This window comes from Pleurodeles waltl, chromosome 4_1 (assembly GCF_031143425.1).
Source record: "Pleurodeles waltl isolate 20211129_DDA chromosome 4_1, aPleWal1.hap1.20221129, whole genome shotgun sequence".
In the NCBI taxonomy this organism is placed as follows: Eukaryota; Metazoa; Chordata; class Amphibia; order Caudata; family Salamandridae; genus Pleurodeles; species Pleurodeles waltl.
In genome coordinates, this window is record NC_090442.1 from 17,237,735 (window position 1) to 17,309,823 (window position 72,089).

The 72,089-nt window shown below is 47.6% G+C and overlaps 1 pseudogene; it reads left to right on the forward strand.

Moving 5' to 3' along the window:
* The first annotated feature begins 15,340 nt into the window (after positions 1 to 15,340).
* Positions 15,341 to 54,555, forward strand: LOC138287256 (zinc finger protein 271-like; annotated as a pseudogene).
* The last annotated feature ends 17,534 nt before the right edge of the window (positions 54,556 to 72,089 follow it).

Below are 72,089 nucleotides of genomic sequence, written 5' to 3' on the forward strand. Positions count from 1 at the left end.
ATGAGGGCCTTGGCTACTGCAGGGGCAGTAGTCGACCTAAGGGGAATAGCTTCAGGATACCTGGTAGCATGATCCACTACTACCAGGATATACATATTTCCTGAGGCTGTGGGAGGTTCTAGTGGACCAACTATGTCCACACCCACTCTTTCAAAGGGAACCCCCACCACTGGAAGTGGAATGAGGGGGGCCTTTGGATGCCCACCTGTCTTACCACTGGCTTGACAGGTGGGGCAGGAGAGGCAAAACTCCTTAACCATGTTGGACATATTGGGCCAGTAGAAGTGGTTGACTAACCTCTCCCACGTCTTGGTTTGTCCCAAATGTCCAGCAAGGGGAATGTCATGGGCCAATGTTAGGATGAACTCTCTGAACAGCTGAGGCACTACCACTCTCCTAGTGGCACCAGGTTTGGGGTCTCTGGCCTCAGTGTACAGGAGTCCATCTTCCCAATAGACCCTATGCGTTCCATTTTTCTTGCCTTTGGACTCTTCAGCAGCTTGCTGCCTAAGGCCTTCAAGAGAGGGACAGGTTTCTTGTCCCTTACACAGCTCCTCCCTTGAGGGTCCCCCTGGGCCTAAGAGCTCAACCTGGTAAGGTTCAAGCTCCAAAGGCTCAGTTCCCTCAGAGGGCAGAACTTCTTCCTGAGAAGAGAGGTTCCCTTTCTTTTGCTGTGTTGCAGTTGGTTTCCCAACTGACTTTCCTGTTCTCTTGGTAGGCTGGGCCATTTTTCCAGACTCCAGCTCTACTTTTTCACCCTGTGCCTTGCATTGTGCTCTTGTTTTCACACACACCAGTTCAGGGATACCCAGCATTGCTGCATGGGTTTTTAGTTCTACCTCAGCCCATGCTGAGGACTCCAGGTCATTTCCAAGCAGACAGTCCACTGGGATATTTGAGGAGACCACCACCTGTTTCAGGCCATTGACCCCTCCCCATTCTAAAGTAACCATTGCCATGGGATGTACTTTTCTCTGATTGTCAGCGTTGGTGACGGTGTAAGTTTTTCCAGTCAGGTATTGGCCAGGGGAAACCAGTTTCTCTGTCACCATGGTGACACTGGCACCTGTATCCCTCAGGCCCTCTATTCTAGTCCCATTAATTAAGAGTTGCTGTCTGTATTTTTGCATGTTAGGCGGCCAGACAGCTAGTGTGGCTAAATCCACCCCACCCTCAGAAACTAGAGTAGCTTCAGTGTGGACCCTGATTTGCTCTGGGCACACTGTTGATCCCACTTGGAGACTAGCCATACCAGTGTTACCTGGATGGGAGTTTGGAGTGGAACCTTTCTTGGGACAGGCCTTGTCTCCAGTTTGGTGTCCATGCTGTTTACAGCTATGACACCAGGCCTTTTTGGGATCAAAGTTTTTACCCTTGTACCCCTTGTTTTGTGAAGAGGCTCTGGGCCCACCCTCCTGTGCAGGTTTTTGGGGGCCTGTAGAAGACTCTTTACTATTTTTAGTTTTGGTTGTCTCATCACCCTTCCCCTGGGGAGTCTTTGTGACCCCTTTCTTTTGGTCACCCCCTGTTGAAGTCTTGGACACCCTTGTCTTGACCCTATGGTCCGCCTTCTTTCCCAATTCTTGGGGAGAAATTGGTCCTAGGTCTACCAGATGCTGATGCAGTCTATCATTGAAACAATTACTTAACAGGTGTTCTTTCACAAATAAATTGTACAGCCCATCATAATTACTTACACCACTGCCTTGAATCCAACCATCTAGTGTTTTCACTGAGTAGTCAACAAAGTCAACCCAGGTCTGGCTCGAGGATTTTTGAGCCCCCCTGAACCTAATCCTGTACTCCTCAGTGGAGAATCCAAAGCCCTCAATCAGGGTACCCTTCATGAGGTCATAAGATTCTGCATCTTTTCCAGAGAGTGTGAGGAGTCTATCCCTACACTTTCCAGTGAACATTTCCCAAAGGAGAGCACCCCAGTGAGATCTGTTCACTTTTCTGGTTACACAAGCCCTCTCAAAAGCTGTGAACCATTTGGTGATGTCATCACCATCTTCATATTTTGTCACAATCCCTTTGGGGATTTTTAACATGTCAGGAGAATCTCTGACCCTATTTATATTGCTGCCACCATTGATGGGTCCTAGGCCCATCTCTTGTCTTTCCCTTTCTATGGCTAGGAGCTGTCTCTCTAAAGCCAATCTTTTGGCCATCCTGGCTAACAGGAGGTCATCTTCACTGAGAGCATCCTCAGTGATTTCAGAAATGTGGGACCCTCCTGTGAGGGACTCACTATTTCTGACTAACACAGTTGGAGACAGGACTTGAGGGGTCCTGTTCTCCCTATTTAGGACTGGAGGAGGGACATTGGCCTCCAAGTCACTAATTTCTTCCTCTGTGATGTCATCATCAGAGGGGTTGGCTTTTTCAAACTCTGCCAACAGCTCCTGGAGCTGAATTTTGGTAGGTCTGGAGCCAATGGTTATTTTCTTTATATTACAGAGAGACCTTAGCTCCCTCATCTTAAGATGGAGGTAAGGTGTGGTGTCGAGTTCCACCACCTGCATCTCTGTATCAGACATTATTTTGCTAAGAGTTGGAAGACTTTTTAAAGAATCTAAAACTGTTTCTAGAATCTAATTTCAAACTTTTAACAAACTTTTAAACTCTAAAAGACAATGCTAAACAGGGACTTAACACACAAGGCCCTAGCAGGACTTTTAAGAATTTAGAAAACTTTTCAAATTGCAAAAATCAATTTCTAATGACAATTTTGGAATTTGTCGTGTGATCAGGTATTGGCTGAGTAGTCCAGCAAATGCAAAGTCTTGTACCCCACCGCTGATCCACCAATGTAGGAAGTTGGCTCTGTATGTGCTATTTCAAAGCAAGGAATAGCATGCACAGAGTCCAAGGGTTCCCCTTAGAGGTAAAATAGTGGTAAAAATAGATAATACTAATGCTCTATTTTGTGGTAGTGTGGTCGAGCAGTAGGCTTATCCAAGGAGTAGTGTTAAGCATTTGTTGTACATACACATAGACAATAAATGAGGTACACACACTCAGAGACAAATCCAGCCAATAGGTTTTTATATAGAAAAATATCTTTTCTTAGTTTATTTTAAGAACCACAGGTTCAAATTCTACATGTAATATCTCATTCGAAAGGTATTGCAGGTAAGTACTTTAGGAACTTCAAATCATCAAAATTGCATGTATACTTTTCAAGTTATTCACAAATAGCTGTTTTAAAAGTGGACACTGCAATTTTCACAGTTCCTAGGGGAGGTAAGTATTTGTTAGGTTAACCAGGTAAGTAAGACACTTACAGGGCTTAGTTCTTGGTCCAAGGTAGCCCACCGTTGGGGGTTCAGAGCAACCCCAAAGTCACCACACCAGCAGCTCAGGGCCGGTCAGGTGCAGAGTTCAAAGTGGTGCCCAAAACACATAGGCTAGAATGGAGAGAAGGGGGTGCCCCGGTTCCGGTCTGCTTGCAGGTAAGTACCCGCGTCTTCGGAGGGCAGACCAGGGGGGTTTTGTAGGGCACCGGGGGGGACACAAGCCCACACAGAAATTTCACCCTCAGCAGCGCGGGGGCGGCCGGGTGCAGTGTAGAAACAAGCGTCGGGTTTGTAATGGAAGTCAATGGGAGATCTAGGGATCTCTTCAGCGCTGCAGGCAGGCAAGGGGGGGGTTCCTCGGGGAAACCTCCACTTGGTCAAGGGAGAGGGACTCCTGGGGGTCACTCCTCCAGTGAAAGTCCGGTCCTTCAGGTCCTGGGGGCTGCGGGTGCAGGGTCTCTCCCAGGTGTCGGGACTTAGGATTCAAAGAGTCGCGGTCAGGGGAAGCCTCGGGATTCCCTCTGCAGGCGGCGCTGTGGGGGCTCAGGGGGGACAGGTTTTTGTACTCACAGTCTTAGAGTAGTCCTGGGGTCCCTCCTGAAGTGTTGGATCGCCACCAGCCGAGTCGGGGTCGCCGGGTGCAGTGTTGCAAGTCTCACGCTTCTTGCGGGGAGCTTGCAGGGTTCTTTAAAGCTGCTGGAAACAAAGTTGCAGCTTTTCTTGGAGCAGGTCCGCTGTCCTCGGGAGTTTCTTGTCTTTTCGAAGCAGGGGCAGTCCTCAGAGGATGTCGAGGTCGCTGGTCCCTTTGGAAGGCGTCGCTGGAGCAGGATCTTTGGAAGGCAGGAGACAGGCCGGTGAGTTTCTGGAGCCAAGGCAGTTGTCGTCTTCTGGTCTTCCTCTGCAGGGGTTTTCAGCTAGGCAGTCCTTCTTCTTGTAGTTGCAGGAATCTAATTTTCTAGGGTTCAGGGTAGCCCTTAAATACTAAATTTAAGGGCGTGTTTAGGTCTGGGGGGTTAGTAGCCAATGGCTACTAGCCCTGAGGGTGGGTACACCCTCTTTGTGCCTCCTCCCAAGGGGAGGGGGTCACAATCCTAACCCTATTGGGGGAATCCTCCATCTGCAAGATGGAGGATTTCTAAAAGTCAGAGTCACCTCAGCTCAGGACACCCTAGGGGCTGTCCTGACTGGCCAGTGACTCCTCCTTGTTGCTTTCTTTGTTCCCTCCAACCTTGCCGCCAAAAGTGGGGGCCGTGGCCGGAGGGGGCGGGCAACTCCACTAAGCTGGAGTGCCCTGCTGGGCTGTGACAAAGGGGTGAGCCTTTGAGGCTCACCGCCAGGTGTCACAGCTCCTGCCTGGGGGAGGTGTTAGCATCTCCACCCAGTGCAGGCTTTGTTACTGGCCTCAGAGTGACAAAGGCACTCTCCCCATGGGGCCAGCAACATGTCTCTGGTGTGGCAGGCTGCTGGAACTAGTCAGCCTACACAGACAGTCGGTTAAGTTTCAGGGGGCACCTCTAAGGTGCCCTCTGTGGTGTATTTTACAATAAAATGTACACTGGCATCAGTGTGCATTTATTGTGCTGAGAAGTTTGATACCAAACTTCCCAGTTTTCAGTGTAGCCATTATGGTGCTGTGGAGTTCGTGTTTGACAGACTCCCAGACCATATACTCTTATGGCTACCCTGCACTTACAATGTCTAAGGTTTTGTTTAGACACTGTAGGGGTACCATGCTCATGCACTGGTACCCTCACCTATGGTATAGTGCACCCTGCCTTAGGGCTGTAAGGCCTGCTAGAGGGGTGTCTTACCTATACTGCATAGGCAGTGAGAGGCTGGCATGGCACCCTGAGGGGAGTGCCATGTCGACTTACTCGTTTTGTCCTCACTAGCACACACAAGCTGGCAAGCAGTGTGTCTGTGCTGAGTGAGAGGTCTCCAGGGTGGCATAAGACATGCTGCAGCCCTTAGAGACCTTCCTTGGCATCAGGGCCCTTGGTACTAGAAGTACCAGTTACAAGGGACTTATCTAGATGCCAGGGTCTGCCAATTGTGGATACAAAAGTACAGGTTAGGGAAAGAACACTGGTGCTGGGGCCTGGTTAGCAGGCCTCAGCACACTTTCAATTGTAAACATAGCATCAGCAAAGGCAAAAAGTCAGGGGGCAACCATGCCAAGGAGGCATTTCCTTACAGAAAGCTTTTGAGGAGCTGAAGCAGGCCATGTGCTCTGCACCTGTCCTGAAAAGCCCTTGTTACTCTAAAAAATTCTATGTCCAAACTGATGCATCTGAATTAGGAGTAGGGGCAGTCCTATCACAACTTAATTCTGAGGGCCAGGATCAACCTGTTGCTTTTATTAGTAGAAGGTTGACCCCTAGAGAAAAGCGTTGGTCTGCCATTGAGAGGGAGGCCTTTGCTGTGGTCTGGGCTCTGAAGAAGTTGAGGCCATACCTGTTTGGCACTCACTTCATTGTTCAAACAGACCACAAACCTCTACTTTGGCTAAAACAAATGAAAGGTGAAAATCCTAAATTGTTGAGGTGGTCCATATCCCTACAGGGAATGGACTATACAGTGGAACATAGACCTGGGAGTAGCCACTCCAATGCAGATGGACTCTCCAGATATTTCCACTTAGACAATGAAGACTCATCAGGTAATGGCTAGTCTTATTGTCCTTCGTTTGGGGGGGGGGTTGTGTAGGAAAGTACCATCTTGCCTGGCATGTTACCCCCATTTTTTCACTGTATATATGTTGTTTTAGTTGTATGTGTCACTGGGACCCTGGTAACCCAGGGCCCCAGTGCTCATAAGTGTGCCTGAATGTGTTACCTGTGTAGTGACTAACTGTCTCACTGAGGCTCTGCTAATCAGAACCTCAGTGGCTATGCTCTCTCATTTCTTTCCAAATTGTCACTGACAGGCTAGTGACCATCTTAACCAATTTACATTGGCTTACTGGAACACCCTTATAATTCCCTAGTATATGGTACTGAGGTACCCAGGGTATTGGGGTTCCAGGAGATCCCTATGGGCTGCAGCATTTCTTTTGCCACCCATAGGGAGCTCTGACAATTCTTACACAGGCCTGCCACTGCAGCCTGAGTGAAATAACGTCCACGTTATTTCACAGCCATTTTACACTGCACTTAAGTAACTTATAAGTCACCTATATGTCTAACCTTTACCTGGTAAAGGTTGGGTGCTAAGTTACTTAGTGTGAGGGCACCCTGGCACTAGCCAAGGTGCCCCCACATTGTTCAGAGCCAATTCACTGAACTTTGTGAGTGCGGGGACACCATTACACGCGTGCACTACATATAGGTCACTACCTATATGTAGCTTCACCATGGTAACTCCGAATATGGCCATGTAACATGTCTATGATCATGGAATTGCCCCCTCTATGCCATCCTGGCATTGTTGGTACAATTCCATGATCCCAGTGGTCTGTAGCACAGACCCTGGTACTGCCAGACTGCCCTTCCTGGGGTTTCACTGCAGCTGCTGCTGCTGCCAACCCCTCAGACAGGCAGCTGCCCTCCTGGGGTCCAGCCAGGCCTGGCCCAGGATGGCAGAACAAAGAACTTCCTCTGAGAGAGGGTGTGACACCCTCTCCCTTTGGAAAATGGTGTGAAGGCAGGGGAGGAGTAGCCTCCCCCAGCCTCTGGAAATGCTTTGTTGGGCACAGATGTGCCCAATTCTGCATAAGCCAGTCTACACCGGTTCAGGGACCCCTTAGCCCCTGCTCTGGCGCGAAACTGGACAAAGGAAAGGGGAGTGACCACTCCCCTGACCTGCACCTCCCCTGGGAGGTGTCCAGAGCTCCTCCAGTGTGCTCCAGACCTCTGCCATCTTGGAAACAGAGGTGCTGCTGGCACACTGGACTGCTCTGAGTGGCCAGTGCCACCAGGTGACGTCAGAGACTCCTGCTGATAGGCTCCTTCAGGTGTTAGTAGCCTTTCCTCTCTCCTAGGTAGCCAAACCCTCTTTTCTGGCTATTTAGGGTCTCTGTCTCTGGGGAAACTTTAGATAACGAATGCAAGAGCTCATCCGAGTTCCTCTGCATCTCCCTCTTCACCTTCTGATAAGGAAACGACCGCTGACCGCGCTGGAAGCCTGCAAACCTGCAACATAGTAGCAAAGACGACTACTGCAACTCTGTAACGCTGATCCTGCCGCCTTCTCGACTGTTTTCCTGCTTGTGCATGCTGTGGGGGTAGCCTGCCTCCTCTCTGCACCAGAAGCTCCGAAGAAATCTCCCGTGGGTCGACGGAATCTTCCCCCTGCAACCGCAGGCACCAAAAAGCTGCATCACCGGTCCCTTGGGTCTCCTCTCAGCACGACGAGCGAGGTCCCTCGAATCCAGCGACTCTGTCCAAGTGACCCCCACAGTCCAGTGACTCTTCAGCCCAAGTTTGGTGGAGGTAAGTCCTTGCCTCACCTCGCTGGGCTGCATTGCTGGGAACCGCGACTTTGCAGCTACTCCGGCCCCTGTGCACTTCCGGCGGAAATCCTTCGTGCACAGCCAAGCCTGGGTCCACGGCACTCTAACCTGCATTGCACGACTTTCTAAGTTGGTCTCCGGCGACGTGGGACTCCTTTGTGCAACTTCGGCGAGCACCGTTTCACGCATCCTCGTAGTGCCTGTTTCTGGCACTTCTCCGGGTGCTACCTGCTTCAGTGAGCGCTCTTTGTCTTGCTCGACGTCCCCTCTCTCCGCAGGTCCAATTTGCGACCTCCTGGTCCCTCCTGGGCCCCAGCAGCGTCCAAAAACGCCAAATGCACGATTTGCGTGTAGCAAGGCTTGTTGGCGTCCTTCCGGCGGGAAAACACTTTTGCACGACTCTCCAAGGCGAGAGGGATCCGTCCATCAAAGGGGAAGTCTCTAGCCCTTTTCGTTCCTGCAGAAACCTCAGCTTCTTCTGTCCAGTCGAAGCTTCTTTGCACCCGCAGCTGGCATTTCCTGGGCATCTGCCCATCTCCGACTTGCTTGTGACTTTTGGACTTGGTCCCCTTGTTCCACAGGTACCCTAGATTGGAAATCCACAGTTGTTGCATTACTGGTTGGTGTCTTTCCTGCATTATTCCTCTAACACGACTCTTTTGTCCTTAGGGGAACTTTAGTGCACTTTGCACTCACTTTTCAGGGTCTTGGGGAGGGTTATTTTGCTAACTCTCACTATTTTCTAATAGTCCCAGCGACCCTCTACAAGGGCACATAGGTTTGGGGTCCATTCGTGGTTCGCATTCCACTTTTGGAGTATATGGTTTGTGTTGCCCCTATCCCTATGTTTCCCCATTGCATCCTATTGTAACTATACATTGTTTGCACTGTTTTCTAAGACTATACTGCATATTTTTGCTATTGTGTATATATATATGTTGTGTATATTTCCTATCCTCTCACTGAGGGTACACTCTAAGATACTTTGGCATATTGTCATAAAAATAAAGTACCGTTATTTTTAGTATAACTGTGTATTGTGTTTTCTTATGATATGGTGCATATGACACTAAGTGGTACTGTAGTAGCTTCACACGTCTCCTAGTTCAGCCTAAGCTGCTCTGCTAAGCTACCATTATCTACCAGCCTAAGCTGCTAGACACCCTATACACTAATAAGGGATAACTGGGTCTGGTGCAAGGTGCAAGTACCCCTTGGTACTCACTACAAGCCAGTCCAGCCTCCTACACAGCTGCTCCGGCTTCTGTGCACTTCTCCAAGGATTCCTTTGTGCACAGCCTAGCCTGGGTCCCCAGCACTCTGTCCTGCATTGCCCAACTCGCTGAGTTGGACTCCGATGTCGTGGGACCCTCCTTTGTGACTCTGAGTCGACCGCTGTCCTCAGATCTTCTAAGTACCTGTTCCGTTACTTCTGTGGGTGCTGCCTGCTTCTGCGGGGGCTCTGTGAGTTGCTGAGAATCTAATGTGATTCTACAGTGTTTGCACTACTTTTCTAACTGTTACTTACCTGTTTTGGGTTTGTGTACATATACTTTGTGTATATTACTTACCTCCTAAGTGAGGGTATCCTCTGAGATACTTTTGGCATATTGCCACTAAAATAAAGTACCTTTATTTTTAGTAACTCTGAGTATTGTGTTTTCTTATGATATTGTGCTATATGATATAAGTGGTATAGTGGAGGCACCTTCTAGTCATGGAGGCAATAAAGTGAAGGATCCCACTCCACCAGCCAGGAAAGGGAAGAAGCCCTCACCCCTAACTGAGACGCAGCAGCCCTCACCTCCAGCTGAGGGCATGTAGGCCACCCTCCAGGGACTGTTGTACAAGGAGCCCCCTTCTGAACCAATGGGCAAGTTCCCCACCTCTGTCACGTACTGCGCTGGACTTCTCACCTCTGGATTTCGGATTGGCGAATACACCAAGGCGGTCATTCCTACTTTGGCGGGCGGCGGTCGACGCCCGCCTGGCGGGAACCGCCAGAAGACCGTACCGCGGTCAAAAGACCACGGCGGTCATTCTGTCTTTCCCGCTGGGCTGGCGGGCGACCGCCAAAAGGCCGCCCGCCCGCCCAGCGGGAAAGCACCAGCAATGAGGAAGCCGGCTCCGAATGGAGCCGGCGGAGTTGCTGGTGTGCGACGGGTGCAGTTGCACCTGTCGCGATTTTCAGTGTCTGCCAAGAAGACACTGAAAATCAATGTGGGGCCCTGTTAGGGGGCCCCTGCAGTGCCCATGCCAATGGCATGGGCACTGCAGGGGCCCCCAGGGGCCCCACGACACCCGTTCCCGCCAGCCAGGTTCTGGTGGTGAAAACCGCCAGAACCAGGCTGGCGGGAAGGGGGTCGGAATCCACATGGCCGTGGAGGATTCACAGGGGCAGCGGGAAGCTGGCGGGAAGCCGGCGGGAAACGGCCGGCTTCCCTTTTCTGACCGCGGCTTTACCGCCGCGGTCAGAATAGCCCCAGAAGCACCGCCAGCCTGTTAGCGGTGCTTCCTCCGTCCCCTACCCTGGCGGTCTCGGACCGCCAGGGTAGGAATGACCCCCCAAGTCTTCTACAGGTCCTGGACACTCCCAGATAAGGGCGACCCCTTCTAGTAGCCACGGTGCCGCTTGACAGGCTACGCCAAAGCAGACCGTACCCTCCAGAAGGAGTCCCAGAGGGAAAAAACCTCTAACAGGAACTCCTGAAGGAAAACAAGAAAAAACAGGACTTGACAACAGGAAACAAAAATATGCAATATCCAGGGTACAAGGCAGGAAAAAAGGAACCGGCAAAAATATCCCAAGGCAAAAGCAGGAACAAAGAACAGGCAAAAATCTTCCAAAGCAAAAGCAGGAACAAAGAACAGGCAAAAATCTCCCAAGGCAAAAAAGCAGGAACAAAGAACAGGAGCGAACAGCACAACCAGAAGGAAGTGTTTGCAACGCAAGGAGGAACAAGACTGACTGACTTATATACTGAGAAAAGGGAAGTGACATCACAGGAAAAGGAAGTAACACCATCTTGGTTTGGGAAAAGCCCATAGACCAGTATAGGAAAAAGGTAGTAGTATAAAAGAAAAACAGAGCATGCTGGGACAAAAACACGAAGAAGACAAGATGGACACAACCTGGATAGAGACAGGCAAAAGGACCAACAAAAAACCCATCACCAACAACAAAAGAAGAAAAAAGTCTACAAGTAAGTGTAGTGCGACCGGGAGCAAAATATATGCTTCCCAGAAAGCATAGTCAAAAAACGCAGGGAACGGCGCTCCGAATATCGGTAGCGTGTTCCACCCGCGAGGACAGAAAGAGACGCAGCGTCAGAGCGCGGCGTTACAACCTCAGAGACTGTGACCTTGCACTCCCTAGCAATGGGAAATGGGCCTGGAGCCCCCTCCAGAACCAGTGGGCAAGTTCCCCACCTCAGAGACTGTGGCCTTGCACTCCCTAGCAATGGGAAATGGGCATGGAGCCCCCTCCAGAACCAGTGGGCAAGTTCCCCACCTCAGAGACTGTGACCTTCTACTCCCCAGCAATGGGAAATGGGCATGGAGCCCCCTCCAGAACCAGTGGGCAAATTCCCCACTTCAGCTGAGATGCCCCCTTCCCCCTGAAGTGCCTGACCATTTCCGACAAGTTGCCCCTGCACATTTTTGTGTGGAGTTTGTCTGGATCAAGTTGGGGCTTGGACTGTGCCCTGTGGCCATGTGGGCCTTTTGTACTTTGCACTGGGCATTGACCCTTACTGGACAATTGTTCATATATATTTGTTATCAAATTGTTAGATATGGTGGCTGTTGGCATGCAATTACAATATGAGTACTGCCGACCTATAGTCCTTTTATTATTATGCTGTGTGTCCTGTGCCATTGGTTTACGTTTGAAGCTGGTTATGTGTATGGTGTGTGTATGAATGGTGTGTGTTGTGTGTGTGTGTGTGTCACTCTCCTTTTCCTCCCTCCCTCCCTTGCGTGCTAGGCGGCTGTACTCACCGATGTCGTCTTTGTCGGCGTTGGTGTTTCAGGTGGAGCATGGTGTAGAAGAGCATTGGGAAGACTTGAAGTTCCGGTTCCTTGGAGGCGTTGTTCTTCTCTGTGTCTCTGTTGGTGAGTCTTTGGTCTTTTGTGTTCTGTTTCTGCCATGGCTTCTGATGGCATTCGTGCCACCCCGGAAATCGTGGTGGTTTGCTGTGTCATGATATGGTGAGCGGTACCTTGTCTTCCGTCTGGCTGTTGATGGCTACCGCTGTGGGGAGTGGTGTTAACGCCCTGGCGGATGGTATGGTACATTGGCTATCTATAGGAGTTATCACCGCCATGGTCTTAATTTGGCGGTAATTACCTTCAGCCTGTTGGCGGTATTACTGCCACTTTAACAATCACCACAAATATCATAATGAGCACCAAAGTGTGAAAGAGGCACACAGCTGTTGGAATACTGACAGGTACAATAGAAAAGAAGATGTGCTTACCACTGAGGAGAGAGTGGGCCATGTGTGTGAGCGAGAGAATGGTGAAATTGGGGCGACACAAGGAGCTGCCGGCAGAGGGACAGAGTATAAAGACAGTGATGAAGATAAATGATATGACCTATGCAGATGGACAGTCTCAGGACATGTGGAGAGAGAAAGAAGAAAAATGGCAAAAAGACCGACTGAAGCAATAACTCACACTTATCTGTTTATCCAAAATGCACACTCATTTCTTCGTTGAAATTTAATCCAAGGGGATCAAGTGTGTCAAAATGCACTATGTATTTGGACTCCAATTTTCTCAGTCCACATTCTCTATCCCCTCCTCGACTATTTACCTCAGTTTGATCAATCACTACAAATGTAGGTAAATTCTAATTTCCAAGATGGTATTTATGGAAGTGTCTCGCTACTGGATAACTTTGATCATGATGCTTACTGGCCCCCTTATGTTCCAATACTCTCTTCTTGGCACAATGGATTGTGACACCCACATAGATCTTTTCACACGGACATATCAAGCAGTAAATACAGAAATCTGTATTGCAATTATAATGACCTTTAATAAGATGTTCCTTTCCGTTACTTCCCACTCTCAATTTCTTACCGTTTTCACTCCTCTTGCAAAGAAGCAAAATGGCAAAAACAGTGAAAAGCTGCAGAGGACGTTCTAAGTGACAGCACGAGATGGAGTGAAGCACCCTGAAGGCCTCTTCCCTTTAGCTGACTATAGTGATGTTTAAATCACAGGCCTGGCTTGTTTTTTGGGGAGTATTGATTACTGTGTTATACATCCGGATACAAATATAAAAATACTCACAGTAATGCAAATATTAGTCATTGTTCTGATTTACTCATAACTGTCACTCAACGTGTCACACATTCAGCAGTAAAATGTCACTCATTCACACACTACAACAATAGAAAAGTCACACATAAGGAATCCAATATCTTGGCAGGTATGTATTATTCAGTCTATTTCTACAAACTCAGCAGAAGGTGCTGACAATCTCCTCCCTGAGCAGAGGTTTCCAGACTTCCTCTCGCCTCATGGGGCAGGTGCAGATCAGGTGCCAGAGGCGTCTGAAAATGAAGGTATCTGTACAGAGAGGGGCTCATCCCCCCTCTATATAGACAGATGGACAGACTCACAGAGGCTTCTTCTCTGAACAGATGGACAGAGCCTCCTCTGCATAGACCCACAGGGGCTTCTCCTTCCATGGAACAGAGACAGAGCCTCTCCATCTCTTCAGAGGCACCCTGCCACAGGAATTGGCTGTGCAGCCCCGCCATGGCACGGCTGCCCCTCACTAAGCACTCAGACGCTGCGCTGCTATAATTAAATGCAGCTCTGATGGTTCGAGTCACCCTGCTTCACCCCGTCACAGCATGCAAATGGTCAAAGTGCAAAAAATGTGTGATTAATGAATTTTAATGTGGTAATGTGGACCACCATATTAAAAAGTGTTACTCTAACTCCTGATGAGTGGTACTTGGCAGGGCTAAAAGAGTCACTTTAAGTCTCACATGTGGTAATCAAATGTCACTCACTGAAACTCTGTAATAATGGAAATGTCACACATGAGCATATTTGGCAGCTATGTCAGTGCACACTGCAAATACTTAATATTAGGAAAAATCACCATAAAATGGGTTTTAGAGATACCTTAATGATCCATGACTGATAGTGAAAGTAAACAAACAGCAAAGCCATGTTAAAAAAATGAATACAAAGAATGTTATACAAAGACTTATTGAAGAATGATTTCCGGGTCTTTGCAAAACCTTAAAACACGACCAAAAGTTGGTGACCCTAATAAGAGCCTGTATGAAGGAGTCCAACAATTTCTAGTGGTGAAATAACTCTTCCGTCCGTCAGTCCTGGCACTGTTCAGTCATGTTCATGATACCATCCACTGAGTGAGAAATCCCTGTGTGGGTCAAACCTGATATTTCTGTCTTATGAATTTATTGTGACTACAATCTACTTCTTTCTTTGTTTGATAAGTGACCCTTCGAAGGGAGGGAGGTGGACAACGAAGCAGCACAGAAATGCAAAACTTAATTTGGGGCAAAGCCAGCCAGGCCAAGTACCACGCAACACGGGTTACGCTAACGCATTTTAGTGATTTCTTCGCATCACTGTACTAAAATACTTTAGTCATGCATTTACAGAACTGCTGGACACAGTCTGGACCATTAGAGGCTCCACTACTGCAGGAATAATTATTGTCAAAAGTTGGCCTTGCAAACGCTTTGGCGCAACCAACACCATTTCATTTTTGTATAGCAAGCCCTAAGGCTCGCTGTCATCCAGCACCGTTTAATGAGACAATGCCATCTCGTGGCATCAGAGAGAATTCAACAACTTCCTTCAGTGTGAAAGAGCTAAGGATTTGTACGATAACAGCATAAAACTCATAAACAAAACTCACTTTGTGCAATGCTGTTTTTTTACCCTGATGTTTCAGTCACTTGGCCTCTACAGATGTTATTTCTAGAGGCACCGTTGTGAAGTGTGCAGTCTAACATTTGTGTGTTGAATAGACCTCTACTCGTCATTATCGAGTGCCAGCACTTCTGTGGCCCCCACACCCACCTGAGGTCCAGATCTTCCACTTGGCCTGAGGTGCAGCTGCCAGGCTCACTAGAACTGTCACCCATTTGGGTGTACAGTGTCACTCATAAGTAATCTGAAGCCATACAAATGTCACACAAAACAATCTGAAAAATTGGCAGCTATGCTTTGCTTGCAAAAAAGTGTCACTCATAATTACACACACAGTGATGTGAAACCCTGGCAGCAATGCAAGGTGGTGAGATGTTTCTGAGGATACACAGCCCTATTAAAGAATTACCCACACAAACGGGAACATAAGAAAAACCTGTACAGTTTAGCAGTAGCAGCTGCTGTCTACATTCTCAAACATTTAATTAAAAACATAATAGAAACATACAACATTTGTATTCACTGCTGGAGCCTGGAGGCGGCGGTTCCGCCAGCGGCCACCGGAGGGCGCTCCTCGCCTGCTGATGAAATCCACTGAGCACATTGTATGAAAGGGAGAAGGGTTTCCTCTTCCGGGTCAGCGGCGGCAGAGACAGCACCAGCAGCGGGTGCTGACATCACTTCCGGCCTCTCCCTCTGTGTCCAGCCTGCTGCAGAGGAGGAAGGACCCCCTGTCTGTCTGTGCAGTTATCTTCATCTTCAGACCCTCACAGACCCCCCCCCAGATCCCAAATCTGCACCTGCCCCCCCCCCCCCAGGAGGAGGAGAGAGCCTGGAAATGTCTGCACAGGTTTCTGCTCAGGTAGGAGATTGTCAGCACCTTCTGCTGTGTTTGTAGAAATAGACTGAATAATCCTGGAGGAAATCTCTGCCAGGAGCCGGGCTGAGCTGGGCTCTTCTATCCGGGGACCTCTGGGGGGCTTTCCTTCCGGGCCTGGGGGTGTTTGTGGTCATCATTTGTGTTAAAGAGGGGATATGTGCACTGCACTGCATCTTACTGCACTGAGGGATCTGTGCACTGCATCTTACTGCACTGTGAGGAATCTGTGCACTGCATCTTACTGCACTGTGAGGAATCTCTGCCAGGAGCCAGGCTGAGCTGGGCTCTTCTATCCGGGGACCTCTGGGGGGCTTTCCTTCCGGCCCTGGGGGTGTTTGTGGTCATCTTTTGTGTTAAAGAGGGGATCTGTGCACTGCACTGCATCTTACTGCACTGAGGGATCTGTGCACTGCATCTTACTGCACTGTGAGGAATCTGTGCACTTCATTTTACTGCACTGTGAGGAATCTGTGCACTGCATCTTACTGCACTGTGAGAAATCTGTGTACTGCACTGCATCTTACTCCACTGAGGAATCTGTGCACCGTGCTGCATCTTTCTGCACTGTGAGGAATGTGTACACTGCACTGCATCTTACTGCCCTGAGGAATCTGCACACTGCAGTGCATCTTACTGCACTGTGAGGAATATGTGCACACTCCACTTTATCTTTCTGCACTATGATGAATCTAAACTGCATCTTACTGCACTGTGAGGAATTTGTGCACTGCACTGCATCTTACTGCACTGCGTGGAATCTGCACTGCACTGCATCTTACTGCACTATGTGGAATCTGTACATTGCACTGCATCTTATTGCACAATGTGGAATCTGCTCTGCACACTACTGCACTGTGAGGGATGTGTGCACACTGCATTGCATCTTACTGCACTGTGAGGAACCTGTGCACACTTTACTGCACTGTAAGGAATCTGTCTCACTGCTGTCCATCTTTACTGCTCTGTGAGGAATCTGTGTCATGCACTGCATCTTACTGCACTGAGAGGGATCTGTGCATACTGCACCTTACTGCACTGTGAGGAATCTGTGCACTGAACCTTACTACACTGAGGAATCTGCGCACTGCACTGCATCTTACTGCACAGTGTGGAATCTGCGCACTGCACTGCATCTTACTGCACTGTGAGGGATGTGTGCACACTGCACTGCATCTTGCTGCACTGTGAGGAATCTGTGCACTGCATCTAACTGCACTGTGAGGAAGCTGTCTCACTGCTGTGCATCTTACTGCGCTGTGAGAAATCTGTGTCATGCACTGCATCTTACTGCACTGAGAGCGATCTGTGCACACTGCACCTTACTGCACCGTGAGGAATCTGTGCACTGCACCTTACTACACTGTGTGGCATCTGTGCACACTGCACTGCATCGTAATGCACTGTGAGGCATCTGTGTGCCCTGCACTGCATCTTACTGCACTGAGGGATCTGCACACTGCACTGCATCTTACTGCACTGTGAGGAGTCTGTGCACTGTACTGCATCTTACTGTACTGTGAGGAATCTGTGCAGTGCACTACATCTTACGGCACTGTGAGAATCTATGTACACTGCAGTACATCTTACTGCACTGAGGGATCTGTGCACACTGCACTGCATTTTGCTGCACTGTGAGGGATCTGTGCACACTGCACTGCATCTTACTGCATTGTGAGGAGTTTTTGCACTGTACTGCATCTTACTGCACTGTGTGGAATCTTTGGACTGCACTGCATCTTACTGCACTGTGAGGGATCTATGCAATGCACTGTATTTTACTGTGCTATTAGGAATCTGTGCACTGCAGTGCATCTTACTGCACTGTGAAGAATTTGTACAAACTGCACTGCATCTAACTGCAGTATGAGGAATCTATGCACACTGTATCTTACTGCACTGTGAGGGATCTGTGCACACTGAAATGCATCTTACTGCACTGTGAGGAATCTGTGCACACAGCATTTCTTTTCACTGCATATTGTGGGGTATTGATAGAAGAACACATCTGTGCACACTGCACTGCTTTTAACTGTAGCATGAAAGCACACTGCCTTGCTTTTTACTATGCTAAGGGGGGTGTTTACAGCATGTAAGAAGTCTGCAATACAGTACACAGTTGTTAAAAAATGAGAAAATCAGTTTACACTTGCATGAAGGTTTGCACACACTGTGAGAAATCAGTCCATACTGCACTTCTTTTTCCGACACCACGAGGAGTGTTTACAGAAGAGATATTCTGTGCACACTACAATGCTCTTTCCTGAATTACAAGGGCAGTTACAGAAGAGGACATTTGCACATTGTGCTGTATTTTACCTGCACTAGAAGGGGTGTTTACAGGTACAGGAGTAAATCCGTTTTACAACAGAATGAAGAGTGATACAAAAGAGTAAATCTTTACACTCTGCTGTGCTGTTTACTGACACTGTGAGACGCCTATACAGAGAAAATCTGTAAACACTGCACTGCTTTTAACTGCACTATGAGAGGCAGTAACAGGAGGAAATCTGTGTACTGTGCATTGCTGTTTATGACACTATGAGGGGCATTTACAGAGGAAGACTGCACACTGCACTGCCTTTTTGGAACACAATGAAGGGTGTTTACAAAAGTGTATATCTATACAAAGTGCTCTGCTTTTTACTACACTAAGAGGAGTGTTAAAAGTGGATTAAACCTGTGCACACCACACTGCTGGTTACTGCATTATAAATGGTATTTACAGATCTGTAAGGCCACACTGCACATTACTCACACTAAGAGGGTGTTTAGAGTGGAGGTGATCTGTGCACTCTGCAGTGCTTTGTGCTCAGGCTAGGAAGGCATCTACTATGGAAACTAAACCATGTCCCGGCATTGGCAGTTTATAAAATAACTATCACAAAGTCTGATGAGAGGTGAAAGCTCTAGTCCGTCATGTGATTTCACCCTGATTGCTGGTGGTTTCCGACATAGATCTGCAGGTTGCTGCATGTGAGTCATAGCAACAATCCAGCTGTTCCTCTTTGTGTGTGGATGCATTTCCTTGCTGCTGTAGTTGTTGACTTCAAGTTTGGTCCAAATTAGTGAATTGAAGCACATGACAAGGTGCGACTGCACGACTCTTAGATAAGGATTTTGGATATTTGCAGATATCCTTACACAGAGATAGTCTTCACCTAATTTAATGAGAAAACCATGAAGTATGATCTGTCTGTCCAAGAATGTGTGTATGTTTCCCTAAGTAAAGTGATTGTGTTTCTTTGTCCGCTCCCTAACACCACAACCTTTTCCCAATACACCATGTGCCTAGGCATGTGCCAGAGGTCAGACCAATAAATCTTCTCAGCTTTCAGTCCCAGCAAGCCTTACTTCTGGTGCTATATAAGCTCAGATCGGTGCACCACACAGACTGTCCACAGCTGGTCACCCACCTAAGAAGGCCACTCCTTAGTATAGCAGCTCTTCTTTGCTGTGCCTCTCCTAAACTTCTTCATAGTTCTATCTGCTTGGATAAATATTTTTATACAGAGATCTGATTACGGTGGTGGCTGAAGGATACCATCCTGTTCCAGCATAAGTACGTTGGTCATGTTGCCGAGGCCAGTGGCGTAACAAAACTTGAGAGGTCCTCCCTGCAAAGTACATGAAGGGGTCCTCCCCGATCCAGTCAAGAGCTCTCTGGTCAGGGACCCATTGCTGGTGCACAGTGTGCAGTGTATTGTGCTGAGTGGGCCTCCGGGGGGGCTGCAGGTGCTTAATGTCACGCCACTGGTCGAGGCCTAACATATGGAACCGACTGAATTGGTGGTGGACTACAGGGCAAATAAAATAAATTAGTGGAAGTGGAATCCAGTAAGACTCTTGGGCAAAAGTTGATGAAAGTAATTTGTTTTAGTAGGTACTAATTTAGGAAACCATTAAGAGACGAATGGTTATAGGACATCCAATGAAAATCAGCAGATATCCTGTTTCACCCACTTTTCAGTGCCCTGCCTCATTTAGAGTTGGGAATATCACTAAATTTCTGATGGCCCATATGCCACAGGACTGCCAGCTCAACTACTTAGGACGTGCCTCCCAACATGTATTTTTCTTGTTTACGATGCTTTGAAATGAATGGCGTTCATAAAGATAGTAAAGTTTTTCCAGTTGGGTTGAGTACATTATTTTAGTTACTCAACCTGCAGGTCTTGTAACATTTTTATGATTTTTGGAGGCCTGTCCTAAGGATATAGAATGGGCCATTCAACTTATGCGGCGGAGACCACCAAATTATGCATCAGGGTTTTCTGAATTATGTGGCAAATAAAGGCAAATTATGCATTACATTTTTACTAGTACTACTTAATTATTCTGTAGTTTTTAGATCTAGTAATTCTGTCTAGGCAAAGATTTCACCTCATTAGTAGCAATTTAACAACCAAATACAGAAATAAGCAAGAAAGATGAACAGTTAACCTTTATGAAGGGCCTTTCACTAAGGGCAAACACATGTGGCCACGTTTAATCTGTTTGAGTTAGAAATCTGCATAATCTACAAAATCTGCATACTTTGCAGCAGATGATGGATTATGTGGCAGATCCATAAATAAGCCAAAAAAAGCTGTGGTTGCAGACTCTTACAGTTCCAGTGCGCCTGGATATAGAAGCCTCTTTCTCTATAGAGAGAAACCTGACAGTACGGCAGTGTCGCCCCTGCCAGATCGCGTTCTTTTTCCTTGAGCCCGTACCTCCCCTTGGTTTCACCTCCTTTCTCCATTCCTCTTGTTCCTGGTGAGTTAATCTCAACTTCTCCCTCTCGCTTTCTCGCTTACATCAGTCTTAGTTTTCTGGAGAGTTCAGGGTCTCAGTCAAACATATCCCACCTGAATTCTTAACTTATGGAGTTAGTGACAGTGGTGCCCTTGAAATCCGAGGGGAGGGAGAATGTCTGTAGGAAACTTTGGAAAGCAAATATGGGGTCACATCTGGGGTGTGTCTGAAATAGACACCACAGCACTCCCTCCTAGGGTCCCTATCATGTACCTTCCTCTCTTCCAACACAGTATCTTCCTTGCCAACCAGTTTTCCAAATGGGTCCTTAATAAAATTTACAAGAATCTGCCTACCCTCGTTTCTGGGAGTCCCCCATCCTGCCTAAAAACACAAAATCCTCAACTGACTGGACATCAGGGTTTCCTCTCGCGAAGCTGTATCTGCTCCTATGCTGTGCAGGTAATGCTGTGTTTAAGTTGAACTTATTGTTCTGTTCAAGACAGCTGGTGATGAGACTTGTAGATATCCCACCACTTACTACCTATTGTCAGACCACCTCCGGGGGGCCACAGGGCAGACAGGCTACTGGGCCCCAGTCGTGGTGGGTGTGGTTGTTTACTACTGCTGTCCTGGGGTCCGTCCTACGATGTCTCTGGAAAATGGGCAACCCTTAGCACACTTCTTCCCACGGCAGCAAGAGTGAGCAGTCACAGGCTTCTCAGGGATGTGGTGTGGCAGGGCTGAGACTCAGAAGTGAACAATCATCCATCACAAGCAATAGCATGATGTCCAGCCTGGTGCTTATCTTTTAGATGAAAAGAAAGTACTTTAATGTCAAAGCAAAACTAAATACTACACAACACAATGAGAGCATAATATGGGTTTGCAATCAGTTGCATCTGATAGTTAAGAGGTGTGTATTCAGTTGCATCTGATAGTAAAGAGGTGCACCCTCTTCTTCTCTCTAGCACCCTTCTCTTTCCTGCCATAGTCAGGTTTCTATCTCTTCAGTTCCCAAACATTTATGGAGGAGGCAAGAATGGGGCACGGGTGCAGACAACTCAAAGCAGCCTCACTCAGTGACGGGCCATAGCTATAGGGCAAACAAGCCCAGTTGTCGGGAAAAACGCGTCTTGTACAGCAATAAACGTTGTGTTTCACCTTCTTGAGAGAGTGTTGTGAGCTATTTTTCGTTTGCAATTAAAAATGTTATTTTTATGTGGCTACCTGGCAGTGAAAGACCTAAAAACTAAAGTCAACAACAGCAGCAAACTAATATAACCAGGAGTCAGTTTTTGCTAAAATAGAAGCATCTATTTTCATGTTGTTAAAAATAAAACCTTTTTTAGGAAAACGGTGTGGAAAAAGATTAACGGACCACTTCCTCCCCAAGAATTAAAGAAAGCATCCTACTTGGACCTTACAGTTTATCATTAATAACTGTAAATGGTATGTTTTAATTATGATGAATGATGTTCATCAACTTCCAGCTGTAAAAGCTAAGCCGTCAGCATCCCATTAAACATTGTATGGTTCTCCCCAGATAACATGTACTAAAGTTGCAGCCCATGCATTCCAGCCGTTATACCCATGGTCACTGGAATTGTGCGATTGTACAGCCGCAGTGATTTTCATATAATTGCAGATTTGCTGCATTTGCCACATAATCTGCTGATTTTAACAAAATACATTTGTTTATAGCTCAAATGGTTCAAAAGTTACTAAAAAGCAGCTTGCCGTGCAGTAGAAGGTCCTTTGCAGAGCCAGACTTGTCCCCTTTGTGCTGCGTTTGCAATATTTGGGTTTTAAACTAGTTTTTAATGAGGCGCAACCACAGATTGGCCGTGTCTCTGAGAAGAATAGGCGCACCCATCACATCATTCAGAAAGGTGTTATCATCTAAACAAGGTTTGTCAAATTATGTTTTGTTTGTGAAAAATAAAGCACATTTGTTCCTTTTTTTCGGTAACTTTTTTTGGAGACTTTTTGTTTGAGCTGCGTAGTAAGCCTCTGACACCACACCACAGTCACCAACTAACATTAAGGGGGTCATTACAACATTGGCGGGCGGCGAAGCTGTAACCGCCGTGCGGCCGCACTCCCGCGGACCCCATTACAACATCCCCACAGGGCCGGCGGGCGCAAACCTAGTTTACGCCCGCTGGCTCAGCGGGGATGCGGCCGCAACATAGGAGCTGGCTCCTAATGGAGCCGGCGGTGTTGCGGCTGTGCAACGGGTGCAGTAGCACCCGTCGCGCTTTTCACTGTCTGCTATGCAGACAGTGAAAAGCTGCACGGGGCCCCCAGGGGCCCCAGGACTATCCTTACCGCCAGCCTCTTCCTGGCGGTCGGTGCAAACCGCCAGAAACAGGCTGGCGGTAGGGGAGTCATAATCCCCAGGGCAGCGCTGCTTGCAACGCTGCCCTGGCGGATTATCACCGCAGGGGCTAAAGCAGCGGGAAACCGCCGGCCCCGGCGGTGCGACCGCAGCGCTACCGCCGCGGTCGTAATATGGGTCTCCGTACCGCCAGCCTGTTGGCGGTACGGACGCCACATTACCCCTGGCGGTCTCCGACCGCCAGGGTCGTAATGACCCCCTCTGTTTGCTAAACACTGTTTTATATTATTTCCCAAATTATAAAATGATTTGTTGTGGGAATTGTGGGTGTTTATGGTAGTCAATGATGAGGAGTACCAGGTTTTAGAACTTTTTGTCAGGAGGGGGTCCTTGCGCCTAAAAACGTTTGCCAGGGGGATCTTGACATCAAAAAGTATGAAGACCTCTGCTCTAGGGTCTCCCCTCCACCACACTGGATGCAGATCCTGTCCTCTCTCCTATGTCACACTGGTTGCAGAGCCTGGTATCTCCTCCATCACACTAGGTGAAGAGCCCGGTATCTCTGGGCCTCTCCTCGGTCACACTGCAGAGCCTGGTGGGTCTGGGTCTCTCCTCGGTCACACTGCAGAGCCTGGTGGGTCTGGGTCTCTCCTCGGTCACACTGGGTGCAGAAACTGTCATCTCTGGGTTTCTTCTCTGTCACACTGGGTAGAGTCCATCCTCTTTGGGTCTCTCTACCGTCACACTAGGTGCAGTGCATGACCTCTCCAGGTCTGTCCTCCTTTACAATGGGTGCGTATTGTTTCGAGATTGATTAACAAAAAACATTTTTGTACTCTGAGGTAACCAGTATAGTATTGATTATTTACTTATCTTGCAACATGAATGTACTAATGTGGAACAGAAACAACAATCATATTGACTCTTACATAAATAAAGATACATTATTTTTTGTGTGTTTGTGAATATTCGGTGGCACTCCTTTTTTGGTATTACTTGCAGCAGAGCTCAGTGTGTCCTCTGTCACACTTAGTAAAGATTCTGTCCTGTCCTCCAGGTCATGCCCTAATTGCAGAATTTGTGTCTTGTCTCTGACACACTTCATGTAGAAACTGGACTCTCGTTTGTCATACAGGGTTCCAAGTCTGGCCTCACCCCTACGCCCCTGGTTGTTTGCAACCGCTGCCACATTTGGGGCAGAGCATGTTCTCTCCGGGTGTCCATCCTGTCACAATGAGTTCAATGCCTGGCATCTTGCCCGTCACACTGATTTCAAATCCTCAGTTCTCTGGGTTCCGTGTCATACTTAATGGCCTCTCTTGGCTTCCACTTCTTTTTGTGTTGATCCATTTCCATAATCATGTTTGTCCATCATTGAGAACGACTGTATTCCACCCACAGCAGTAACTCTCAGTGGAATTCTACCACTTGCAATCCTGAGTGGCTCCATGTCTGGAATTACCAGGCCTGCAAAATCCTGACCCACTAATTACAGGCCAGGAACTCAGAAATTCCAGGCCTAGAGACGCTGGTCCATTTTCACTCCAATTGGTATTTTCCTGAAATTGGGGTGTGGCATTTAAGACCCATACTTAAGTAAGTATGGTGGGTCCAGTTTCTGTCCACACCCACCCCGAACCGTCTCGGCTCATGTATAAAGAGAAAGGGGACATGAGTGGAGGAGAAGAGGAGAAATAGAGAAGAAAAAAACAGGAAGAGGATGGGAGAGGGAGTATAAACGACTATCTTCCCTCCCCATCAAGAAACCAGAGGGCCAGAGAGATGAAGACTTGAGTGGGACTCTTCGGACGAGTACCACAGACAGGAGTATGAGGAAGAAACCCACGGGGACTTTAAAGGCCGCATTAACCATAGTGACCAACAGAAAGAGGAAAGCAGATCTGAAGGAATCCTTTAGGAGGAAATATAAGAGAGCACAAGTATGGCTGGAGCGGAGGAAGCGAAGCTGGAGTACAAACAGAGGTGACCCACTCGATTTTGAGTTTGAGCCCCGCGTCTATCCAGGAGGGTCGTGACCTTCTCATGCAGGTTAAGCAAACATAGAAAAGGGTTAGCTTGGGTTGCACCCAGAAGAAGCCAACTGAAAAACTTTATGAGTAATGGCTGGAGGGTTCAAGGTGCAATTAGGGAGAGAATGAAGGAAAACAGAGCGAAATATAAAGTTTGTGCTTGAAAAGGACCAATTTGGGAACAGTGTTTAACTTTGAATAGTGCCTAGCCACCTCAGAGGGTAATTTGCACAAAAGATTGTCAGACGCATGCTAAGAATGAATTCCTGTTGAACAGCCTCAAAAATATGTCTGCTGAGACGCCACTGAAATATATGTATATATAGGCAAGAGAAAAGACAGAAAAAGGAAGGGGGAAGAGGAAAAAGGTTTGTGAAGTGAACTCGTAATCATGGCATGCGTGGTATCTGGTGCCCTAGACTCTTTTATGTGCCTTCTTTCTTGAGCACGTGGTAGGGTAGTTAGTGCAACAGTTAGTGGAACTTTTTTCTGAGGAAGCCGAAATGTTAATTATATATGTGTATATCATGGACTCTGCTTGCTGCGGCAGGACTATGCTTTCTGTAATCCCTGCCACAGAGGAAAGAAGGGGCCTCTAGGAGAGGACTTCATAGTGCAAGGCGGATTCCTGCACGCTAGAGCTCATGGACTCTGCTTGCCAGAACAGGACTATGTTGTCTGTAATTCCTGCCACAGGAGGAATGAGGAGCTGTGGGTGGAGCCCTTCAAAGAGCGAGATGACTTCCTGCACGCTGGAGATCCCTGATTCTGCTTTCCGGGGCAGGACTACGCTGTCTGTAATCCATGCTACAACAGAAATGAGGAGCAGTCAGTGGAGTGCTTCATAGCGCATGACACCAGACTGGGCCCAGAAAGTGTAGTTCCCGCACCTTCTGGGCATGAGCACCTGTCCTCCGATTAGGTTACTGCTTCAGGAGGATCTTCTGCTGCAGCAGCAGGGCAGGGCAGGGCAGGGTTCTACCACCAAACCTGTGCAATCCACACCTCCATGCAAAACTGTTGTATTATTTGTTGTGTCTTTGGTGCCAGTTGCAGGCTGCGCAGATCTGGGGGGGTGTAACACACTCTTACCTTCATGTATACGTAACACATTTCACGCTGCGCAGGGCGGTGGAACATGTTCTTACGTTCATGTATCAGTAACACTTTGCCGGCGGTGCAGAGTTGGGCCGTGGAACATGCTAATACCTTCATGTATCAGTAACACTTTGCCGGCAGTGCAGAGTTGGGCCGTGGAACACGCTGTTACCTTCATGTATGGGTAACACACTGCAGGCTGCACAGAGCTGTGGTGGTGGACATGCTCTTACTTTCATGTATAGGTAACTGTAGGAGGCTGGCCTGGCTTGTAGTGGGTACCAGAGGTACTTACACCTTGTGCCAGGTCCAGTTATCCCTTATTAGTGTAGAAGAGGTGTTTCTAGCAGCTTAGGCTGATAGAAGGTAGCTATGGCAAAGCAGCTTAGGCTGAACCAGGAGACATGTAAAGCTCCTACTATACCACTGGTGTCATATGCACAATATCATAAGAAAACACAATACACAGAGTTACTAAAAATAAAGGTACTTTATTTTTATGACAATATGCCAAAAGTATCTCCGTGAGTACCCTCAGTATGAGGATAAGTTATATACACAAGATATATGTACACAAACCAAACTTAGGTAAGTAATAGCAAGAAAAGTAATGCAAACAGTGTAGAATTAACAATAGATTGCAATAGGAGCACATAGGTATAGGGGCAACACAAACCATATACTCCAAAAGTGGAATGCAAATCACGAATGGACCCCAGACCTTTGTGAGCTTGTCGAGGGTCGCTGCGACTGTAAGAAAACAGTGAGGGTTAGAAAAATGGCCCACCCCAAGACCCTGAGAGGTAGGTGTAAAGTGCACCTACTACCCACAGAAAGCACAGAAGTCGTGATAGGGGGATTCTGCAGGAAGAACAAACACCAGCAATGCAACAACAGTGGATTTCCGGCCCTGAGTACCTGTAAGACACGCGGACCAAGTCCAATAGTCGCGACAGTGTCGAGAGTGGGCAGGAGCCCAGGAAATGCCAGCTGAGGGTGCAAGGAAGCTGCCACCGGATGGAAGAAGCTTGGAGTTCTGCAAGAAGAAGAAAGCTAGGGACTTCTCCTTTGGAAGACGGATGTCCCACGTCGCGATGAAGCTTTCAGAGGTGTTCCCACGCAGAAAGACCGCAAACAAGCCTTGCTAGCTGCAAGGGTCGTGGTAGAGGTTTTTGGGTGCTGCTGTGGCCCAGGAGGGACCAGGATGTCGCCACTTGGAGGAGGAGACAGAGGGGGTGCCCAGCAACTCAGGAAGCTCTCACAGAAGCAGGCAGCACACGCACAAGTACCTGAACAGGCACTTGGAAGGAAAGTGAACCGGAGTTCACGCGAAGTCACAAAAGGGAGTCCCACAACGCCGGAGGACAACTCAGAAGGTTGTGCACTGCAGGATAGAGTGTTGGGGACCCAGGCTTGGCTGTGCACAAAGGAAATCCTGGAAGAGTGCACAGGAGCCGGAGCAGCTGCAAATCACGCGGTACCCAGCAATGCAGTCTAGCGTGGGGAGGCAAGGACTTACCTCCACCAAACTTGGACTGAAGAGTCACTGGACTGTAGGGAGTCATTTGGACAGAGTTGCTGAGTTCCAGGGACCTCGCTCGTCGTGCTGAGAGGAGACCCAGAGGACCGGTGATGCAGTCTTTTGGTGCCTGCGGTTGCAGGGGGAAGATTCCGTCGACCCACTGGAGATTTCTTCGGAGCTTCTAGTGCAGAGAGGAGGCAGACTACCCCCACAGCATGCACCACCAGGAAAACAGTCGAGAAGGCAGCCGGATCCGCGATACAAGGTTGCAGTAGACGTCTTAGCTACTTTGTTGCAGTTTTGCAGGCTTCCAGAGCAGTCACCGGTCAATCCTTTGGTAGAAGGTGAAGACGAAGATGCAGAGGAACCCTGGTGAGCTCTTGCATTCGTTATCTGAACAATTCCCCAAAGCAGAGACCCTAAATAGCCAGAAAAGGAGGTTTGGCTACCTAGAAAGGAGGATTGGCTACCAAGAGAGGTAAGAGCCTATCAGAAGGAGCCTCTGACGTCAGCTGCTGGCACTGGCCACTCAGAGCAGTCCAGTGTGCCCCCAACACCTCTGTTTCTCAGATGGTAGAGGTCTGGGACACACTGGAGGAGCCCTGGGCACCTCCCCTGGGAGGTGCAGGTCAGGGGAGTGGTCACTCCCCTTTCCTTTGTCCAGTTTCGCACCAGAGCAGGGCTGGGGGATCCCTGAACCGGTGTAGACTGGCTTATGCAGAGATGGGCACCATCTGTGCCCATCAAAGCATTTCCAGAGGCTGGGGGAGGCTACTACTCCCCAGCCCATCACACCTATTTCCAAAGGGAGAGGGTGTCACACACTCTCTCAGAGGAAATCCTTTATTCTGCCTTCCTGGGCTGGGGCTGCCCAGACCCCAGGGGGGCAGAAACCTGTCTGAGGGGTTGGCAGCAGCTGCAGTGGAGACCCTGGAAAGGCAGTTTGGCAGTACCCGGGTACTGTGCTAGAGACCCGGGGGATCATGGAATTGTCTCCCCAACGCCAGAATGGCATTGGGGTGACAATTCCATGATCTTAAACATGTTACATGGCCATGTTTGGAGTTACCATTGTGACGCTATACATAGGTAGTGACCTATGTATAGTGCACGCGTGTAATGGTGTCCCCGCACTCACAAAGTCCGGGGAATTTGCCCTGAACGATGTGGGGGCACCTTGGCTAGTGCCAGGGTGCCCACACACTATGTAACTTTGCACCCAACCTTCACCAGGTGAAGGTTAGACATATAGGTGACTAATAAGTTACTTAAGTGCAGTGGTAAATGGCTGTGAAATACCATGGACGTTATTTCACGCAGGCTGCAGTGGCAGGCCTGTGTAAGAATTGTCTGAGCTCCCTATGGGTGGCAAAAGAAATGCTGCAGCCCATAGGGATCTCCTGGAACCCCAATACCCTGGGTACCTCAGTACCATATACAAGGGAATTATATGAGTGTACCAGTATGCCAATGTGAATTGGTAAATTTAGTCACTAGCCTGTTAGTGACAAATTTGGATAGCAGAGAGAGCATAACCACTGAGGTTCTGGTTAGCAGAGCCTCAGTGAGACAGTTAGGCACCACAAAGGGAACACATATAGGCCACAAACTTATGAGCACTGGGGTCCTGGCAAGCAGGATCCCAGTGACACATAACAAACACACTTACAACATAGGGTTTTCACTATGAGCACTGGGCCCTGGCTAGCAGGATTCCAGTGAGACAGTGAAAACACCCTGACATATACTCACAAACAGGCCAAAAGCGGGGGTAACAAGGCTAGAAAGAGGCTACTTTCCTACAGTAACACATTGCAGGATGCGCAGAGCTGGGCAGTGGAACATGCTTTTACCTTCATGTATGGGTAACACACTGCAGGCTGCACAGAGCTGGGGTTGGAGACATGCTCTTACCTTCATGTATGGCTAACACACTGCATGCTGCACAGAGCTGGGGCAGGGGACATGGTCTAACCTTCATGTATGGATGAGACAATACAGGCTGTGCAGAGTGCGTAGTGAGACATGCTCTTACCTTCATGTGTGAGTAACCTATTGAGAGGTTGGGCAGAGCGGGCAGTGGAACACGCTGTTACCTTCATGTATGGGTAACACATTTCAGGCTATGCAGCGCTGGGCAGTGGAACATGCTCTTACCTTTATGTATGGGTAACACATGGCAGGCTGCACAGAGAGGGGTGGTGGAATATGCTCTTGTCGAAGCCTAATTATTCAGCACCCATTCAGGATACAAACGACCGTTAGCCAGCTCTTCTAGATAAACATAATATCAATTTATTAGGGATAGAATAGAAAGACATGTACATGGAGGATGCTCTGTACTAGTGTACACTCGAGCAGCCTAATACAAGGAAGTAATACATGATCTTTTATAGTATTAAACCACAAACATAATTCAACGTCTTATTGGTTCTTTGGCTTTGACGTATGATTGACGCATGACTACTTCTCCATTATGGCTGAGGTCGTTTTTCCTATCATACCATATATAGTAACAAAAAGCATAGAAAAGGATTTTACACAAGGTGGCCTACGTGCCTAATATCACATGGTCCATCTTGTGACAGAACTTGAGAACATCACGTACTCAGACTGGTACTTTCCAGAAGGGAGATTGCTTCAGCTAGCATGCAATGACGAGGATCTTTCATGATGTCTGTTCAGAGGGCAAGCCTTGCAACATAATGCGTTCCTAGCAGTAGCGAATTACATTTGTAGGCCTCTTTACTTAATGATAGGCCTGTGCAGAGATTGTCATTGTGTATCACAGGGGCCACTAGGCATAGCATACCTAAGAACTGTAAAATGCGATTCCACATTCCGCCCTCTGATACTCAATGACAAATCTAAGGGTCATGGTGTATTGCTCTCATTTATACCTCTTGCTTGTGACAGTTTCTTTTTTTTTTTTTTTTTTTTCAAGAGTAGGGCCAGGAAGGATGGACAAACTGGTATGAGCACACATATCGTTATCAGTGCCACGATCCCTATCGCTAGTACCTCTACCAACCAGGTACCCCAACCCCTGAACCATGCTGCTACTCGATCCAGCATTCCTCTGACGTCTGTCCCATCTGCCACTTTCCCAGCTCCTTCTTCTTCCTTTTTTATATCCTCTATTTCCTTTCTTATATTCCCCACGTTGGTGTCCTCTTCCTGCGCACCCCGCCAAGTGTTCTCTTTTCCCCCTTCTGTAATTCTGTTCTATGTGCCATTTTTGGTAGCACGAATGCTAAGTAGCAGGTACCTTGCCAACCTGCTGGCAATTTAAAAAAATGCAGATGTCCCACATATAATAAATATTCCTTTGGGAGGTGTCAGGCCTATGGACAAGCCTGTTGTGTCATTTCTTTTGTAGTCCAGGCTCAATGTTGTATTGCAAATACTATGTCCCACATCAATTCCGTGTTTGCTAGTGTCTGCGTTACCTCTTGAGCATTTGAAACACCATGGTGCCTTTATTTCTGTATCTATGGCCAGGCATGGTATTCGTTGTTCTGAGCCATGATCCCTTTCAGTGTAACCCTTCCCTCTTTCTGTTGTAAATGCATTCAATACATTCTCTTCTTCTTTTTTTTAGATTCTAATCTCCTACACTTCTTTCTTCTCCTTCTATCTTCTTCCTTCAATTTATTTGACACTCTTTCTACCAATTTTTCTTGCATATCACCTACATAAGGTTCATCTTCCAAACCATACTCATCCCCTTTTCTTCTCATTTCTCCTTTGTTTATATTTTCTCTTATTCTCTCCTTTTTTTTTCTTTTCCCTGTACTCATTCCTTTTAAATTTCCCCCTAACATATTATCTAATATGTTACGTGCCACGAATTCTGTGAGGGGCATTTAAGTGTAATTTCTTTTCTCCTGGCTAGTGGTCGGTAGGTGGGTACATATATAACAATCAGACACATTTGCTAGTTCTTTGTACATTGATACCATTTGCACAAATGTATTGTCCTTATAATCTTCTCCATCTTCTTTCCATTTTGTATATTTCACCCATTTTGTTTTATCCTCCACCCTCTCATGTTATTTTGAGATATTGTTGTTCTCACCACCTGTTGTTCTTTCACCTTGGCCATTTTTGGGGATGTAGTGTTCCTGGTCGAGCCATGGAATGTGTATGTCGTCTTTATATACTATCAGTATTGTTGTTATTACTATAGCTGCTACTGGGGTGAGTAATGCTGTGACCACCACAGGCCACTTCTTCTGCTCCTTTTTCTTATGTTGTAATCTTAAATCCATGTCGCCTTATAGGGTGTGGTCAGATGTGGCTAGCACTTGAAACCAGTTCTATTGGTATGTAACCTTTGGTACCTCCTTATTCCTGTAGGAGTGCCACACGAGTAGTCTATTCCTTCTGTATATTTTCGGTGCGACGTTGAATGCTATTTGACACTTGTAGTTATGCAGAGTATAAAGGGATGAATCCCAGTGTCCAGTTCTAAGGGAGTTGAATGCGATAGTCCCGAGGGATGGCCCTTTTGTCCTATTTTTGCTATATTCCTAATTGGAAGAGGCACCTCCCAATGGGGCTACAAACCGCACTGATCCTAGTGACCAGCCGCTTCCGTAGGACTGGGATCTGTACCTCTTGGCGCAAATTTTTCTAGCGGACTTTTAGTATTCTGTTCATTTATATCCTAATGTCTTTAATACTTAAGTGGCCTTTCTTGACTCTCCGACTCCTGTGGAGAGTAGCACGAGCAGTTCTGAAAGAATATCCTGGTGTCTTGAGGACCCGCTTGCACCCTCCGACTCCTGTGGGGTTGCAGCACGAGCAGTCCAAGAACAATGCTCTGGTGTACTGGGGAACCCTCTTACACTCTCCGACTCCTGTGGGAGTGTAGCACGAGCAGTTCCGTCAGTGTTGACTGGTGGCGCTTGTCGAACGAACGTTGTACCGCTGTGGTGAAGGTGGCATTACTCTCATCTGCAACTTTGTTGGCGGCTGGTCGTCCTTTGGTCCAGCGGCCTTCTTGGTGTGTGAGGTATGGACCCAGGATGTGATGCCCTCACACTTGACTGCTGTGGCTGTTGTCAACAGGACTTGGTATGGTCCCCTCCACCGTAGTTGAAGGCAGTGACGTCTGGTGTGGCCTTTACCCACACCCAGTCTACAGGATGCAGTTGTGTTCCGGTGGTGTACCTTCTTGGTGTAATAGCTGTGGATCCAGGAGGTCATTCCCTCCTACTTTTCAGGAGACCCAAGCCCAATCTCCCTGTTGGAGATCATGTCCAGGTAGTGCTGTCCAGCCAGGAAGGGCCTGCAGCACCTAATGCTGAAGGTAAGGCAAACTGCTGTCAAAATGTCTTATCAGATAATAACTTCTCAGCACCAGACATGTTCATAGGCCAGTCAAACAGTATCTCAGTCGGTGCTCACTTTGACAACTTTGTCAAGGGTGCCTTTCTTGACCAATGAAGCAAGCGGTATTGCATCAATCTAGAACCGCTCAGCAGATGCACAAAATCTTATAAAGGGACATATCTGACTTGTTTATGGGGTAACTAGCACACTCTTAAACTCAAATAAACACTAAAAAATAAATAACAATTACACTCAGTAACAGTGGAATATTCAAACAAACTATTTCACCAAACAAATGGTGATCCAAAGGTCAGGCGAAAACACATGTTACACTGGTATACAGCCAGTATAATTTTTTTAACATAGCATTGTATCCTATTATTCTATTTCAACACCCAGAATATCTGCATCAATGCTGGAAGGGTTGGGACTTTGCAGGCATCACCGCCATCAGAAGTCACTTCCCCTTTCTCGTACAAGTGTGATGTTCTGAAATGCTGATGTTCCTTTAAGATATTATATTTATTTTATTTATTTATATTTGGCACCCTCATCATCGGAGGTATATTACTCATAGCTGTATTGCAGTACTACATAGCACATCCTAAGGTAGTAATAACTCTATCCTAATATAGGTATTTTCAATACCCAAAACCAGTTTGGAGAATATTTAGTTGCAATCTACCAACACATGAAGGAAATCCATTTCACTGCGCTCATTTAAGATGTACCACGGAAGACTCCCATTAATTATGAAAACATAAAACGTAACATAGACAGACGGATACAGAAACCACATCTTCTCGTCCATGTTCTGAAACCTAGGGAAAAACATGGATAGAAAAATACTCCTACGTAGATACATACATCCTGCGTCCAGGGTGTATATAAAAAAAAATCCTATTCCATTCAGCTGTACATTTATTTTACATTTCTACTTGGAACGTCATGGTAACATATCGCAACAATCCGTGGCTTTGCCCTTGGAGTCATGCCCAGAGTCTGTGGTTTTCAGAAATGGGGAAGGTAATCTTAACTGCTACAATTTAATATAGGGACGGGACCTGGCAGATAAATGCACAAAATAAAATACCATAAAAATAAAACACATTTGTGACAAATGTGCTGCATTTTTACCCATTCATTGCCCTTTTGACACCCTGGTTGCACTCACATGACTTCAACATACTACATGTACTGCAGATGTTTAAACATCCACTTGTGTTATTTTCTTTTAGCCTCTCATTAAGTGAAATCGATCAGTCACTAACACGTCATGTGTAATCATTATTACTGCACTAATGTGTTTATTTTAAATATCAATACACCTTAGTAGAAGTTTGTTATCACATAATTAACTCACTCTACACCCCAACAATAACCCACATTTTTATATATCTCTTATTTACTTATATTATTTACAATTCATCACATTTAACACTTCTTTTAATTTCTATATCTCTTCTTTCATTGAACATGACTAAATTATTAGTATGTACTCTATAGAGCTATGAAGAAATACACAACCAGGTATGGAACTACCGTAAACAAATGCCCAGCACAATTCTTCCAGAATGCTCTCTCATCAGATGCAAATATCTGCAGAAGCTCGAAAGCAAAATTTTGTTATTCCTTCCTTTCAAAATACCTTCACAAACAATGTAACTAGGAAAGAAACATTCTGCTAAACTACCATGATATTTTAGGTGTCATTTCTTTGAAGCATCATTTAGTAAAATGTGCGGATGCATGGTGGTATTTCCAACATTTATATTCATAACAGGAAAAATCAATGTAACCTTTTCATCAAAGTTACACATTGCCATAGTAGTTCCTGGCATGAACAAAACTACTTTGTGCCAAAACTACTTTGTGCCAATATTCTTCGTATGGAAGAGCAGAATGGTGTCACTACCACTGAAGCCAGCCAATAAACAGAGAGACAGAATTCAAATAACAAAAGATCTGTGATAACCATTTTATGGCAGAATTCTCAAAGAAAATCACAAAGTACACCCATGGTATCTGTTCCTGCATTAGTGCAAATTTACAGCTTTTATACATGAGCTAGCATTTAATGAGGCAGACCAGGAAATCGAACTCCTAGACAATATTTGTAAACACCATTTTAGCAGGAGGAAAATATGCATGTCTTTTTACAGGACAAGTAGACTGATGACACAAACTGTCCCATGGACAATTTAGACATTTTATAAAATTCCACACTCCTGACAACATATTGTTAACTGCTGCAAATGAATCCTCTGTTCCCTCCAGACTAAATTTGTTCACTGTAAGAATTTTGGCAACCTTTGCATGGGTCAAATATTTTTAAATGTAATCCCTACATAAGAAAGTTCTAATTTGTTGTACACCTGTCGTTCCTAACCTTTTTACTCCTGGGGACCACCAGTGAAACGTTACTGGAAGCCAGGTACCCCAAGCAATTTGCACAATTTAAATTTCAAACATGAAATCATTCTTTTTATATTGAAAAAATATGCAAAAATCTAAACATTTTATTGGAAATGTTGGTGCTGCATCTTGGCGACCAACTTTTCAATTTTTAACCATAAGTGCCTCTCTTCTCTCCCTATCCTTTTTGTCACATTTAATTAATTTTTATTATAGCATCTCTTATACCAGTGTAGGTGTTGGAGCAATTTACAGCACTTTAAAATGAAAGACTGGGAAAAAACAGCTTTCTAATTTGTGCTATGCAGTTGGCATGCAGCTCCTTAATTGCAGTTCATAGCTCAATGTGCTAGATTACTATTATGAACTGTACAGTAACTAAAGAATCTCTGTGACAAAAGCAGTAACCCACTGTGCCATCCACTGCCACTGTCCAAAACTCTCATTCCTCCCCAGCAGGTACATTAATCACTGGAGTTATCTTGACGCTTTTATTTTTTTCTGTACAATGCTCTTTGCAGTACTTTTAAAGCAAATAACAAGTAATAAAGTCTGAATTTTGTGTCTTATTACGTGTCATAACTTAACAATTAAACTTAAATTTTCTACGGTGTGTAAGCATGTTACAGCCATCCCTTGTCTACTTGCAAACCTTTCCCATACTCAGTGTAGTGTCAAATTATAGTGTAGTAATTGGAGTAGTGGCCACATATTTCAGGCCAGTGTATCGCCTTCTTACAATCCTCCCACCAATCTCATGGTACAATAATGCTAAACAATGTATCCAGATCCTTCCAAAGCAGCCCTTCCCATGGCTATTATTCTGTTTAACTCTGTACATTTTTATGTACGTCGAGAGACTGTCTCTTGTGATCTCCAGCTGTGTGTTTGTATTGCTGAGCACCTCCTTCCACATCTTGATGTTATGGATTGTGTGATGTGCATACGTGGACATATCCCATAGTAAATTGTGTGATCCCTCTCGCCCCTTGCCAATGCACCTTTCCATTTCATTTAATATCTGTTCGTACTTCTGTTCATTTTTTTTCTAATTGCATTAGCCACTTCCTCTTTACCCTGGCTATGGAATAACTGTCTAATTCTTTCACAAGGTCTCTTACGTTTTGCTTTTATTTTTCACTTCCTCATCCATCAAACGCCATTCCAGGGTGCGGCTTTCACGTTCCGTCTCTGCCTGCTGTTGTAGAGGCAGCTCAGAGTGTTTGGTCCCTGCTGTGGTGCCCTCACGCTGTAGTGTATTTCCCAAATGTCTTCAAACAAAATCGATATTTTGTTCCTGTTACTGTGCACTTGTCACAGGAAGAGAGCTTGACAAGCCCCTATTATCTCTCTTTTTTTTTTTTTCGTCCTCCAATCTTCCCTGCCCTTGTCAGCCCCCCCACCATGTGGAGGAAACCATTCTTCAGTTCACTTTATTTATTTCTCTTTTTTTTTTTTATCCTCCACATACAGGACAGCCCCACATTCAATGCACATCCCATATGCAACTAGCATGTAGGCAGCATTGTAAAGCACCACACATGTCCGCAAAGCTACAGAAACACTACTGTCATTTTCCTTGCAAAGTCAAAGTCTAAGTACAGTAGTGCCTATAGGCCTTCTTTCGCCTCTATTTGGTACGCTGGACTGTCCTTGGGGCTATGTTGATGTGTCTCTACTTTGCCTTTACTAAGAGGGTTCCTCGTGACTGTCTTACCCTAGCCTTTTGTTACATAACACGAAGACAATTACAATCGTTCCAGAAAACAGTAGGATGTCGGTGTATTATTTATTTTTATTTTTTACACCGCTCATACCCCGTGACACAGAAGGGATAACAATGGGTATATTCACACACGCAGCCTCTCTTTGCCAGCCGCAATTATTTATTAGTAAAAGCAGGAAGCAAGCCGGTCTGCATCCATGCCACAATTTCAGCCAGCCATGTCCACCTTAGCTCACACAAAATTTGAAATCAGACAGTACCCAAGGTGCTAGTGATGGCGTCCTTTGGGGTGAATCAAGAGATGACAGAATAGTCAGGAGGGACAGGGTGCAGCTGTATGATATTGGAAGCTGGACCAGATCCTTGGCCAGTGACACACAGATAACGCAATAGCGGTGAACAAGTCAAGCAACCACATGTGACGGCAGAACCATAGACAAGGGTCACAGTACAATTAGCCCTGTGGGGTGATCCTACTCCCACCCCTTGTATCAATATGTAGCGAGTGCAGGGGGTGTTTGTACTGTGTGATGTTTGCAGATTAAATCAGTCAATTGTCATAAAAATCTGTATTATGTTTCCCAGGAGTCCACCCACCTAGTCTTAAATTTTCTAAAAATTCTTATCCTAAATCGCAAATGCATGAAGTCAAAATAAATCACAGTACACCACCTTGTTGTCAACCCTTCATTCATCAATCAAAAACCACTTTCGCACACACACTTATTTATATCTCAAAAACCACTTTCAGACACACACACCGATTTATACCTCAAAAACGACTTTCACACACACACACGTAATCAAACGAGCATCTATAGTTTACACCATTTCACATGAGTAGCCGATAGTTCAATATGCCATAAGCATTGTTCAAAGAGCTGCAATATCACAGGAAACAGATAACATAACAATTGTTTAACACGACAAACAGAGCCTGCCTGCTCCACTGGAATGAACAACTATCATCCAGTTACTGGAATGAACCACTATCACTCCTATAAACACAAGGATGCTGACATCACATGCCAGTTCCTCTTAAATGTACACATAGAACCTGGAACGGACCTCTACCATTCCATTTCACATCTGGGCAACGCCCTGTTAACCAGGGGTTGGCTTGGCGCCCACAACACCCTCTCTGGCCAGAGTTATCCGCCCCAGCCCCTCCGGCTGGGGACTGCAAACAGCGACTCGCGCTGTGTTCTGAAGCAACACCGCTAGTTGCCTCTATTCCTCGGACATCTTTTATTAACAGTAACAAGCTACATGAAATACAGGAAGCTATTCTAAGTATACAGCTGCAGCGCCGGGAGGAAGGAAATGGTGTAATACAATGGAAGAACCAAATTAACACAGAATGCTAGCAGCCTGCGGACGGTTATAGTTAACTATCTGAATGTTTTCACGAGGTGCATTATCGGAGCCCGCAACAGAGGACAACAGAGGAAGAAATGCCCTTGGCATGCCACCGGAGACAGAGAAATAAAAAGATGTCATTACAAAAAGCTGGCTAAGGGGTACGGCAAATAGAAATATTAACCATAAATGCATAACCACTCTATGCAGGAAACATATTAACGAAACACCCCAGTTACCTCCCTGTTTCGCAATATTTACACCGGAAAAACAGTAGAGCAAACAGCGAGAGCAGGACCACGAAGCAGCAATAGATACTCACGACAGCTCCAGACTCCGTCGCAGGAGGGGCCCTGTCCAATGGGTCAGCTGTCGTCCCAACCGAAACAGGAGCCGGGCTGAAGGAAACTATTCGCTGAACGAGACCGCAATTCTTCCATTCTCCACCAAATGTCGAAGCCTAATTATTCAGCACCCATTCAGGATACAAACGACCGTTAGCCAGCTCTTCTAGATAAACATAATATCAATTTATTAGGGATAGAATAGAAAGACATGTACATGGAGGATGCTCTGTACTAGTGTACACTCGAGCAGCCTAATACAAGGAAGTAATACATGATCTTTTATAGTATTAAACCACAAACATAATTCAACGTCTTATTGGTTCTTTGGCTTTGACGTATGATTGACGCATGACTACTTCTCCATTATGGCTGAGGTCGTTTTTCCTATCATACCATATATAGTAACAAAAAGCATAGAAAAGGATTTTACACAAGGTGGCCTACGTGCCTAATATCACATGGTCCATCTTGTGACAGAACTTGAGAACATCACGTACTCAGACTGGTACTTTCCAGAAGGGAGATTGCTTCAGCTAGCATGCAATGACGAGGATCTTTCATGATGTCTGTTCAGAGGGCAAGCCTTGCAACATAATGCGTTCCTAGCAGTAGCGAATTACATTTGTAGGCCTCTTTACTTAATGATAGGCCTGTGCAGAGATTGTCATTGTGTATCACAGGGGCCACTAGGCATAGCATACCTAAGAACTGTAAAATGCGATTCCACACTCTTACCTTCATGTATCAGGTACACACTGCAGGCCTGCAGAGCTGGACAGTGGAACATTCTCTTAACTTCATGTATGGGTAACAGTGCAGGCTGCACAAAGCTGGGGCGAGGACATGCTCCTACCTTTATGTATGGGTAACACATTGCAGGCTGTGCAGAGCTGGGCAGTGGAACATGCTCTTATCTTCATGTATGGGTAACACACTGCAGGCTGCACAGAGCTGGGGTTGGAGACATGCTCTTACCTTCATGTATGGCTAACACACTGCAGGCTGCACAGAGCTGGGGCAGGGGACATGGTCTAACCTTCATGTATGGATGAGACAATACAGGCTGTGCAGAGTGCGTGGTGAGACATGCTCTTACCTTCATGTGTGGGTAACCTATTGAGAGGTTGTGCAGAGCGGGCAGTGGAACACGATGTTACCTTCATTTATGGGTAACACATTGCAGGCTATGCAGCGCTGGGCAGTGGAACATGCTCTTACCTTTATGTATGGGTAACACATTGCAGGCTGCACAGAGAGGGGTGGTGGAATATGCTCTTACCTTCATGTATCAGGTACACACTGCAGGCCTGCAGAGATGGACAGTGGAACATTCTCTTACCTTCATGTATGGGTAACACTGCAAGCTGCACAGAGCTGGGACGGGGACATGCTCTTACCTTCATGTGTGGGTAACACATTGCAGGCTGTGCAGAGCTGGGTGGTGGATCATTCTCTTACCTTCATGTATTGATAACACATTGCAGGCTGTGCATACTGGAACCTCCACCTAGCAGTGGATGGCTAGGGGCCTGGTCCTTGACACCAACAGAAGTCAGTAGCCTCTGTTAGTTACTGCCTATGTGGGCAGAGGTTTTCCTGGTCTGGGGATAGAAATCTGACACAGGGGCAGAATGGGATGCATGACCTAGTTGGCCATATGGGTACTATCTCCTTAGTGGAATCACAGATGGCATCTGCAGATGAGAAGGGTTCCCCATGGGCCAGTTCAGTAGCCAAGTGCCACTGCAGAAGAAAACTGTCCACATTCTTTTGCCTGAGCAGGGTTCTGATTAGTCTACTGTAGCCTCTGGCTGGAGCGGAGTTACCTTTATGTTGAACCTTATCTTTGCTGGCTACAGAACTTTGTGCACTTTACACCTGTCAACCAGTAGTAAAGTGATTGTACACCTCCTTTCAACTCTGTAAAATTGGTTTACACCTGATTGGTTTCTTTAATTGTCTGTAAGTCCTTAGTATATGGTACAAAGTGTACCCTGGGCCTGTAAATTAAATGCTAGCATTGGGCTGCAGCACACTTCGTGCCATCCACTGCAGTGGCCCTGTTAAGCAGGTCTCTGGGCTACCATTGTAGCCTGGCCATGCATTTTTAAACTGTAAATTCTACTCATAAAATAACTCCTTTTGACAGGCCTAAGCTTTCCTTATAAATGTTAATAAGACCCCCTACTTAGGCGTCATTGCCCATAAGGCATGGTACCCCTTATTTAAAAGTAGTGTAGGAGGCTGGACTGGCTTGTAGTGAGTATCAAGGGGTACTTGCACCTTGCACCAGGCCCAGTTATCCCTTATTAGTGTATAGGGTGTCTAGCAGCTTAGGCTGATAGATAATGGTAGCTTAGCAGAGCAGCTTAGGCTGAACTAGGAGACGTGTGAAGCTACTACAGTACCACTTAGTGTCATATGCACAATATCATAAGAAAACACAATACACAGTTATACTAAAAATAAAGGTACTTTATTTTTATGACAATATGCCAAAGTATCTTAGAGTGTACCCTCAGTGAGAGGATAGGAAATATACACAAGATATATATACACCATAGCAAAAATATGCAGTATAGTCTTAGAAAACAGTGCAAACAATGTATAGTTACAATAGGATGCAATGGGGAAACATAGGGATAGGGGCAACACAAACCATATACTCCAGAAGTGGAATGCGAACCACGAATGGACCCCAAACCTATGTGACCTTGTAGAGGGTCGCTGGGACTATTAGAAAATAGTGAGAGTTAGAAAAATAACCCTCCCCAAGACCCTGAAAAGTGAGTGCAAAGTGCACCAAAGTTCCCCTAAGGACAAAATAGTCGTGTTAGAGGGAAAATGCAAGGAAAACACAAATCAGCAATGCAACAACGATGGATTCCTGACTGAGGGTACCTGTGGAACAAGGGGACCAAGTCCAAAAGTCACAAGCAACTCGGAGATGGGCAGATGCCCAAGAAATGCCAGCGGTTGGTGCAAAGAAGCTCTTACTAGGCTGAAGAACTGTGAATACTGCAGGAACGACAAGGGCTAGAGACTTCCCCTTTGGAGGATGGATCCCCCACGCCTTGGAGAGTCGTGCAGAAGTGTTTTCCCGCCGGATGGACGCCAACAAGCCTTGCTACACGCAAATCGTGCGTTTGGCGTTTTTGGACGCTGCTGGGGCCCAGGAGGGACCAGGAGGTCGCAAATTGGACCTGCAGAGAGAGGGGACGTCGAGCAAGACAAGGAGCCCTCACTGAAGCAGGTAGCACCCGGAGAAGTGCCAGAAACAGGCACTACGAGGATGCGTGAAACGGTGCTCGCCGAAGTTGCACAAAGGAGTCCCACGTCGCCGGAGACCACCTTAGAAAGTCGTGCAATGCAGGTTAGAGTGCCGTGGACCCAGGCTTGGCTGTGCACGAAGGATTTCCGCCGGAAGTGCACAGGGGCCGGAGTAGCTTGCAAAGTCGCGGTTCCCAGCAATGCAGCCCAGTGAGGTGAGGCAAGGACTTACCTCCACCAAACTTGGGCTGAAGAGTCACTGGACTGTGGGGGTCACTTGGACGGTGTCGCTGGATTCGAGGGACCTCGCTCGTCGTGCTGAGAGGAGACCCAAGGGACCGGTAATGCAGCTTTTTGGTGCCTGCGGTTGCAGGGGGAAGATTTCGTCGACCCACGGGAGATTTCTTCGGAGCTTCTGGTGCAGGGAGGAGGCAGGCTACCCCCACAGCATGCACAAGCAGGAAAACAGTCGAGAATGCGGCAGGATCAGCGTTACAGAGTTGCAGTAGTCGTCTTTGCTACTATGTTGCAGGTTTGCAGGCTTCCAGCGCGGTCAGCGGTCGTTTCCTTATCAGAAGGTGAAGAGAGAGATGCAGAGGAACTCGGCTGAGCTCATGCATTCGTTATCTAAAGTTTCCCCAGAGACAGAGACCCTAAATAGCCAGAAAAGAGGGTTTGGCTACCTAGGAGAGAGGAAAGGCTACTAACACCTGAAGGAGCCTATCAGCAGGAGTCTCTGACGTCACCTGGTGGCACTGGCCACTCAGAGCAGTCCAGTGTGCCAGCAGCACCTCTGTTTCCAAGATGGCAGAGGTCTGGAGCACACTGGAGGAGCTCTGGACACCTCCCAGGGGAGGTGCAGGTCAGGGGAGTGGTCACTCCCCTTTCCTTTGTCCAGTTTCGCGCCAGAGCAGGGGCTAAGGGGTCCCTGAACCGGTGTAGACTGGCTTATGCAGAATTGGGCACATCTGTGCCCAACAAAGCATTTCCAGAGGCTGGGGGAGGCTACTCCTCCCCTGCCTTCACACCATTTTCCAAAGGGAGAGGGTGTCACACCCTCTCTCAGAGGAAGTTCTTTGTTCTGCCATCCTGGGCCAGGCCTGGCTGGACCCCAGGAGGGCAGCTGCCTGTCTGAGGGGTTGGCAGCAGCAGCAGCTGCAGAGAAACCCCAGGAAGGGCAGTCTGGCAGTACCAGGGTCTGTGCTACAGACCACTGGGATCATGGAATTGTCCCAACAATGCCAGGATGGCATAGAGGGGGCAATTCCATGATCATAGACATGTTACATGGCCATATTCGGAGTTACCATGGTGAAGCTACATATAGGTAGTGACCTATATGTAGTGCACACGTGTAATGGTGTCCCCGCACTTACAAAGTTCAGTGAATTGGCTCTGAACAATGTGGGGGCACCTTGGCTAGTGCCAGGGTGCCCTCACACTAAGTAACTTTGCACCTAACCTTTACCAGGTAAAGGTTAGACATATAGGTGACTTATAAGTTACTTAAGTGCAGTGTAAAATGGCTGTGAAATAACGTGGACGTTATTTCACTCAGGCTGCAGTGGCAGGCCTGTGTAAGAATTGTCAGAGCTCCCTATGGGTGGCAAAAGAAATGCTGCAGCCCATAGGGATCTCCTGGAACCCCAATACCCTGGGTACCTCAGTACCATATACTAGGGAATTATAAGGGTGTTCCAGTAAGCCAATGTAAATTGGTAAAATTGGTCACTAGCCTGTTAGTGACAATTTGAAAGTAATGAGAGAGCATAACCAATGAGGTTCTGGTTAGCAGAGCCTCAGTGAGACAGTTAGGCACCACACAGGGAACATATACATGCACACCTATGAGCACTGGGGCCCTGTGTGACAGGGTCCCAGTGACACATACATATAGGCCACAAACCTATGAGCAGTGGGGTCCTGACCAGCAGGATCCCAGTGACACATAACAACCATACTGAAAACATAGTGTTTTCACTATGAGCACTGAGGCCTGGCTATCAGGATCCCAGTGAGACAGTGAAAACAGTGACAAACACCCTGACATACACTCACAAACAGGCCAAAAGTGGGGGTAACAAGGCTAGAAAGAGGCTACCTTCTCACACAACCCCCCCCCAAACGAAGGACAATAAGGCTAACCTTGGCCAGTTGAGACTTTATTGTCTAAGTGGTGATAAGTAGAGAGTAGCTCTGCAATAGACTGGTTACTCCCTTTATCATCCACTATATGGTTACTTCCCTGTGGGGATGTAAACCACCCTGTTTGAAGTTTTTTAGCTAAGCAACAATGTGAAGATGTATTTTCAGAGTTTCTATCAGTAAGTTTTAGTTTAGAGCAGTGGGAATTGTCCACTGAACCTATTTGTAGTGATGGAAATGCCAGACAGGGATGCTGTCTCAGAAAAGCCATAGCTGGGCAAAAACTTTGTCCATCTGGCTGGAAGAGAGAACAGGGATGCTGTTTCTCTTGAGTTGGAGCAGGGCAGGGATGCTGTCCTATGAGCTCCACACTAGGGCAGGGATGCTGTCCTAAGTGTTGTGAGGTAGTGCAGGGTTTCTGCACTAAAGTTTCTCTGGGAGGGTTGGAGGGATGCTCCATGTTAACTAAAATGGTGCTCTTTTTCTCACCAATGTTAGTTATCCCACAGAGAGGTACTTCCACCTCAGGGAGTCCAGCTTTGCCAGCTGATGATTCCCTTGGAACAGGTGCCACCCCAGGAGAGGTTTCTCCCACCACAGGAATAGTATCCTGAATGGTAGGGTGGTTAGGGGATACTGTGATACCCTTTTTACCTGTTGATGGAGAGGGATCCTGAGTTTTCAGGCCTTCTCTCCTTTGCTTTTTCATTTCACTTGAAATGAGAGGGAACAATTCCTCAGGGATGCCCAGCATTGCTGCATGGGCATAAAACTCTACATCAGCCCAACCTGAGGCCTCTAGGTCATTACCTAAGAGACAGTCTACAGGTAAACTAGGTGATACCACCACCTGCTTAGGGCCAGTAACTCCACCCCAACTAAACTGAATTATAGCTAAGGGAAGAAACTTAGTGGAGTTATGGACATCAATAATCTTATACTGTTGTCCAATGATGTGTTGTTCAGGAGGCACTAGGTTTTCAGTCACCAAAGTGAAACTGGCACCTGTGTCCCTGTAGGCCAAGGCCTCAACACCATTTATTGAAACTGTCTGCCTGTACTTATCCATTGTAAGGGGACAAGCAGCCAGTGTGGCAAGGCCAATGCCACTAGGTGTGACAGAAACTGTCTTGGGACTGACTACCCCAGTTTCTATGATGGACCCATAAGTGAACCCAACTACACCCTTTGCTTGACTGTTGCCAGCAGTCCCACCACTAGTACCACTACTGCTAGGGGCACTAGAGCTTGATGTATTAGTGGTGGTAGGCTCAGGGGGTTTACCTGGACAGGACTTATCCCCTGGCCTATGGCCTCTATTTTTACACACAAAGCACCAAGGCTTTTTAATGTGTGCAGGTTGGGAAGAAGAGGAAGAATTTGTTTTATCCCCACCCTCTGAAGAGTGTTTAAGATTTGAAGTGGGATCTTTGGTTTTACCCTTATCCCCATGCTTATCTTGAGATTTTTCACCATCTTTCTTCTTATTGCCATCTTTGTCACCCCCTGTATGAACTTTTCTGTTCACCCTTGTTCTGACCCATTTGTCTGCCTTCTTTCCCAATTCTTGGGGAGAGGTCAGATCAGAGTCTACCAGGTACTGGTGCAACAAATCAGACACACAATTATTAAGTATATGCTCTCTCAGGATTGTGTTATACAGGCTTTCATAATCAGTAACTTTACTGCCATGTAACCACCCCTCCAAGGCCTTCACTGAATGGTCAATGAAATCAACCCAGTCTTGTGAAGACTCCTTTTTGGTCTCTCTGAACTTTATCCTGTACTGTTCAGTGGTTAAGCCATAACCATCCAGGAGTGCATTCTTAAGAACTTGGAAATTATTGGCATCATTTTCTTTCACTGTAAGGAGCCTATCCCTACCTTTTCCACTAAATGATAGCCATAGGATAGCAGCCCACTGCTTTTGAGGGACATCCTGTACAGCACAGGCCCTCTCAAGTGCAGCAAACCACTTGTTAATGTCATCCCCCTCCTTATAAGGGGGAACTATCTTGTGCAGATTCCTGGAATCATGCTCTTTTGCAGGATGACTATGGGGAATACTGCTGCTGCCACCATGGGTATCTAAACCCAACTTCTGTCTTTCCCTCTCTATTTCTAAAGACTGTCTATCCAAATCCAGCTGTTGCTTCTTGAGCTTCAGTCTGGTTTGTTCCACTCTCAATCTATTGAGCTCCCTTTCTAACAATCTGTCATCAGGGTGGGTGGGAGGGACATTTCTAGATACAGAGGTATGATGGGAATGAACAGAAGGAGACCTGTCCCTTACAGAGGGCACCCTAACAGCTTGGCTACCAGCATAATGTGAGATCACATCATCAGTATGGTGTGATTCAACCTCTGTACCAACTATGCTAGACTGTCTAGTAATGGGCAGGCTGAGAAGTTTCTTTCCTGAACCTTTTCCTGGGGGAGTCCCTGGATCAGATTGAGAACCATTAGCTACTTTTTCTACAGATTGGGCACTTATGGCCTTATCCTGTACTCTAAGCATATTAATTAACAGTTCTAAGGAAGGATTCTTCCCTACACTCAAACCTCTCTCTATGCAGAGACTCCTTGCTCCTTTCCAGCTAAGGTGATCATATGCAAGTTTGGACAGTTCAACATTTTTTCCTGTGCCAGACATTTTTTAGAGAGAGTTAAAGTGATAGAAAAAGAGAAAAAAAGTTTTCAGAACTTTTTGGAAAGACAGAAAAAACTTTTTAAACTTTTAAGAACTTTTTTGAAAGTTTAGAAGTACTTTTCAGCACTTAGAAAAGAGTGAAAAGAGGAAATGCAAAACTTTTTGGCTATGTGTATATACACTGACCTTGTTTTGTATATTTTTCTCCTATGAAAAGTACAATGACAAGAGTGGTAAGTAGTCTCAAGCACTTATCCCACCTCTGCACAACCAATGTAGGAGGCTGGACTGGCTTGTAGTGAGTACCAAGGGGTACTTGCACCTTGCACCAGGCCCAGTTATCCCTTATTAGTGTATAGGGTGTCTAGCAGCTTAGGCTGATAGATAATGGTAGCTTAGCAGAGCAGCTTAGGCTGAACTAGGAGACGTGTGAAGCTACTACAGTACCACTTAGTGTCATATGCACAATATCATAAGAAAACACAATACACAGTTATACTAAAAATAAAGGTACTTTATTTTTATGACAATATGCCAAAGTATCTTAGAGTGTACCCTCAGTGAGAGGATAGGAAATATACACAAGATATATATACACCATAGCAAAAATATGCAGTATAGTCTTAGAAAACAGTGCAAACAATGTATAGTTACAATAGGATGCAATGGGGAAACATAGGGATAGGGGCAACACAAACCATATACTCCAGAAGTGGAATGCGAACCACGAATGGACCCCAAACCTATGTGACCTTGTAGAGGGTCGCTGGGACTATTAGGAAATAGTGAGAGTTAGAAAAATAACCCTCCCCAAGACCCTGAAAAGTGAGTGCAAAGTGCACCAAAGTTCCCCTAAGGACAAAATAGTCGTGTTAGAGGGAAAATGCAAGGAAAACACAAATCAGCAATGCAACAACGATGGATTCCTGACTGAGGGTACCTGTGGAACAAGGGGACCAAGTCCAAAAGTCACAAGCAACTCGGAGATGGGCAGATGCCCAAGAAATGCCAGCGGTTGGTGCAAAGAAGCTCTTACTAGGCTGAAGAACTGTGAATACTGCAGGAACGACAAGGGCTAGAGACTTCCCCTTTGGAGGATGGATCCCCCACGCCTTGGAGAGTCGTGCAGAAGTGTTTTCCCGCCGGATGGACGCCAACAAGCCTTGCTACACGCAAATCGTTCGTTTGGCGTTTTTGGACGCTGCTGGGGCCCAGGAGGGACCAGGAGGTCGCAAATTGGACCTGCAGAGAGAGGGGACGTCGAGCAAGACAAGGAGCCCTCACTGAAGCAGGTAGCACCCGGAGAAGTGCCAGAAACAGGCACTACGAGGATGCGTGAAACGGTGCTCGCCGAAGTTGCACAAAGGAGTCCCACGTCGCCGGAGACCAACTTAGAAAGTCGTGCAATGCAGGTTAGAGTGCCGTGGACCCAGGCTTGGCTGTGCACGAAGGATTTCCGCCGGAAGTGCACAGGGGCCGGAGTAGCTTGCAAAGTCGCGGTTCCCAGCAATGCAGCCCAGTGAGGTGAGGCAAGGACTTACCTCCACCAAACTTGGGCTGAAGAGTCACTGGACTGTGGGGGTCACTTGGACGGTGTCGCTGGATTCGAGGGACCTCGCTCGTCGTGCTGAGAGGAGACCCAAGGGACCGGTAATGCAGCTTTTTGGTGCCTGCGGTTGCAGGGGGAAGATTCCGTCGACCCACAGGAGATTTCTTCGGAGCTTCTGGTGCAGGGAGGAGGCAGGCTACCCCCACAGCATGCACAAGCAGGAAAACAGTCGAGAAGGCGGCAGGATCAGCGTTACAGAGTTGCAGTAGTCGTCTTTGCTACTATGTTGCAGGCTTCCAGAGCGGTCAGCGGTCGTTTCCTTATCAGAAGGTGAAGAGAGAGATGCAGAGGAACTCGGCTGAGCTCATGCATTCGTTATCTAAAGTTTCCCCAGAGACAGAGACCCTAAATAGCCAGAAAAGAGGGTTTGGCTACCTAGGAGAGAGGAAAGGCTACTAACACCTGAAGGAGCCTATCAGCAGGAGTCTCTGACGTCACCTGGTGGCACTGGCCACTCAGAGCAGTCCAGTGTGCCAGCAGCACCTCTGTTTCCAAGATGGCAGAGGTCTGGAGCACACTGGAGGAGCTCTGGACACCTCCCAGGGGAGGTGCAGGTCAGGGGAGTGGTCACTCCCCTTTCCTTTGTCCAGTTTCGCACCAGAGCAGGGGCTAAGGGGTCCCTGAACCGGTGTAGACTGGCTTATGCAGAATTGGGCACATCTGTGCCCAACAAAGCATTTCCAGAGGCTGGGGGAGGCTACTCCTCCCCTGCCTTCACACCATTTTCCAAAGGGAGAGGGTGTCACACCCTCTCTCAGAGGAAGTTCTTTGTTCTGCCATCCTGGGCCAGGCCTGGCTGGACCCCAGGAGGGCAGCTGCCTGTCTGAGGGGTTGGCAGCAGCAGCAGCTGCAGAGAAACCCCAGGAAGGGCAGTCTGGCAGTACCAGGGTCTGTGCTACAGACCACTGGGATCATGGAATTGTCCCAACAATGCCAGGATGGCATAGAGGGGGCAATTCCATGATCATAGACATGTTACATGGCCATATTCGGAGTTACCATGGTGAAGCTACATATAGGTAGTGACCTATATGTAGTGCACGCGTGTAATGGTGTCCCCGCACTCACAAAGTTCAGTGAATTGGCTCTGAACAATGTGGGGGCACCTTGGCTAGTGCCAGGGTGCCCTCACACTAAGTAACTTTGCACCTAACCTTTACCAGGTAAAGGTTAGACATATAGGTGACTTATAAGTTACTTAAGTGCAGTGTAAAATGGCTGTGAAATAACGTGGACGTTATTTCACTCAGGCTGCAGTGGCAGGCCTGTGTAAGAATTGTCAGAGCTCCCTATGGGTGGCAAAAGAAATGCTGCAGCCCATAGGGATCTCCTGGAACCCCAATACCCTGGGTACCTCAGTACCATATACTAGGGAATTATAAGGGTGTTCCAGTAAGCCAATGTAAATTGGTAAAATTGGTCACTAGCCTGTTAGTGACAATTTGAAAGTAATGAGAGAGCATAACCACTGAGGTTCTGGTTAGCAGAGCCTCAGTGAGACAGTTAGGCACCACACAGGGAACATATACATGCACACCTATGAGCACTGGGGCCCTGTGTGACAGGGTCCCAGTGACACATACATATAGGCCACAAACCTATGAGCACTGGGGTCCTGACCAGCAGGATCCCAGTGACACATAACAACCATACTGAAAACATAGTGTTTTCACTATGAGCACTGAGGCCTGGCTATCAGGATCCCAGTGAGACAGTGAAAACAGTGACAAACACCCTGACATACACTCACAAACAGGCCAAAAGTGGGGGTAACAAGGCTAGAAAGAGGCTACCTTCTCACAAGTAGGACATGTAAAGGTTTACTTTTCCACATGTCAGTACAATGAAAATGGTCTAAAAGCTATTATCATTGTAGTAAAGCTGCATGCTCCGTAGGAAAACTCAAGGATTATAAAGCTCACCTCCTGTTCAAGTTAGAGGGATCCTTCAGGTGACAGAATCCTTTCTTCAACTGCCCAGTTGATCAGGGGCAACTGGGCTTGGACTGGACTTTTCCTGACACCAACAAAGTCTCTAATGGCCTTCCCTGAGGTTTTGGGGGGCTTTAGAAGTGTACTTGTGGTTAATTGGAACTTAAAGGACTAAAGTCAGATGGTAAAATATTTGCTCACAGTAAAACTGGTTAGTGTATGTGACCTGCGCTCCATTGTGGTTCTACCGTGATAATTACTATCATTGGTGCTACGTGCTTCCTGGCGCTTTATGAAAAAAATTATTAATGTGAAGGCTGTGAGTATTTGTCAGGTAAATTATCGGTTGTCATAAGAACGGTATGACTGGTATGGTTAATTATTATTAAATTGTTAATCAATGTTTGTTTGCCCTATCTATGTGCATAATGTAGAAGTGGGACATTACAATGAACCCCTCACTCTGCTTTACAAAAAAGCCCTGCTTTGGAGGGAGCTGTAGCATGAAATGCAACAAGTTCCGAACTTTATCTACTTCAGGGAAAACTAAAGTATCACTTTTATTTATGTGTGCGGGCCAAAACTAGGCCCCGCAAGTTGCATTAGTTATAGGGAGATAGGCGGGTGTTAAAAACAAAAAAACAAAAACCTGAATGCACAATAATGCTTCAGTCTTTCAGGTTAGAAGAAAGTAGAAGTGGATGAAACAACCTTAGCAAGAGGTGGTAGAACTCCTACAGAAAAGAGCTGTGGTGCAAGTGTCAGAGTGGGAACATGTTCACCTTCCTTGTTCCCTAGGAGGACGGCCTTCTGCATCGGATCCTGGACCTCAGGGAATTGAACTTCTTGCTCAAAAAGGAAAAGTTCAAGAGGTAGACCCGAGCTCAAGTGTTATTGGTGTTGGAAGCTGGAGATTGGATGGTGTCACTTGACCTGCAGCATGCTTACTTCCACATCCTGATCTTGCGGTCGCATCTGCGGTATCTCCGTTTTATGGTGGGTTTTATGCACTACTAGTTTGTAGTATTCACACTTAAGTTAACATTGTCACCTTGAATTTTACAAAGATGATGGCGGTGGTTGCAGCCCATCTCCAAAGGTCGGGAACACTAATTTGCTTATATCTGATTGATTGGCTAATCAAAGGTGGATTGCCAGAGGCTGTGTCTCGCTATGTACAGTCAAGAGTAGTCCTGCTATTCGACCTGGGTTTATTGATCAACAAGCCAAAATCTCACCTGAAGCCCTCCTACCGACTCCAGTTAATAGGGACGGTACAGGAAACACTCTTCTCCGCTCCTTTCCTCCTAATCAGAGGATTGCAAACATTCAGAAATTGGTTCCCTCTTTCCAACACTGCACATGAGTCCCAGTTCTGAAGGTCCTATTGCTCCTTGGTCTGATGGGTTCCTGCATTCTCCTAGTCCTGCATGCACTTTGGCACACGAGGGCCCTGATGTGGTGCCTTTGCAGGCAGTGGCTATAGTACGGGGGAGAGTGGCAAAAGTTACTTAACAAACATGAGTTGGCACTTGAGCTGTTATAAAGTGAACAGAAAAGCATTGAGGTTCATAAATGCGTTTACCTTTGTTATATAATTCCTAAAGAATTACCTTTATAATTCACTTCCTGAAACTTAGGTATCAGCAGCACAACCTGCTCCATCTCTTTTTCCACAATATGTTCTTGTCTAAATGAAATATTGGCCATGTGCATCTTCCTAAAGCTGTACCTGTTGCATGTGGGTGCTCCGTGAGCGCCTGTTCTTCACTAAGTTACTCTGTGAACAGTAAATCACCTCCTTTTCTGAAGTAAATACAATGAGACTTATTCAACAGAACATTTATTAAAATATCTGTGTATGGTGAAATATCCTTTGATAAGTTTCAAAGACAGCAAAGAAGTGATGTCTTTTATAGCCAGGTAAATATTGTGTATTCACAGTACATTACGTTTGCATTTAGTAATTTTTTATCTCTTTACAGTCCACAGAAAATGCCCTGAATGCACAAAATGATTATGAATAATGAAGATAATATTGGAAATCTGCAAAACAGCGGCAAGAAACAGTGTAACAGTATTTCGGTAAACATCAGTGCAGAGACAGAGGAATCTGAACATAAATTGACAGATCCTGGAAGAATCAGTCAAGGGCAATTCAGTGAAAGTCTGAGGCGTGGACCTTCGCAGCACATGACTAGGAAATGAACTCTAGAAAATTAAGTCAACAACACTGACAAACTACGTTATGTGTGCAACACTACCTGTGATCATGGGATCAGTATAAATTGGTTACAGCAGTGCTCTGCTTCCTAAAGTGATAACAGACTATCATTCAGTGCTCTAGGTGTATTGTAAACTCTTTCTAGCCAAACCACAGCAACCAGAGTAAAGCACAAGAGTGGAGACAAACAACTAAGGGGTGAAGAAAAGAGGATTTCTTCTGTTTAAAATAAAGAGTACTATCTCAATTTGCACCTACCAGAAGGAGGATTAATCTTTACCCACAAATGTCAAAAACTGTTATCTGTTCTAAAGACACAACGCTCACAAAGAAGACTGACACATATTGTGAGTGTGGCAAGAATTTAGTGACCATTGCATTCTATTTTTGAATTGGAAATCAAATGTTCTAAATACCAGCAGCTACAGCAAATGTGAGAATAGTACAAGTGCTTTATCAACCATGTTGGCCCGTCAGGAAACACAGTCGTGGGAAGTGGACAAATATATCCCTGACCCAGAGACACCAACCAAGAAAGAAGAATCATACATGTGCAGCGAGAGCTTTAGTTTGTCATCGCTACAAAAGCACCATCAGCAAACTCACACAGGAGAAGAACTGTTCTATTGCACTGAATGTGTGCAAAGCTTAAGTCATTTAGCACTCCTAAAAGAGCATCAGCGAACACACACAGGGGAAAAGCCATTCAGATGCAGTGAATGTGTAAAGAGCTCTAGTCAGTCATCACAGCTCCAAAGCCATCAGCAAACACACACGGGAGAAAAACCATTCAAGTGCAGTGAATGTGGGAAGAGTTGTAGCTGTTTATCTGACCTCAAAAGACATAATCGAACACACACAAGGGAAAAACCATACAAATGCAATCAATGTGTGAAGAGCTTTAGTTGGTTATCACACCTCCAAAGACATCAGCGAACACACACAGGGGAAAAACCATACCAATGCAATGAGTGTGTGAAGAGCTTTAGCCGTTTATCAGACCTCCAAAGACATCATCGAACACACACCGGAGAAAAACCATACCATTGCAATGAATGTGTGAAGAGCTTTAGTCAGTTATCACACTTTCAAATACATCAGCGAACACACACAGGAGAAAAACCATACCATTGCAGTGAATGTTTGAAGAGCTTTAGATGTTCTTCAAACCTACAAACACATCAGCGAACACATGCCGGGGAAAAACCATACCATTGCAATCAATGTCTGAAGAGCTTTAGTTGGTTATCACACCTCCAAAGTCATCAGCGAACACACACAGGGGAAAAACCATACCATTGCAATGAGTGTGTGAAGAGCTTTAGCCGTTTATCAGACCTCCAAAGACATAATCGAACACACACCGGAGAAAAACCATACCATTGCAATGAATGTGTGAAGAGCTATAGCCTGTTATCACACCTTCAAAGACATCAGCGAACACACACAGGAGAAAAACCATACCATTGCAGTGAATGTTTGAAGAGCTTTAGATGTTTTTCAAACCTACAAACACATCAGCGAACACACACAGGGGAAAAGTCATTCAAGTGCAGTGAATGTGCGAGGAGCTTTATTCAGTTATCAAACCTACAAACACATCAGCGAACACACACTGGGGAGAAGCCATTTAAGTGCAGTGAATGTGAAAAGAGCTTTAATCAATTATCAAGTCTACAAGGACATCAGCGAACACACACTGGGGAGAAGCCATTTAAGTGCAGTGAGTGTGCTAAGAGCTTTAGTCAATTATCAAATCTACAGACACATCAGCGAACGCACACAGGGGAAAAGCCATTCAAGTGCAGTGAATGTGCAAAGAGCTTTAATCAATTATCAAATCTACAACGACATCAGCGAACGCACATAGGGGAAAACCATTCAAGTGCAGTGAATACGCGAAGAGCTTTAATCAATTATCAAATCTACAAAGACATCAGCGAACACACACAGGGGAAAACCATTCAAGTGCAGTGGATGTATAAAGAGCTATAGTCAATTATCAAACCGATATAGTCATTGTAATAAACGTATGAAGAGTTTTAGCTAATACAACGTGAAAGACATAACCAAGCACACAGGGGAAAACCACACAATTGCGCTGAACGTTGGAAGCACTTTACTCTGTTATCACATCTCCAAGTACATCAACTGTCATGAGGCCTATTCATGGTCTCAGTATGATTTTCATAATTATACCAGTATTGTAATCTCATCTAATTTGCTTCATAATAGACTACGTTGGTAGCAATAAATATATTCTGCACTTTCATTGCGTCTTTTTTACTGTTGGTATGGATATGTATGACTAAGATAATGAGGAAAAGGACTGACCTGTTTTTCCACTGCTCCCTGAGAGGGGGATAGAGTGTCGTGCCTTTTGGGTAGCCACAATTACTTGTCACTCTGTAAAGCTAGGAGGGCAAATAAGGCACTGTGAGCTAGACAGGTTTTTTGGGATGCCAGCACTGCTTTGGCAGAAGTGGAGCAGCCCCTGCACTCTGACGTTCTGTTGTTCCAAGGCACAGCCCGGAAGAGCAGACTCCCTGCGTCATGGCGCTATTGGCTATGTGTCTGGTACTTATGTAATGGCTCACCTGAGTAGTACTCCTCAGAATCTATAGTACCCTCACGCGTACACCGGAGACATCCATGGTGTGTGGGATTTATCCTCCGCAGTACTTTTTAATACAGGTGATTCTTTGAGCTCAAGCTTTTAAAAAGATTTAAAAATACCCATTTTTGGTGTTACTGCTTTGTTACCACTTTTGCCACGACCGGTTCCAATTGCAGTAAACTGCAGACGGTCTGTTCATACACATTTAACATTTCAAGGCCTCACTAATGTGGGTGGTGATTTTATTTTCGTGATTGAGGCACACAGTGGTTACAGAATGGAAGTTGTTTGTTCTTGGGTCAACGTTCCGGCTGTGGAAGGTAATACAAATAATTTTCTTGAATACACTAATATTGCACCACCTAACGCATACAGGGCATGTGCACTTTTGGAAATACCACTTACACATTTGGAACATACAAATTGGTTTCGAGGCACCCTAGAACATGTACTTGCCCTAGTACGCATGGGACCCCTTACTAATGAAGGGGCTATTTGGCCAGCCTTAGGTAACTTGACTGTTGTTCGACTCTAACGACAACTAGCTTAGTTTATTACTGCACTTTGATGGCTGCTCCTGTGCGAGTGGCAGCGGTGGGTGTACACAGTTGCCTGCTGCTTCGATAATTAGTCCTGTGATCAGAAGTGCAATTATGGGTAAAGTACTCACAGTATGTGAGGAAATTCCCATTTGGCTTGCCCAAAAAATAGACCAAATTGAGGCTATATTCCCCTTACGGGACCACAGGACAAGCATAGAATATAAACTATGAGCTTACCACATGGGATGGTACCCCAGATAGGGGACTGTAACACATGCGGTCAGCTGTCTCTACCCTGACTCATGGCACGCCGTCTTGGGCGGTGTTGCCAGATGTCCTGAAGCAAGCGCAGGATGAGTATGTGCCTGGCCCCTGTTTTGGGTATGAAATTATTGGGAAACGGTCCTGTCCTTTCTGAGATGATTCTCTCGAACATCAGAGGTGAAGCTGCATCTCTGGCTATATGTTGGAAGCTCACCGTGGTCGCTGCTGGTAACCAGGAGCGTGAAGTGCTGACCATTATAGCTGAAATTTATACTTCACTTGGTCACAATAATCTCCTCTCTTCTCCTCAGGGTGAAGCAGTAATCCTTCCTTCTTTCTCTTCCCTTGTCCCTGAGGAGATCAAACAAACGTATGCAGCGAAATGGTGTAGGAGGCTGGCCTGACTTGTAGTGGGTACCAGAGGTACTTACACCTTGTGCCAGGTCCAGTTATCCCTTATTAGTGTAGAAGAGGTGTTTCTAGCAGCTTAGGCTGATAGAAGGTAGCTATGGCAAAGCAGCTTAGGCTGAACTAGGAGACATGTAAAGCTCCTACTATACCACTGGTGTCATATGCACAATATCATAAGAAAACACAATACACAGAAGTACTAAAAATAAAGGTACTTTATTTTTATGACAATATGCCAAAAGTATCTCAGTGAGTACCCTCAGTATGAGGATAAGATATATACACAAGATATATGTACACAAACCAAAATTATGCAGGTAATAGCAAGAAAAGTAATGCAAGCAGTGTAAAATTACAATAGATTGCAATAGGAGCACATAGGTATAGGGGCAACACAAACCATATACTCCAAAAGTGGAATGCGAACCACGAATGAACCCCAAACCTATGTGAGCTTCTAGAGGGTCGCTGGGACTGTAAGAAAACAGTGAGGGTTAGAAAAATAGCCCACCCCAAGACCCTGAAAGGTAGGTGTAAAGTGCACCTGCTACCCCCTGAAAGCACAGAAGTCGTGATAGGGGGATTCTGCTGGAAGAACAAACACCAGCAATGCAACAACAGTGGATTTCCGGACCTGAGTACCTGTAAAACAAGGGGACCAAGTCCAAGAGTCGCGACAGTGTCGAGAGTGGGCAGGAGCCCAGGAAATGCCAGCTGAGGGTGGAAGGAAGCTGCCACCTGTTGGAAGAAGCTTGGAGTTCTGCAAGAAAGAAGAGAGCTAGGAACTTCTCCTTTGGAGGATGGATGTCTCACGTCGCGATGGAGCTTGCAGAGGTGTTACCACGCAGAAAGACCGCAAACAAGCCTTGCTAGCTGCAAGGGTCGTGGTAGAGGTTTTTGGGTGCTGCTGTGGCCCAGGAAGGACCAGGATGTCGCCACTTGGAGGAGGAGACAGAGGGGGCGCCCAGCAAGTCAGGGAGCCCTCACAGAAGCAGGCAGCACCCGCAGAAGTACCTGAGCAGGCACTTGAAAGAAGAGTGAACTGGAGTCCATGCGAAGACACAAAAGGGAGTCCCACGACGCCGGAGGACAACTCAGAAGGATGTGCACTGCAGGTTAGAGTGTCGGGGACCCAGGCTTGGCTGTGCACGAAGGAAATCCTGGAAGAGTGCACAGGAGCCGGAGCAGCTGCAAATCACGCTGTACCCAGCAATGCAGTCTAGCGTGGGGAGGCAAGGACTTACCTCCACCAAACTTGGACTGAAGAGTCACTGGACTGTGGGAGTCACTTGGACAGAGTTGCTGAGTTCCAGGGACCACGCTCGTCGTGCTAAGAGGGGACCCAGAGGACCAGTGATGCAGTCTTTTGGTGCCTGCGGTTGCAAGGGGAAGATTCCGTCAACCAACGGGAGATTTCTTCAGAGCTCCTGGTGCAGAGAGGAGGCAGGCTACCCCCAGAGCATGCACCACCTGGAAACAGTCGAGAAAGCTGGCAGGATGAAGCGATACAAGGTTGCTAGTAGTTGTCTTGCTACTTTGTTGCGGTTTTGCAGGCGTCCTGAGCAGTCAGCGGTCGATCCTTTGGTAGAAGGTGAAGAGGAAGATGCAGAGGAACTCTGGTGAGCTCTTGCATTCGTTATCTGGTGAGATCCCCAAAGCAGAAACCCTAAATAGCTAGAAAAGGAGGTTTGGCAACCTAGGAAGGAGGACTGGCCACCAAGAGAGGTAAGAGCCTATCAGAAGGAGCCTCTGACGTCACCTGCTGGCACTGGCCACTCAGAGCAGTCCAGTGTGCCACAAACACCTCTGTTTCCAAGATGGCAGAGGTCTGGGACACACTGGAGTAGCTCTGGGCACCTCCCCTAGGAGGTGCAGGTCAGGGGAGTGGTCACTCCCCTTTCCTTTGTCCAGTTTCACGCCAGAGCAGGGCTGGGGGATCCCTGAACCGGTGTAGACTGGCTTATGCAGAGATGGGCACCATCTGTGCCCATCAAAGCCTTTCCAGAGGCTGGGGGAGGCTACCCCTCCCCAGCCCTCACACCTATTTCCAAAGGGAGAGGGTGTTACAACCTCTCTCAGAGGAAGCCCTTTGTTCTGCCTTCTTGGACCAGGGCTGCCTGGACCCCAGGAGGGCAGAAACCTGTCTGAGGGGTTGGCAGCAGCAGCAGCTGCAGTGGAGACCCCGGAAAGGCAGTTTGGCAGTACAAGGGTTCTGTGCTAGAGACCCGGGGGATCATGGAATTTTCCCCCCAATGCCAGAATGGCATTGGGGTGACAATTCCATGATCTTAGACATGTTACATGGCCATGTTCGGAGTTACCAAAGTGACGCTGTACATAGGTAGTGACCTATGTACAGTGCACGGGTGTAATGGTGTCCCCGCACTCACAAAGTCCGGGGAATTTGCCCTGAACGATGTGGGGGTACCTTGGCTAGTGCCAGGGTGCCCACACACTAAGTAACTTTGCACCCAACCTTCACCAGGTGACGGTTAGACATATAGGTGACTTATAAGTTACTTAAGTGCAGTGGCAAATGGCTGTGAAATAACGTGGACGTTAATTCACGCCGGCTGCAGTGGCAGGCCTGTGTAAGAATTGTCAGAGCTCCCTAATGGTGGCAAAAGAAATGCTGCAGCCCATAGGGATCTCCTGGAACCCCAATACCCTGGGTACCTCAGTACCATATACTAGGGAATTATATGGGTGTACCAGTGTGCCAATGAGAATTGGTAAGTTTAGTCACTAGCCTGTTAGTGACAAATTTGGAAAGCAGAGAGAGCATAACCACTGAGGTTCTGGTTAGCAGAGCCTCAGTGAGATAGTTAGGCATCACACAGGGAACACATACAGGGCACATACTTATGAGCACTGGGGCCCTGCCTGGCAGGGTCCCAGTGACACATAGACTAAAACAACATATATACAGTGAAATATGGGGGTAACATGCCAGGCAAGATGGTACTTTCCTACAAATGGGCTCTTGCTGAAGCCCGAGCACTACACCACAATCATGTAGGCTAGGATAAGGACTCTCCTTATCACACAGTATCCTTAAGGTCCAACCCGCAAGTGCAACCACAATATCCTATCTAGCGGGATGCTAAAGCACCCGTTGGGGACATCCCATCTCCGTTAGAGTTCCAGGAAGTAATTGAATCATTCCTATAGAATAGTCTTAGCGTATAGACATTTGAATAGACATACACTCACTGTTACAATAGAAAAAACACACAGTATTGGCACTTATTAATAATATTGTCCATAAAAATGGATATTTCCAATGTTTTTTTCAGTCAAAATCTAGCGCCCGAGAGTAGGGCCTTAACTGCCTTCTCCGTGCTTGGCTTCCAGCGTCGCTTTGCACAACTGGCCATGTGGTAGAAGAACAGTTCAGGACTGTTTGCTGCCCTTATAGTGTCCGTTCTTCAGGATATTGACCTAGACGCATTGTCTTATGTAGATAAAGCTCCCTAATGGATGATGAGTTAAACGGACATTTAGCAAAAGTTGGTCGCATAATTTCCTGGTTTGCTGCCATTGGTTACAAATTTAATTTGAAGAAATGTCACATTGCATTTTTCAGTGTCATATTCTTGGGATATGAACTCAGAAATGAAAGCAAAAGTTTTGCAGTTCACTGCTTAGAGATGTGTGTACTTCTTCAACCACCTAATGCTCTTCGGAAGCTTCAATCGCTTATGGGTTTCGTTAGTTTTGGCAGGACATACATTCTTGACTATACACAACGCATAAAACTCTTGCATGAATTAATACATCCGGATTTTCCCAGGTCACATTGGACATTTGAACACACTGACATACTCAGATCGCTACAATCTGACTTACTTGCTACACAACATTTACATACACGTTTAAGTACTACAAACCTTTTCATCCGAATAATTGGGGGGATGGGCATTAGATTTACTTAAATATCCTTCAACAAATGTGAAACGGTGCCGATTGCATGTAAATCGCTTTTACATTCTAATGTGGGAATGCATTTTACATCCACTAAGAAAATTCTGACTGTGGTGCAGATGGCTATCATAAAAGACCGACCTCTTGCACAAGGAAAATGCATAATTGTTACACCAATTCCAGCCTTAGAGGCTGTCACTAAAGCTAGTGTTCCAAATGCTAAAGCCCTGCATCCTAGATGGATTTAGTGGGCAAATCCTTAACAGCCAATTATGTGGACTTTGGCCCTTATTACAACCGTTCCCATAAATGCCACCTACTGCGTGCTGACGGCCGCCAACATAAGTGGCCGCAGCGGTATTCCCCACGGGTATTATGACCCATACTGAGAATTCCTCCACAATACAGACACCCAAACAAGTCCGCCAGCCCAAAGGTCAGTGATAAACTGGCGATAGCAGAACCTACACAGTTATGCCAACAGGAATACGCCCACAGTATCACGACCCACGAATCACCGTGGCTGTCTCTCAAACGCAGTAAACCATTGGCAGTACACACCGCCGCGCTCAAAATACACACACATTTACAAAACACCACCAGATTGGACAATTCACACTATACACACCTGACACACATACACACATCACACCAACACACCCACACCAATGCCCAAAGGTCAGTGATAAACTAGCGATAGCAGAACCTACACTGTTATACCAACAGGAATACGCCCACAGTATCACAACCCACGAATCCTACACTGTTATGCCAACAGGAATACGTCCACAGTATCACGACCCACGAATCACCGTGGCTGTCTCTCAAACGCGGTAAACCATTGGCGGTACACACCGCCACGCTCAAAATACACACACATTTACAAAACACCACCAGATTGGACAATTCAAACTATACATACCTGAGACACATACCCACATCACACCCACACACCCACACCAATGCCCAAAGGTCAGTGATAAACTGGCGATAGCAGAACCTACACTGTTATGCCAACAGGAATACGCCCACAGTATCACGACCCACGAATCACCGTGGCTGTCTCTCAAACGCGGTAAACCATTGGCGGTACACACCGCCACTCTCAAAATACACACACATTTACAAAACACCACCAGATTGGACAATTCAAACTATACACACCTGACACAAATACACACATCACACCCACACCAATATAAAACACACACCCACATTACCCAGAACCCTTTACGAAAAAAAAATTATTGCCAACACCGAGATACACAAGCCAGGAACACCCACTCAATCAGAGCCACAGAACACCATCACCCATACACCATCCACGCACCTTACGGCATACGCTCCAACACATCACCCCACACATCACCACACACATCCTCACACAAATCACTCGCACCACATCCATGGCACCCCAAAGACACCCCAGGATCACAGGTGCAGCAGACGCCCATTGCAAGGAAGATGGAGCTATTGCGGAGAACCGTGGACAGGGTCAACGCCGTGGGATAGCACCCAAGAAACAGGGATGACATCAGGAAGAGGTGGAACGACCTACGGGGGAAAGTGCGTTCCGTTGTTGCAAGACACCAGGTAGCAGTACAGAGGACTGGCGGTGAACCCCCACCTCCTCCCCCACAACTTACAACATGGGAGGAGCAAGTCTTGGCAATCATGCATCCTGAGGGCCTCGCAGGAGTAGCAGGAGGACTGGACTCTGGTAAGTCAAATCTTTACTACTTCATCCCATACACCCTACCTGTATGCCATCACAAACTCCTACCCCTACCCTCACCCCCATCACTCCACCACCTCACATATACCCTACTATCACAACCCACCCATCCCAATACCAAGACCTGCATGCAACACCAAAGCATGGACCCCCCACACAGACCTGCATGGACACCCATCACCACAGCATGCCCAGTAGAGAGAATCACCAAGCCCACAAAATCACCACTCGCACAAGGGCAAGCTGACAGGGAAATCACTATCATACAGGGAAACACACCCATGCACAAGATGGCACACACAGATACAATAACACTGCATTTGCATCCCCACAGGACCCAAACTCAACATCACCGGAGAGGAGGTGCCATCCAGTCCCCCCACAGAAGAGGCCCACAGTGACAACAGCAGCTCTGCACACCTGGATCAGGATGACCAACCTGGCCCATCCGGGACCTCTGGACAGTTGGTTCCCCTGCCACAATCCCAACCTACCACAGAGCCTCCCCCCTCAGGAAACACCACAACAGTACCCACCCAGAGGGCCCATGCCACTGTCCCCAGGATCCATCAATCAGCAGTGTGTCCACCACTGCAGGGACCCCAGGCAACTCCACAAACACAGGACGATCAGGGACCTGGGGTCAGTGGCAGTGGGCACACGGTTCAGGGGACAGAGGCACAGGACAACAGGGAAGCTGGGAGGACTGCTGTGCGACAGAGGGAGGACAGGCCCATGGAACCCACTATCCACGAGGCACTCTCCAACATCCTGGAGCATACCACCATTCCCAGGAGACGATGGGGCAGATACTGGCCAAGTTGCAGGAGACCCAGCGGCTGCAGGAGGGACAGTACCTGGGTATCAGGGATGGCCTAACAAAAATCTACACCATCCTGGTCACCATTGCAGGGGTGCTGGCTGACATGGGCAAGACCATGAGGGAGGCAGTGGCACAACAGGCGCCTGACACTAGCCAAACCGAGGAACAGCCTTCCACCTCCGCCGGCGCTAGTGGATAGGAGGCCCCGCCACAGGACCAATAGGCCACCAGCACCCCACCCCCTGCAGAAGAAGAACCACCCGCAAACTGCCCATGCGATCCAGGCAGAAGCCAGAGAACATTGCCAAGACCCCTGACAGGAAATAAGACTCTCCTGATTGTCACCCTTCTGTCCCACACTGTCACCCTGTCCACCTTGAACTGCCAATGCTCCCCTTCCTATGCCTTATTGGCCAATGCACCTGTGATACAAATAGACTGGACTCTACCCTGGACCTTCCTCCACTATCAGGCCAGCCCATTGCACATCCCCATCTACTTATGAGTGTAAGGAAATGCCTCCTTGGCATGGTTACCCCCTGACGTTTTGCCTTCTGCTGATGCCAGTTATGATTGAAAGTGTGCTGGGACCCTTCTAACCAGGCCCCAGCACCAGTGTTCTTTCCCTAAACTGTACCTTTGCTTCCACAATTGGCACAGCCCTGGCACTCAAATAAGTCCCTTGCAAATGGTACCCCTGAAACCAAGGGTCATGATGCCAGGGAAAGTCTCTAAGGGCTGCAGCATATCTTATGCCCCCCTAGGAGCCCCTCACTCAGCACATGCACACTGCCTCACAGCTTGTGTGTGCTGGTGGGGAGAAAATGACTAAGTCCACATGGCATTCCCCTCAGAGTGCCATGCCAACCTCACACTGCCTGTGGCATAGGTACGTCACCCCTCTAGCAGGCCTTACAGCCCTAAGGGAGGGTGCACTATACCACAGGTGAGAGCATATGTGCATGAGCACTATGCCCCTACAGTGTCTAAGCAAAACCTTAGACATTGTAAGTGCAGGGTAGCCATAAAGAGTATATGGTCTGGAAGGTTGTCAAACACGAACTCCACAGCACCATAATAGCTACACTGAAAACTGGGAAGTTTGGTATCAAACTTCTCAGCACAATAAATGCACACTGATGCCAGTGTGCAATTTATTGTACAAAGCACCCAGAGGGCGTCTTAGAGATGCCCACTAAATACCAATCTGACTTCTAGTGTTAGGCTGACCAGTTTCTGCCAGCCCGCCACAACCAGACGAGTTGCAGGCCACATGGGGAGAGTGCCTTTGTCACGCTGTGGCCAGGAACAAAGCCTGTACTGGGTGGAGGTGCTTCTCACCTCCCCCTGCAGGAACTGTAACACCTGGCGGTGAGCCTTTTGTTACAGCACCACAGGGCATCCCAGCTAGTGGGGATGCCCGCCCCTCCAGCCACTGTCCCCACTTTTGGCGGCAAGGCTGGAGGAGATAATGAGGAAAACAAGGAGGAGTCACCTACCAGTCAGTACAGCCCCTAAGTTGCACTGAGCTGAGGTGAACCCTGCCTTTAGAAATCCTCCATCTTAGTTTTGGAGGATACCACCAATAGGATTAGGGATGTGCCCCCCTCCCTCAGGGAGGAGGCACAAAGAGGGTGTAGCCACCCTCCAGGACAGTAGCCATTGGCTACTGCCCCCCAGACCTAAACACCCCCCTAAATTGAGTATTTAGGGACACCCCAGAACCCAGGAAATCAGATTTCTGCAACCTGAACCAAGAAGAAGGACTGCTGACCTGAAAGCCCTGCAGAGACGATAGAGACAACAACTGCTTTGGCTCCAGCCCTACTGGCCTGTCTCCTGACTCAAAAAACTGCAACAGCAGTTGGGGAATTCTTCAGATAACGAATACAAGAGCTCACCAGAGTTCCTCTGCATCTCCCTCTTAACCTTCTACCAAGGATCGACCGCTGACTGCTCCAGGACGCCTGCAAAACCGCAACAAATAGCAATACGACTACCAGCAACATTGTAGCGCCTTATCCTGCTGACTTTCTCGACTGTTTCCAGGTGGTGCATGCTCTGGGGGTAGCCTGCCTTCACCCTGCACCAGAAGCTCAGAAGAAATCTCCTGTGGGTCGACGGAATCTTCCCCCTGCTAACGCAGGCACCAAAAGACTGCAACACTTGTCCTATGGGTCCCCTCTCATCCTGACGAGCGTGGTCCCTGGAACACAGCAACACTGTTCAAGTGACTCCCACAGTCCAGTGACTCTTCAGTCCAAGTTTGGTGGAGGTAAGTCCTTGCCTCCCCACGCTAGACTGCAAAGCTTTGTACCACGTGATTTGCAGCTGCTCCGGCTCCTGTGCACTCTTTCAGGACTTCCTTCATGCACAGCCAAGCCTGGGTCCCCAGCACTCTGACTTGCAGTGCACAACCTTCAGAGTTGTCCTCCGGCGTCGTGAGACTCCCTTTTGTGACTTCGCGTGGACTCTGGTTCACTTTTATTCTAAGTGCCTGTTAGGGTACTTCTGCGGGTGCTGCCTGCTTCTGTGAGGGCTCTCTGAGTTGCTGAGCGCCCCCTCTGTCTCCTCCTCCAAAAGGCGACATCCTGAACCCTCCTGAGCCACAGCAGCACCCAAAAACCTCTACCACGACCCTTGCAGCTAGCAAGGCTTGTTTGCGGTCTTTCTGTGTGGGAACACCTCTGCAAGCATCATCGCGACGTGGGACATCCGTCTTCCAAAGGAGGAGTTCCTAGTCCTCTTCTTTCTTGCAGAACTCCAAGCTTCTTCCAACCGGTGGCAGCTTCCTTGCACCTTCAGCTGGCTTTTTCTGGGCTCCTGCCCACTCTCGACGCTGTCGCGACTATTTGACTTGGTCCCCTTGTCTTACAGGTACTCAGGTCCGGAAATCCATTGTCAGTGCACTGCTGGTGTTTGTTCTTCCTGTAGAATCCCCCTATCACAACTTCTGTGCTCTCTGGGGGTAGTAGGTGTACTTTACTCCTACTTTTCAGGGTCTTGGGTTGGGGTGTTTTTCTAACCCTCACTGTTTTCTTACAGTCCCAGCGACCGTCTACAAGCTCACATAGGTCTGGGGTCCATTCGTGGTTCGCATTCCACTTTTGGAGTATATGGTTTGTGTTGCCCCTATACCTATGTTCTCCTATTGCAACCTATTGTGATTCTACACTGTTTGCATTACTTTTCTTGCTATTACTTACCTAATTTTGGTTTGTGTACATATAACTTGTGTATATATATTACCTTCTTACTGAGGGTAGTCACTGAGATACTTTTGGCATATTGTCATAAAAATAAAGTACCTTTATTTTTAGTAACTCTGTGTATTGTTTTTTCTTATGATATTGTGCATATGATATAAGTGGTATAGTAGGAGCTTTACATGTCTCCTAGTTCAGCCTAAGCTGCTTTGCCATAGCTACCTTCTATCAGTCTAAGCTGCTAGAAACACCTCTTCTACACTAATAAGGGATAACTGGACCTGGAACAAGGTGTAAGTACCTCTGGTACCCACTACAAGCCAGGCCTACAGGCACACAGTTCTTGGATGGTGGCACAATCCAGTATGATAATGTGTCTGTCCTTCATTGTTGCAAGGTCCACCAGGGGTCTGTACACTGGAGGATGTCGCCATCTCATATTCTGCCTTAGCGGTTGAAGCCTTTGGAAGAGAATGGTGAGCAGAGGGTCATATTCCCACATATATTGCACTAATGATGATTTGTTTACTTTACAGAAACAAAATGTGAATCTGACAGTCATTTGCCGTGCCAAGGTCTGCTGTGAAGCAGTTAGGTGCCATGCCCTGTGCCCCCCTGAAATGGCGGATGCCTGACCTGTGAGGAGGGACAGTGGAAATGAGGTAATTGCGCTGGCGTTGTGCGCCATCGCGGTAGGCGGTCGATGACCGCTGCGCAAAATCGCATTGGTTATCATTGGGCCCTATGGGTTCCAGGAGCCAATGGCGGTGTACATCGGCAGTGACGGTACGCACCGCCGCAGACATGACTGCCATTTTCTATCTATTCACTCACTTGCTACCTGACCTTCAACAGGAGAGGACCTACACTGCAAGTACTGCTATGAGCTGTGTCTGGAACCGACTGGCTCATGTGTCTGGGGAAAGGGCCCCTGCCTTCACTGCGGAGGAGTTGGAGAAACTGGTGGATGGGGTCCTACCCCAGTACACGTTACTCTACGGTCCTCCAGACAAACAGGTGAGTACACTGTGAGCATGATGCGTGGGCCATGAATGTATGGAGTGCTGTGAATGTAAGCCACATGTAGGGGGTGCAGAGGCATCCTGGCCAGAGTGCAGCATGTGAGGTGGTCAATGTATGTGCGTCAGGGGATGGGAGGGATCTGGTGGGCAATGAGTCTGATGGTCCGGATGGGTGACTAATTCCTTTTTCTGCTGTCTCTTCCCTGCAGGTCAGCGCCCACCAGAAAAAGGGTATTTGGCGTGCCAGCGCCAAGGAGGTGCGGACCCTGGGGGTCTTTGACAGGCGGAGCACCCACTGCCGCAAGAGGTGGGAGGACCTGTGCCGCTGCGCAAAGAGGACGGCGGAGGCCCAGCTGGGGCTGGCCTCCCAACGAGAAAGGGGTGCCTGTCGCACCATGACCCCCCTGATGTTCCGCATCCTGGCGGTGGCCTATCCAGAGTTGGATGGGCGCTTGAAGGCATCACAGCAGCCACCAGGGGGTGAGTACTGAGTCTGAACCCTGACTTTGTGTGCATTAGGAGGTACCTGGGTGGGGGATGTTGGCTATGGGTGCCCCTAGGCGAGGGCAAAAATGGCAGGGTATGTCCTTTGTTGGGCAGGCTCTGAAGCACTCCTACCCCAATAGTGTTAGTGGGCCTCTACTACTGGGCAGGGTCCTGTGGGATTCTGGTGTGCAGCTGATGGCTTTAGGCATTGTACCCCATGGGCTGGTGACTGTCTTAGTAAATGGTTGGGCATGGCCTAGTGCATAGGGCTGCTCCCTGTGTGTTGTGTACGCCAACAGTAGTGGTATTGCTGGCATTAACCAAGTGTATCCTCTATCTCTTCCCCCCCCTTTTTGTTTTGTCATCCTGTTCTCATGTGCATTAGCATCATCTGGCAGAGGAGCTGAGGCACCGGCGACGGAGGGAGCTGCATCCCACATGGGCCCTGATGCCGAATCCACCGAGGGTGAGGGCACCAGTGGGACGGAGGGCGAGGGGAGCCCCACAACGGGGACAGAAGGGAAGACCACAGAAAATGGCGACACCTCCGATGGAAGCTCCCTGGCGGTGGCGGACACTTCTGTGCCCACTCCAACAACAGGTACAGCCGTCACCCCCCCTACCAGCCCCGCCTTCCCAGCAGCCCCTCAGCGTGTTTCCCGTGCCCGCTCACCCAGGAGGGTGGGCATCTCCGTCTCCCTGGGCACCTCAAGCCCTGCCCCAGTCAGCCCTGCTGCCCTAAGTGAGGAAGCTATTGACCTCCTGAGATCCTTCACTGTTGGGCAGTCAACCATTCTGAATGCCATCCAGGGTGTCGAGAGGCATTTCCAACAAGCAAATGCATACCTGGAGGGCATTCACTCTGGTGTGGCGGCCCAACAGGGAGCATTTCAGGCTCTGGCCAACTCCCTGATGGCAGCACTTGTCCCTGTGTCTAGCCTCCCCCATCCAACTTCCTCTACCCAGTCCTAATCCCCTCAACCCCAGCCTATCCCAAGCACACCTTCAGACCAGCATTCACCCAAATCAACACCCAGAAGTGGCTCAGGCAAACACAAGCACCACACATCCTCCCACAGGTACTCGCACAAGCACCATCCTCATGCAGACACACCAACATCCACTGCCCCCACTGTGTCCCCCTCCTCCTCCTCGTCCTCCTCCCTCCCAGTAGCATCTCCACTCACATCTGCATGCACTACATCCTCATCCACTACCTCCATCACCAGCACGCACATCACTACTCACCCCTCACTGGCAGTCACCACCTCCACATCCATGCACACGTCCCCTGTGTCCTCTCCCAGTGTGTCTGTGACCCCTTCTCCCAAAGTACACAAACGCAAGCACCCACCCACCCAACAGCCATCCACCTCACAACAGCATCCAGCCCATGCACCTTCAAACAGACACCTCCTGCAACCACTCCCTCTTCCTCCTCTCCCAAACCCTCTCCCTCTTCATTCCCCAGTGTGTCTAAAAAGCTTTTCCTGGCAAACATTGACCTGTTCCCTCCCCCTTCTCCCCCCGTCCTTCCCCTCGGGCCAGGGTGTCTAGAACCGAGGCCAGCACCTCAGTCACCAAGTTGGCACCGCTGTGGTACCTGCAACTCACAGAGGCTCAAAGGGGGCACCCGTCAGGCCAGCCAGTGTGCTACCAACCCGTGCAAAGGACCAAACTATTCCACAACCTGCCAAGGTGAAGAAGGGGACAGCGTGCAGCAAGGGCAAGGAGCATGACCCACCCAGCAAGGCCTCCTCCAAAACTCCAGCTGCCAGAGCCAAGGTCACAACAGCATCTGCCAAGGTGAGGAAGGGGCAGAAGACCCAAGGCAAGGCACTTCAGCCGTCGGAGGCTGCAGGTGAGGGCCTGGTGCCCACCAGCAGAACCGCCAGCCCCGCCACCAGTACCGTGGGCAGCACCGCCAGGATCCCCGCTGCAAGCACCGCCACCTGCACCGCCACTGGCACCACTACTGTCAGCAGCAGCATCCCCAGTGGGCAGCGGTCCGAGGCTGCAGGAGAAGGGCTGGAGCCTCCCTCCACCACTGGCAGTATGAGCACCTGCACCCCGCCCAGCACCGCCAGCAGCCCGCCGCAAGCACTGCCACCTGCACCGCTGACATTGGGACCACTACCAGCAGCAGCAGCCCTAGTGGGCAGCCGCCGAGGCTGCAGGAGAAGGGCTGGAACCTCCCTCCACCACTGGCAGCACCAACACCTACGCCACGGCCAGCACCGCCAGCAGCCCTGCTGCAAGCACCGCCACCTGCACGGCTGACAGTAGGACCACTACCAGTAGCAGCAGCCCCAGTGTGCGGCCGTCCGAGGCTGCAGGAGACGGGCTGGAGTCTACCACCACCAGGATGGAGTCTAGTCCTCCCTCCATGGACTATCATGCAGCCTGGTCCCTGCAAATCTCGTGCCTCAGACACTCAGGTGAGGGAGTGTGAACTGCCACACCCCAAGTGCTACATCACTGGGCACAAGGACCCCTCCAGAACCGGTGGAGATATGCATCCACTCACACCTTTCCTTGGCAGGATGAAGCACACCGGGCACAAGGCCCCCTCCAGAACCAGTGGAGATATGCATCCACTCACCCTCTCCTTGGCAGGATGAAGCAGACTGGGCACAAAGCCCCCTCCAGAACCAGTGGAGAAGCCACCCACTTGAGAGACTGTGACTATGCACTCCCCAGGACCAAGCAGTGGGCAGGCCACCCACTTGAGAGACTGTGGCTTTGCATTCCCCAGGAACAAGCAGTGGGCAGGCCACCCACTTGAGAGACTGTGACTTTGCACTCCCCAGGACCAAGCAGTGGGCAGGCCACCCACTTGAGAGACTGTGGCTTTGCACTCCCCAGGACATCACTGTGGGTATGTAGCCCCCTCCAGGAGCAGTGGCGTTATTCCATCTTCCGGCTGAGGTGCCCGCCCTTCCCCATCCCCATGAGGTGCCTGTGTGTTTACGACTTGATGCCCCTGCAGTGTTCTCTCCATATTGAGGCAGGAGTCAAGTGTGGGCTTGGCCCATGATTTTTGGCCCAGTGGGCCACGGACATTTGGAAAGGACAATGTACGGCCTTATCTACATATTGTAAATTTATGTAAATACTGTTTTTCAAATTATTACGTATATCTGCCTATTTTGAATATATCACTGATTGGACTCTATTCCTTTTGTCCTTGCGTTCATCCAGGGGTTTACGGGGTGTAAATGTAATGTTGTTGCATGTGTTTGTGTGTGTGGGGTTGTGGGAGAGGGTGGGAATATTGCGTGTGTGTGTCACTCTCTTTTTCCTCCCCCCTCCCCTGTGTACTAGGTGCAGTACTCACTGTGATCGTTGCCGCTGCCTTTGGTATTCCTGGTAGATGAGGAGGTAGACCAGCATGGGCAGGACCTGTAACTCGGGCTCTATGGCATCCTGGTTCTTTGTTGAGTGTCGAGAGGTGAGTGGTTTCCCTTCCAAACACTGTTTGTGCTGTGCTTTTGATGGCGTTGGAACTGCCCCGGAAAAGCTGGCAGATTGGTACGTTTTAATGGGATGGGCGGTACATTGTCTTTCGTCTGGCTATTGGCGGTTACTGCTGCGGTGTTTGTTGCTACCGCTGTGGTGGTTGGAGTGTTAAAGTGTCTGTCTGTGATGGCGCTTTCCGCCATGGTCGTGATCCCATTTTTTTTCCTGCTGCTTTAACACCGACCGCCAGGGTTGTAATGAGGGCCTTTGTCTTTGACCCGTCTTTGCAGACACAAGAATGTTTACAATATGAACATGTTTACCCCATGCCCACTGACATTTTGCCTCTTGAACAGTGTAAGTTTATAGTTTACACTGATGGTTCAGCTCAACCAGCTATAGGGACTAAGCACCGTAGTTCGGTGGCATGCACCTCTGTTCATGGTGTTATGTTGGATAAAGCCCCACAAAGCCCCTATGGGTTTATACTGTGCAGTTAAATTAAATGCTCTGATTTTGATGCTAGAAAATATGGATCCAGAATTCCTTGCACTTACCTCGTGTTTGATTTGTATTATTTTGTCCAGTCCTTTAATGACAATCTGCATTACTGGCATCAGAATGGTTTTAATACCTCTAAAGGTAACACTATAAAGCTTAAAACGCTTTGGGTAAAAGTGGTGGACGTCAAAAGCAGGTGCCACAGACTCATGTTGTACATACATTGGGTCATCAATGTGTGGTAACACACGCTGTAGGTAATTCATTGGCTGATGATGCGGCCAAATCAACAGTTGCGACTGCTACTGTAGCTGTGATTACACATTCACAAACATGCATTGACAAAGATATACTGACAGCCGTTAATGCTACAAGCAACTGCACTCCCTTACTTAAGGGCTTTCCAGCTAAGTATTCATAATATTTAAGTGAACATAATGTACCCTATGTAACTCTCCCTCAAGTTGGTGATCGGCTGATCCCTAACTTAGACCGCAAGCTAGCATTAATGAAATCTACGCATGAAGGTGTTGCCTCTACACATGCTGGTTTTGCAGCTACAATTTTGCTGCTACAGCAGCGTTATTGGTGGCAAGGCTTATACTCACAGACTAAGAAATATGTCCTTTGTTGTTAAATCTGTCAACAGATTTAGGGGGTCATTTTAACACTTCGACCGCCACGGCGGGGCAAACAACAGACAGGCGGCAGACAATGTACCGCCCACCCTATCACGACCCACCAATCCGCCACCTTTTCGGGGGCGGGAGCCCCGCCGATAAAAACACGGCGGAAACAGACCACG